Source organism: Salvelinus sp. IW2-2015, linkage group LG6.1 (genome assembly GCF_002910315.2).
Source record: "Salvelinus sp. IW2-2015 linkage group LG6.1, ASM291031v2, whole genome shotgun sequence".
NCBI classification, from domain to species: domain Eukaryota; kingdom Metazoa; phylum Chordata; class Actinopteri; order Salmoniformes; family Salmonidae; genus Salvelinus; species Salvelinus sp. IW2-2015.
Window position 1 is genome coordinate 10,082,927 of NC_036845.1, and position 71,569 is coordinate 10,154,495.

At 44.3% G+C, this 71,569-nt stretch overlaps 5 protein-coding genes across 9 annotated transcripts; 3 read left to right on the forward strand and 2 right to left on the reverse strand.

The window, feature by feature from the left end:
- Positions 1–1,702: 1,702 nt before the first annotated feature.
- On the forward strand, positions 1,703–20,746 carry kiaa0319 (KIAA0319 ortholog). Of its 2 annotated transcripts, none has more exons than XR_011480032.1 (18): positions 1,703–2,036; positions 3,092–3,169; positions 4,184–4,842; positions 5,461–5,632; positions 5,800–5,862; positions 5,992–6,084; positions 8,595–8,727; positions 9,125–9,330; positions 9,529–9,694; positions 9,806–9,954; positions 10,257–10,408; positions 10,541–10,679; positions 10,809–10,968; positions 11,063–11,199; positions 11,436–11,558; positions 11,668–11,758; positions 18,422–18,639; positions 18,994–19,077. XR_011480032.1 is itself a non-coding variant. In XM_023989004.2 (18 exons), exons 2-18 carry the CDS (start codon positions 3,118–3,120, stop codon positions 19,328–19,330), a joined length of 2,742 nt encoding a protein of 913 aa, XP_023844772.1. In that variant the 5' UTR covers positions 1,703–2,036; positions 3,092–3,117; the 3' UTR covers positions 19,331–20,746. The 2 variants fall into 2 exon arrangements, 1 of the variants encoding a protein (XP_023844772.1); XM_023989004.2 differs by lacking the exon at positions 18,422–18,639 and adding an exon at positions 19,173–20,746 and having other exon boundaries at positions 18,994–19,082.
- Positions 20,747–21,025: 279 nt separating this feature from the next.
- Positions 21,026–27,298, reverse strand: LOC111965042 (succinate-semialdehyde dehydrogenase, mitochondrial-like). Its single transcript, XM_023989006.2, is given in 11 exon segments — positions 21,026–22,808; positions 22,987–23,045; positions 23,149–23,312; positions 23,436–23,594; positions 23,750–23,893; positions 24,039–24,182; positions 24,293–24,409; positions 24,540–24,691; positions 24,694–24,709; positions 24,813–24,890; positions 25,807–27,298. Coding segments are annotated over 11 exon segments (1,527 nt in total). The 5' UTR covers positions 26,089–27,298; the 3' UTR covers positions 21,026–22,596.
- A 95-nt stretch (positions 27,299–27,393) lies between these two features.
- Positions 27,394–34,395, reverse strand: dek (DEK proto-oncogene). 3 transcript variants are annotated; one of them, XM_023989011.2, is made up of 12 exons: positions 34,316–34,395; positions 33,354–33,517; positions 33,028–33,126; positions 32,662–32,771; positions 32,443–32,537; positions 30,148–30,268; positions 29,702–30,010; positions 29,337–29,516; positions 29,028–29,127; positions 28,778–28,920; positions 28,618–28,686; positions 27,394–28,434 (listed from the first exon to the last, which is right to left on the reverse strand). In XM_023989011.2, the coding sequence occupies exons 2-12, from the start codon at positions 33,487–33,489 to the stop codon at positions 28,423–28,425; spliced, it is 1,374 nt and encodes a 457-aa protein (XP_023844779.1). In that variant the 5' UTR covers positions 33,490–33,517; positions 34,316–34,395; the 3' UTR covers positions 27,394–28,422. The 3 variants fall into 3 exon arrangements, with proteins under 3 accessions (XP_023844779.1, XP_023844777.1, XP_023844778.1); XM_023989009.2 differs by having other exon boundaries at positions 28,778–28,923; XM_023989010.3 differs by lacking the exon at positions 34,316–34,395 and adding an exon at positions 34,036–34,299 and having other exon boundaries at positions 28,778–28,923.
- Positions 34,396–34,774: 379 nt separating this feature from the next.
- On the forward strand, positions 34,775–44,973 carry slc22a13b (solute carrier family 22 member 13b). Of its 2 annotated transcripts, XM_023989008.2 has the most exons (12): positions 34,775–35,313; positions 38,092–38,144; positions 38,224–38,485; positions 42,202–42,305; positions 42,385–42,539; positions 42,713–42,881; positions 43,248–43,368; positions 43,507–43,601; positions 43,779–43,993; positions 44,176–44,284; positions 44,427–44,636; positions 44,744–44,973. In XM_023989008.2, the coding sequence occupies exons 3-12, from the start codon at positions 38,240–38,242 to the stop codon at positions 44,820–44,822; spliced, it is 1,503 nt and encodes a 500-aa protein (XP_023844776.1). In that variant the 5' UTR covers positions 34,775–35,313; positions 38,092–38,144; positions 38,224–38,239; the 3' UTR covers positions 44,823–44,973. The 2 variants fall into 2 exon arrangements, with proteins under 2 accessions (XP_023844776.1, XP_023844775.1); XM_023989007.2 differs by having other exon boundaries at positions 34,790–35,313; positions 38,092–38,485.
- Positions 44,974–51,177: 6,204 nt separating this feature from the next.
- kcnv1 (potassium voltage-gated channel modifier subfamily V member 1) lies at positions 51,178–60,168 on the forward strand. The gene is made up of 3 exons (XM_023989012.1): positions 51,178–51,611; positions 53,904–54,927; positions 59,033–60,168. Exons 2-3 carry the CDS (start codon positions 53,940–53,942, stop codon positions 59,563–59,565), a joined length of 1,521 nt encoding a protein of 506 aa, XP_023844780.1. The 5' UTR covers positions 51,178–51,611; positions 53,904–53,939; the 3' UTR covers positions 59,566–60,168.
- The last annotated feature ends 11,401 nt before the right edge of the window (positions 60,169–71,569 follow it).

Genomic DNA, 71,569 nt, shown 5'->3' on the forward strand with positions numbered 1-71,569 from the left:
AATCACACTTCTGTGAAATCAAACTGTCCACTTAGGAAGCAACACTGATTGACAATAAATTTCACATACTGTTGTGCAAATGGAATAGACAACAGGTGGAATTATAGGCAATTAGCAAGACACCCCAATAAGGAGTGGTTCTGCAGGTGGTGACCACAGACCACTTCTCAGTTCCTATGCTTCCTGGCTGATGTTTTGGTCACTTTTGAATGCTGGCGGTGCTTTCACTCTAGTGGTAGCATGAGACGGAGTCTACAACCCACACAAGTGGCTCAGGTAGTGCAGCTCATCCAGGATGGCACATCAATGCGAGCTGTGGCAAGAAGGTTTGCTTGTGTCTGTCAGTGTTGTGTCCAGGCATGGAGGCGCTCCCAGGAGACAGGCCAGTACATCAGGAGACGTGGAGGAGGCCGTAGGAGGGCAACAACCCAGCAGCAGGACCGCTACTCCGCCTTTGTGCAAGGAGGAGCACTGCCAGAGCTTTGCAAAATGACCTCCAGCAGGCCACAAATGTGCATGTGTCTGCTCAAACGGTCAGAAACAGACTCCATTAGGGTGTTATGAGGGCCCGACGTCCACAGGTGAGGGTTGTGCTTACAGCCCAACACCGTGCAGGACGTTTGGCATTTGCAGGAGAACACGAAGATTGGCAAATTCGCCACTGGCGCCTGTGCTCTTCACAGATGAAAGCAGGTTCACACGCACATGTGACAGACGTGACAGAGTCTGGAGACGCCGTGGAGAACGTTCTGCTGCTCTGCAACATCCTCCAGCATGACCGGTTTGGCGGTGGGTCAGTCATGGTGTGGGGAGGCATTCTTTGGGGGGCCGCACAGCCCTCCATGTGCTCGCCAGAGGTAGCCTGACTGCCATTAGGTACCGAGATGAGATCCTCAGACCCCTTGTGAGACTAATGCTGGTGCGGTTGGCCCTGGGTTCCTCCTAATGCAAGACAATGCTAGACCTCATGTGGCTGGGTGTGTCAGCAGTTCCTGCAAGAGGAAGGCATTGATGCTATGGACCTGCCCGCCCGTTCCCAGACCTGAATCCAATTGAGCACATCTGGGACATCATGTCTCGCTCATCCACCAACGCAACGTTGCACCACAGACTGTCCAGGAGTTGGCGGATGCTTTAGCTCAGGTTGGGAGGAGATCCCTCAGGAGACCATCCGCCCCTCATCAGGAGCATGCCCAGGCGTTGTAGGGAGGTCATACAGGCACGTGGAGGCCACACACACTACTGAGCCTCATTTTGACTTGTTTTAAGGACATTACATCAAAGTTGGATCAGCCTGTAGTGTGGTTTTCCACTTTAATTTTGAGTGTGACTCTAAATCCAGACCTCCATGGGTTGATAAATTTGATTTCCATTGATAATTTGTGTGATTTTGTTGTCAGCACATTCAACTATGTAAAGAAAAAAGTATAATAAGAATATTTCATTCATTCAGATCTAGGATGTGTTATTTTAGTGTTCCCTTATTTTTTTGAGCAGTGTATATATTTTGATTTGTTTAACACTTTTTTTGGTTACTACATAATTCCATGTGTTATTTCATAGTTTTGATGTCTTCACTATAATTCTACAATGTTGAAAATAGTACAAATAAAGAAAAACCCTTGAATGAGTAGGTGTGTCCAATCTTTTGACTGGTACTGTATATTGAAGATATATCGTCCTCCTCCCCTTGCATGGAAGGCAAGCCACCGAGGCCAGGCAGTGATGGTGAGCAGCATGACATGAGCATCCTTTCCCCGAATATCAGTGCGCATTAATTTTGCTCAGCTGCAGATCAAATTGCCTCTCGAGACACACCACCACCCAGCCGGCTGCGCCCAAAAGAGCTACAAAGGATGTCTACTGGTAACAGCAGCAGGGGAACAGCGGAGAAGGATGGTACAGTAGCTGGCGTGAACAAGACAGTGACAACCGAGCCGAGCTAAGCGTATTTCGACTGCACAGTGTCTGAGCGCCGGGACACTACACCCCCTAATTTGTCTTTTCGACTGGAACAACGACGTTCACTTCTAACGGTATTTGGATACATTTTTGCACCCTTCATCCTTGGTGAGTGTCTCACGTGTAGCTACATCTTTCGCAAGTGCTGTATGAGCAGTAACAGGTATGAATGAGCAGTAACAGTGCTGTAGGGCTGCTTTGAATAGTTGAACTGCTCTGGCTTGCTCGGTAGTATCTATTTAAATTCGATATCCTGTTGTAGTAGGCTACACAGTCGAACCATGTTATCCCCTCAACAACCGTGAGGTTAGTAGGCTAATGACGTTAGCTTCTAGAATACTGTAGCAGACCCCAGTCTAGAAAAAAAGTTGGTTGCGTCAATATCAAAGGCCTCATAAACCCCTTTTTCTCCACTACCTCTCTCGCCGAGGGTAGTCGCTGTCCTTGGTGGTGAAACAGCGTTTTATAATATAACGTTAGGGGATCGGGAGAAAGTAAAGGAAATCAGCTTGTTGACTTTATTGGATGTAGTGTTTTAGTGCGACCACACATTACCAATATGTTAGGTTTACTCATGATTAAGTAATTGATTGATTAATTAGTTATTTAGAGCCTTCTATGGTGTCAGCTTATTCAGTGACTTTCTCAGCATGGTATACAAAAACCCAGATAATGGGATCAATCCTGAGTTCAAATGCAGTGCTTTGTCCTGAGTTCAAATACAGTGACTAACAGTGACCCTTGATCTTTAGCCCTATATTAGAATAACACTTTATCCTAACCACTACCCTTAACAATTAGCTGAAACAACATAAATATGATAATTGTTTACCTACCCAGTAAGCACACAGCAGGGTGACAGTAGTAACAGGTTACCACCAGTAGAGTCCACCATGGGAGGTATGGGCAGAGAGCGATGCTGTGTCATCCTTGCCAAGGATGGAGGAGTCACACACCATCCACTCAACATGAGGCAGGAGGATACTAATGGTCATTCTCTGTGGGTAGGAGAATCCATGTTGCTTTTGTGAGTATCAAAGTGGTCATTGGTAGATACAGTAGGTGATGTGATTATTATTAGTATTATCTGGGACAATGTGTAATGTTTCTGATTTCTTCTGTGTTCCAGGTTTAGATCAGTCTGTCYGGTGCATCATGCAGACAGGAGCTCACCTGCTTCTCGGTCTCATCCTGCACTATGTGGAAGGTTAGGGGACATCTTTAAAATTACATTCTTGTGTCTGTACCTCATGTTAAATGAATATTCTTGCTATGTGTTCTATGTTGTATTGTAGCATTCATAAAGTTAACAAACAGCAGTCATGTTTGGATGGCAGGCAGGCTCAGGGTCAGTGTAGGCAGAGGTCAATAATCCAGAGGTGGGGCAAAGGTACAGGTCGGCAGGCAGGCTCAGGGTCAGACAGAGTGGTCAGGCAGGTGGGCTCAGAGTCAGGACAGGCAAGGGTCAAAACCAGGAGGGCGCGAAAAAGAGAGACTGGGAAAAGCAGGCGCTGAGGCAAACCGCTGGTTGACTTGACAAACCAGACGAACAGAGAACACAGGTATAAATACACAGGGGATAATGGGGAAGATGGGCGACACCCGGAGGGGGGTGGAGACAATCACAAAGACAGGTGAAACAGATCAGGGTGTGACACCCATGTTGTTAAAAAGACAATGGTTTCACTGAGAGATGCTTTTCCCGGGTTAAAATGAACAATTAGTAACAGGATAACGAACCCAAATATGCCCTTTAAGTACCTCCAAAAAGCTTATTGATTCATTCTAAGAGTGGCAGTATATTTGGGTGATGTTTACCAGGATCTGCTTGTGCACTCAATATCCCCTTGTGAGAGCAGCAGAAGAATTACGTTTGCTGTTATTGAGTCCATTTGTTCATTATCGTACACTCGCCACTGTGTTGTGTTCAGTGACACAAAGAAAGCAGCTGATTCCTTGTCCCTCAGTTATCAGAGGATATTGTTGAGAGCTAAGATGTGAGTATACCTAGGCTCACAGTATCAGTGAAGTGATCGCTGAATAATTAATGCTAGTTTTCCTCCGTTTAATGGTTCCATCTGGTTAATGCCTTAGTGGAGCATGTTGGAAGGCGACTCTTCCCACTGTGAAACAAGCTGATTTTATTGCTGACTTTTACTAAATKTAAGCAAAGTATAAGCAAAAGCTGTTTGACCATATATCTCTGTGCTCTGTACCATAGCTGCAGAGGCGTCACAGTGCTGGCAGGGTGCGACCTACTCAGAGGCTGTGGTCTCCCCGGCCCTGAGGAGCAGCAATATCYTGCGGGTGCCRGACGTGTCATCTCTKGCGCAGTGTGCCGRGGCSTGTTGTGATGTGCCYGGTTGTAACCTGGCCTGGCTGTTTGAGCGTCGCTGCTACATCCTCAGCTGCCAGCAGAGGGAGAACTGTCAGCCCAGACAGAGACCTGGAGCTGATTCCTATATGGCCTTCCTGCAGAGAGGATCCCCCCAGACCCTGCTGCTCCAGTCTCTGGTCAGGGGGGAGCCCTACCCCAGTCGCTGGAGGCCCCGCCCCTCTGGGGACGTGGAGGCACTGAAGGACCTAGCCCTGTTAGATGGGCCCCAGATGGATTTTGATGACCCAGGTGGGATGGGTTTGGAATACCCTGAGAGTGAACTTGGCCCTGAGGATAACGGTGGGGATCTTCTAGATTGGCCTGCAGCATTGGAAGGGAGGGATGGTTTCAACCTATCGGAAAGTGAAGGCAGGCTAGTGGGGCTGAGATTTGCAACAGAAGGGGCTGAAAGCAGCCTGCCCAGTCCTTCCACTGGGGCAGCTATCAACCAGGGGGCACCCCCCAGTGACCCCACATCTGGCACTACACCTGAAAACAAGAAAGTAAGTKTCAGATGAAACAATGRGCAGGAATCATAAYGCAACAAKAAATGATGGCATGGAAAGGGTTTCAGGCAGTATGAKGACCACATGTTTGACAGGACATGATGGAAATGATACTGGGTTACATAGATGTTTTATGTTCCATTGATCCAATACAGTGATTAGATTTAGCTCACAATTAGTGGACATCCTGGCCATGAAAACGTAGTCTGTCTAAATTAAGGCAGATAGTTGGAAATATCTCCTGTAAAGACAGCTGGGACATTTTAAATAGGCTTACTTCCCTGAGGTATGATAAACGGTCACCCAGCTGACAGTCTGCATATATGTGTGTGTGTGTGTGTGTGTGTTATTACAGTGACATTTTGCTGACTCAATTGCTCTGTAGTCACATTCACTCAGCGCGCCTGACCTTCACGTATCCTTTGAGAATAGGACATACTGTAATCCACATAGCTTCTCTTGCTAATGTAGGCTTGTCAGCCATTCCCAGGAGGGGGATTTGGAGGGGGATTTGGAGAGAGGGTTAATTTGGGAATTTGCAATACAGATTCTTTATTAACAAGTCTTGTTTTACTAATACAAATAGTAATGTATTTGCTGTTGTTTTCATTGTAGGATAGTGAACTACAGAACACATCCTTGGCCAGCTCAGKGCCAACATTCACRCCCAAACCACAGAATGACAGTGTTCACTCCTCCCAACCGAGCCAAATAAGGACTTCCCATCCCAATAAAGCCCCATCTCATCTGTCCAGTACTGTACCCCTGACCACATCCACACAGACAGGTACTGCAATTTGTTTTTGTTCATTGGATTTGTTTTTAACCTTAATTGGTGATCTGTAGGTAGTCTTTCATATTCTTTGTTCCCCCTGTTACATAACCTGTTTCTATCTCATATTTTCTTGTTTTATTCTCAATCGCTTGTCTCTGTATAATCTGACAATCCTGTAGAGCGAACGTTGCCCAGGGACACAGTGGAACTGGTAGCCTCCGTCGGCCCAGAGCCACAAACTGGTACAGTCACAAACACAATGTTTTTTACAAGCATGATCTGAAGTTTATTTCCTGGATTAATTAGAAWGGGCACACAGCAGTCACACATTGCTGACAGTCCTAATGGATGGAATATCTCTTACCTTACAGCGGCGAGAAGGAACCAGACCGCCAAAGCCGTCACCCTCCCAGTAACCCAGGTCGTGTCACTTCCAACCAGCTCAACCATCATCAACGGCAGCCGTATGTATGAAATAGTTGGCTTTGGATGGTGACTAATCTTACCATAATTTTACTATTTACTTTTAGAGTAGGCCTACTAAAGATAAATATATATCAGATGAATGATCAGTCACAGCTCTGATGTACCATAAAACAGACTGATATGAATACAAATACTACACACTGRCTGTGTGTGGTTAATGTAAAAGTGTATTTTCAAACTAATAGATGCTGCAAACCTAAACTTAAAAGCAAATGTTGTTAGTGCTTGTGTGTGTATGTGTGATTGGCTACGTGGCTGGGTGCAAATGCATATGAGTAAATATGAATGACTCTARACTTCTTCTGGCTGGGAGGGATATTGAAGAAGCGTTTGGATTTGGAGTTCTATTCGTTCCATCTGGCTGGCTGCTCTCTTCTGTCCTTTGTTGATAGACGCCTTATCTGACATACTGGCAGAGCCCCCTTCCATCTGGCTGGCTGTTGTCTTCAGTCTGCTGCTGCTGAGGGCGGGTTTCGCCCCGTCGCAGCTTGAGGATCACTTTAGGCCTCTGCAGCTTGCTCCATTTCTTTTCCAGGTCCTTTCTTTTTATTTATGTATTTTTTTAACTTCATTTCTTTCTTTGTTATGTTGTTCAGCAGCTTCTCTGTCAGTGGGCAGGAAATGTGGCCAGGCACCTGACAGGCACTGCCTTCCACATGCTGCACAGCACTCTGGGACAGGACTGGACACTGTGAGGCCCGCTGGGATAGCTTAGGACATGACACAGCCGTCTGAGATGAGCTTAGACAACCAACCTTCCTCAGGATCATCCTGATTTCATTGGGGTTGATGGGGTCAACAAGCAGGATTTAGCCTTTTGGGGCTTTGACGGGTGGTGCAGGTCACCAGTAGCACTGTGAGCGGCTTCGCCCTTAGAGCCAAGAGATGGAGCTGTGACCAGGCTTTTCCCCTTGGAGACCAGCGATTTGACATGTAGGCCACTGTCACGTTGGACCCAGTGATTCTCCTCTGACTTAGATATATGAAATGTGGGGAAAATGCTGATTTCAGTTTACAAGCTGAATTTAAACTATTTCTTATAGCTACTGTTTGCTTGACATAGAAAGACTGTGAGGACTTATGGGTTATACCTAATGAACATTAGAACATATTTTAACAGAATGGCTTTCAGGCCAAGCTAGCCTACTTTAACATAATCTTGGGGTAGCACTTTAAAATAAACAATGTCAAATACTGAAAAAAATAGATGCTAGAACAAAACTTCCCAATGAAAGAGTGCAACAGAGAAGCGGCCATTTCCATTGTGGCGTGTATATTCTACTTCTAAACGCCTTATAAATGAACAATTACTGTATTATTGTAAACAAAATAAGCTATCTGTTTCAGATATCGTGTAATTGAATAGTTTGCATATAATACTATATAGCTGGGGTGGCAGGTAGCCTAGTGGTTAAGAGCGTTTAGGCCAGTAACCGAATCCCAGAGCCGACTAGGTGAAAAATCTGTCGATGTACCCTTGAGCAAGGCACTTAACCCTAGTTGCTCCTGTATTTCGCTCTGGATAAGAGTGTCTGCTAAATTACTAAAATGTAAATGTAAGACCATATTCATTAAATTGAGAAATGGTTTTTGCATCAGTGTGTTCTTTCTTTTCCAAGTTTGTAACAACCTCAATAAATAATTTGTTTTAGCTGTTGGGTTCATGTATTATCTAAATATTTATCATCATGACAGTAACCCAAAATGAGAAATGGACAGGAGAAATGTTCCCCTGTAGATGTTGAGATGCTGCTGGACATGGTGCCCTCTACTGATGAATCAGTAGAGGGCAGTCTTCCTCTTGTCACCAGAGCAGTAGTATCAGACCTGTCTCTTATACACATCTAGATGTGTATAAGAGACAGTGTCACCAGAGCAGTAGTATCAGACAGATGAATGAACATTACAGATCGAGGAGTTTAGTCTAATATCAAAATACTGGACTAAGAGCAATTAGGGTATGCACACTCAACTGCTCCAACATCTGTCTCTTATACACATCTAGATGTGTATAAGAGACAGGGATCTTGTTTATGTGTAGTTGCCTGTGAGCACTCCTTAGTTTCACGTATCGGTTGCTTTTTTCTTGTTTTGTGCGTTTCACGAATAAAAAGATGTGGAACCCATATCACGCTGCCTGTCTCTTATACACATCTAGATGTGTATAAGAGACAGGGATCTTGTTTATGTGTAGTTGCCTGTGAGCACTCCTTAGTTTCACGTATCGGTTGCTTTTTTCTTGTTTTGTGCGTTTCACGAATAAAAAGATGTGGAACCCATATCACGCTGCGCCTTGGTCCGAATGTTATTTCTACGATCGTGACAGCCAGTATTTAAATCTGTTGATGAATTTGAGTTTGCAGGTCCTATCCAATTATTTGACTGTCAATTCTATCAAGCACCCACCTAATGAGATATCATGTGCGTCCGTTTACAGAATAGATTTGGCCTATATTATGACTATCTTGTGTTTGATGGTCCCTCACAGAGAGTTCTGATGATGGAGTGATCATCAGCCATCACTGGGAGCAGGTTGGAGGTCCATCCATAGAGCTTGGAGCTTTCTCGGACACACAGATTCTCAACCTATCCAACCTTGCCCCTGGGGAGTACACGTTCAGGTATGGATAGGACCTCTGTGGCCTAGACTTGGGGTCCAATTTAATTTAATCTCAGTCAATTCAAGGATTGAAATTCAAACAATGAATGGAAGACACAATAGTTTGGGTATGCTGCTCTACCATGGAACAAAGGTCAGACTGCACTGATAGTTACAGTGCACGGTCTCTATTAATCATAGTTGGTGTTTAACTAACAGGAATACAGGACCAAAGGTTTTCTTTCTTCTTTAGATAGTTATATCTTCCCTATAAAAAACCTTAGCTGACATTCTTTTTAAATGAAGCCTCATGGAAACGTGACATAGACATTGATGGTAATGTGTAAGCCATTACCATCAATGTTTCCCCACCACCACCACAATACAAGAATAGCTGGAATCATCTTGATTTTTTCCAGGTTGACCATTACAGATTCTGCCGGGTTGTCAGACTCCACCATGGCTACAGTGAAGGTCATTCAGTCAGTGGAGAATGACCAAATGCCCTACCCCAGCCATGTCACTCCCACCTCCAGCTCTGGCCTTGCTGCTACCCTGGCCCACAGGCAGGATGACCCTACTGCAGCTACCTCCTCTGTCAGTGCCTCTGTCACTCATAAGACAGGTAAATTACATAAGGACAGTATTAAGATTATAACAGAGTACCAGATATGTTTTACACCATTGGATTGTCCTCAGGCAGTTTACCTCAGGCATTCCTTTACCTTAGTCCACCTAGTAGTAAACCCAAGGTAAAGCCAAGGGTATCAAAACATGAATAGGACATGTTTCAACAAATTACCTGTTTTTCTCTGTCTCATAGAGAACAAAAGCACCCCCATAGCTGAGGTCAAGGAGTCAAACGGAGCCCCTGTGGCTATAGTGGGTCCTAACAGGCAGCTGACCCTCCCAGTGACCAGCGTCACCTTGGACGGAAGCAGCAGCACTGATGACCACGCCGTCACCAGCTACCACTGGGACACCATCAGGTACCAACGCTGTTCATATAGGTCAACGGTTGAGTCCATAAAAGTCTATAAAGATATGAAGAACAAGCTGAAGAGCCTTCTCACAATGTCATTTTCTCTGTTGTTTTATAGAGGTCCTCCAGGGTCAAGGACAGAGGGTGTGGACAAGCCCATAGCCATAGTAACGGGCCTCAGAGCGGGCCGCTATACATTTAGTCTGACTGTGAGTGACCAAGAAGGGCTGAAAGACAGTGCCTTGCTCACAGTCAGGGTTCAAGAGGGTAAGAAAACACAGGTTGGCATTTATTGTGATGACTCATGTACTGGAGGCAGCTCTGCAGAGTGGTCCCTAGCTGGCACAGCCACAAAGCAATAACATGTGATTTTAAACCTAACCTTAACCACACTGCTAACCCTAATGCCTAACCCTAACAATAATTCATGACAATAAACGTCAACCTGCTAAGAAAACAAACAATGCTTCAAACACCGCAAAACTGTTCAAAACAAGATGAGACATCATCACCCAGGCTGGTTGAAAATGATGGTATTTATCTACAGCCTGTTGTCCATCCTCCCTCAGCCAGAAGCCTTCCACCTGTAGCACATGCCAGCGGCAGCCATACCCTCACCCTGCCCAACAACTCCCTGGTGCTCAGAGGCTCAGTGACGGATGGTGACCCAGGCAAGGTGCACTTCCTCTGGGTCCGGGACAGTCAGAGCCCTGCTGCTGGGGTGAGTGAGAGGAGTCTTGATACTTAGGTATACGRTAAATATAGTTTGAACTTGTAATRTGCTGTTAGCTAAACTGGTAGGAAGTAGGAACTACTTTAAGGTAGGAACTACTCTGTCCTGTCGTTCCCCCAGGACGTGCTGTATGGTTCAGAGCAGCAGGCCTTCTTGTGCCTGGCCAACTTGGTGGAGGGGACCTATCTGTTCCAGCTGCGTGTCACAGACACCCAGGGACGCAGCAGCATCGCCACAGCCACCATGGAAGTGCGGCCAGGTAGATGTGTGTGTGTTCTCAGACTGTGTTTCCCCACGGACCATGACGAGCATTAGGAGGAAGAGCTGAACAGCACGTACAGCATATGTGTGTTCTGTCAGAGTGGGTATGTTCTCTGTGTGTCCACAGACCCTGGGGGTCGTGAGGAGGTGGAGGTGGAGATGTTGGTGGCGCTGGCCCAGGTGAGTGTGTCACAGAAGGACACAGTGCTCAGACAGTTGGCCGCACTGCTCCACGTCCTGGACAATGACCTACACCTAAGGGGCCTATGGGGACACTCAGATATCAGGTACTGCCCAATGCAGAAAACACATACAAAGCACTCATGTTTTTTTTGTTTTTTTTACACATTGTTCATGTGTATTCTGTGTGTGTGTGTGTAGCACAGTGCTGAGGTTCTCAGTGCAGGGTCCTGAGGGGCCAGTCCCTGGTCCTAAACTGGCCATTCTGCTGCGTGGTCAGCTGCTGAGGGAGAAGACTGAATACCTGCTCTTCAGAGTCCTTCGAGTGGATACAGTCAGTGAGTACCACAACACAGAACACCACATCTTACCTTATCATACCATATTATATCAAAGCCTGTTTCAATGTTATAACAACATTATAGACCATATCTGATTATATTACATGAGAGATTAAATTAGACTAGATGACGTCTCATCACTTGGTGACTAAGAAAGCTGTCTGTATTTGTCCTCTGCCGTGGTGTATGCTGATCCTGTTTGTGTATTGGTGTTCATCCCACACCCCACACAGTGTGCTTGCTCCGCTGCTCGGGCCATGGGACGTGTGACCCAATCACCAAGGAGTGCGTCTGTGACCCCTTTTGGACAGAGAACCTCATTCGCCGGTTCTTTGGTGATGGAGAGAGCAACTGTGGTGAGCMATGTTCATTCATCGGTCCTGAGAGGACGACATACTTGTTTGCCCCGTCTGCTGTGAGATGCTACATTCACAGTGCCAGTCCTTTCTCTATTCTGTTTGGCAGAGTGGCGGGTTCTCTACTTCATCCTGTCCTTCTTCATGGTCATTGTCTTCATCGTGACAGTCACCTGGACGTGTGTCTACTGCTGCAAAAGGTGACCTTTCCTTTCTTGCTCAGACACACAGCAATGTCCTATATAGATTTTATGATTAGCTGTTTGTTAAAGGCCCAGTGCAGTAAAACATGTGATTTCCTGTGTTTATATATATATATATATATATATATATATATATATATATATAATACCAGTCAAATGTTTGGACACACCTACTCATTCAAGGGTTTTCTTTATTTTTACTATTTTCTACATTGTGAAATAATAGAAGACGTCAAAACTACGAAATAACACATATGGAATCATGTAGTAACCAAAAAAGTGTTAAACAAATCTAAATATATTTTCAATTTGAGATTCTTCAAAGTAGCCACTCTTTGCCTTGATTACAGCTTTGCACACTCGGCATTCTCTCAACCAGCTTCACCTGGAATGCTTTTCCAACAGTCTTGAAGGACTTCCCACAAATGCTGAGCACTTGTTGGCTGCTTTTACTTCACTCTGCGGTCCAACTCATCCCAAACCATCTCAATTTGGTTGAGGTCGGGTGATTGTGGAGGCCAGGTCATCTGATGCAGCACTCCATCACTCTCCTTCTTGGTCAAATAGCCCTTACACAGCCTGGAGATGTGTTGGGTCATTGTCCTGTTGAAAAACAAATKATAGTCCCACTAAGTGCAAACCAGATGGAATGGCGTATCGCTGCAGAATGCTGTGGTAKCCATGCTGGTTAARTGTGCCTTGAATTAGAAATAAATCACAGACARTGTCCCCAGCAAAGCACCCCCACACCATCACACCTCCTTCATGCTTCACGGTGGGAACCACACATGCGGAGATCATCCGTTCACCTACTCTGCGCCTCACAAAGACACAGCAGTTGGAACCAAAAATCTCAAATTTGGACTCATCAGATACAAGGACACATTTCCACCGGTCTAATGTCCATTGCTTGTTTTTTATTTCACCTTTATTTAACCAGGTAGGCCAGTTGAGAACAAGTTCTCATTAACAACTGCGACCTGGCCAGGATAAAGCAAAGCAGTGCGACAAAAACAACACAGAGTTACACAAACAAACGTACAGTCAATAACACAATAAAACAATCTATGTACAGTGTGTGCAAATGTAGAAGATTAGGGAGGTAAGACATTAAATAGGCCATAGAAGCGAAATAATTACTTAGCATTAGCATTATTTAGCATTAACACTGGAGTGATAGATGTGCAGATGATGATGTGCAAGTAGAGATACTGGGGTGCAAAATAGCAAGAAGATAAATAACAATATGGGGATGAGGTAGTTGGGTGTGCTATTTACAGATTGGCTGTGTACAGGTACAATGATCGGTAAGCTGCTCTGACAGCTGATGCTTAAAGTTAGAGAGGGAGATATAAGTCTCCAGCTTCAGTGATTTTTGCAATTCGTTACAGTCATTGGCAGCAGAGAACTGGAAGGAAAGGCAGCCAAAGTAAGTGTTGGCTTTGGGGATGCGCGTGCTACGGGTGGGTGTTGCAATGGTGACTAGTGAGCTGAGATAAGGCGGGGCTTTACCTAGCAAAGACTTATAGATGACCTGGAGCCAGTCGGTTTGGCGACGAACATGTAGCGAGGGCCAGCCAACGAGAGCATACAGGTTGCAGTGGTAGGTAGTATATGGAGCTTTGGTGACAAAACGGATGGCACTGTGATAGACTACATCCAGTTTTCTGAGTAGAGTGTTGGAAACTATTTTGTAAATGACATCGTCAAAGTCAAGGATCGGTAGGATAGTCAGTTTTACCAGGCTATTTTTGGCAGCATGAGTGAAGGAGGCTTTGTTGTGAAATAGGAAGCCGATTCTAGATTTAATTTTGGATTGGAGATGCTTACTGTAAGTCTGGAAGGAGAGTTTACAGTCTAACCAGACACCTAATATTTGTAGTTGTCCACATATTCTAAGTCAGAACCATCCCGAGTAGTGATGCTAGTGGGGCGTGCGGGTGCGGGCAGCAATCGGTTGAAGAGCATGCATTTAGTTTTACTAGCAATTAAAAGCAGTTGGAGGCCACGGAAGGAGTGTTGTATGGCATTGAAGCTAATTTAGAGGTTTGTGTCCAAAGAAGGGCCAGATGTATACAGAATGGTGTCGTCTGTGTAGAGCTGGATCAAAGAATCACCAGCAGCAAGAGCGACATCATTCATATATACAGAGAAAAGAATCGGCCCTGTGGTACCCCCAGAGACTGCCAGAGGTCCGAACAATAGGCCCTCTGATTTGACACACTGAACTCTATCTGAGAAGTAGTTGGTGTTGGTGAACCAGGCGAGACAGTCATTTGAGAAACCAAGGCTATTGAGTCTGCCGATAAGAATGTGGTGATTGACAGGGTCGAAAGCCTTGGCCAGGTCAATGAAGACTGCTGCACAGTACTGTCTTTTATCGATGGCGGTTATGATATCGTTTAGGACCTTGAGCGTGGCTGAGGTGCACCCATGACCAGCTCGGAAACCAGATTGCATAGTAGAGAAGGTACGGTGGGATTCGAAATTGTCGGTGATCTGTTTGTTAACTTGGCTTTCGAAGATTTTGGAAAGGCAGGGCAGGATGGATCTAGGTCTATAGCAGTTTGGGTCTAGAGTGTCTCTCCCTTTGAAGCGGGGGATGACCGCGGCAGCTTTACAATCTTTGGGGATCTCAGACGATACGAAAGAAAGGTTGAACAGGCTAGTAATAGGGGTTGCAACAATTTTGGCGGTTCATTTTAGAGAGGGTCCAGATTGTCTAGCCCAGCTGATTTGTAGGGATCCAGATTATGCAGCTCTTTCAGAACATCAGCTATCTGGAATTTGGGTGGAGGAGAAGCGGCGGGGGGGGGGTCTTGGGCAAGTTGCTGCAGGGGATGCAGAGCTGTTGGCCGGGGTAGGGGTAGCTGGGTGGAAAGCATGGCCAGCTGTCGAAAAATGCTTATTGAAATGATCGATTATCGTAGATTTATCGGTGGTGACAGTGTTTCCTAGCCTCAGTGCAGTGTGCAGCTGGGAGGAGGTGCTCTTATTCTCCATGGACTTTACAGTGTCCCAAAACTTTTTGTAATTAGTGCTACAGGATGCAAATTTCTGTTTGAAAAAGCTAGCCTTAGCTTTCCTAACTGTCTGTGTATATTGGTTCCTGACTTCCCTGAAAAGTTGCATATCGCAGGGGCTATTCGATGCTAATGCAGAACGCCACATGTTGCTTTTGTGCTGGTCAAGGGCAGTCAAGTCTGGGGTGAACCAAGGGTTCTTAGTTCTACATTTTTTGAATGGGGCATGCTTATTTAAGGTGGTGAGGAAAGCACTTTTAAAGAGCAACCAGGCATCCTCTACTGACGGGATGAGGTCAATATCCTTCCAGGATACCCGGGCCAGGTCGATTAGAAAGGCCTGCTCGCTGAAGTGTTTTAGGGAGCGTTTGACAGTGATGGGGGGGAGGGGTCGTTTGACCACGGACCCATTACGGACACAGGCAATGAGGCAGTGATCGCTGAGATCCTGGTTGAAGATGGTAGAGTTGTAATTAGAGGGCAAGTTGGTCAGGATGATATCTAAGAGGGTGCCCATGGTTACGGATTTAGCGTTGTACCTGGTTGGTTCCTTGATAATTTGCGTGAGATTGAGATAGCTTAGATTGTAGGACGGCCGGGGTGTTAAGCATATCCCAGTTTAGGTCACCTAACAGTACGAACTCTGAAGATAGATGGGGGCAATCAATTCACATATGGTGTCCAGAGCACAGCTGGGGGCTGAGGAGGGTCTATAACAAGCGGCAACGGTGAGAGACTTGTTTCTGGAAAGGTGGATTTTTAAAAGTAGAAGCTCGAATTGTTTGTGCACAGACCTGGATAGTTTGACAGAACTCTGCAGGCTATCTCTGCAGTAGATTACAACTCCGCCGCCTTTGGCAGTTCGATCTTGTCGGAAAATGTTGTAGTTGGGGATCGAAATTTCTGGATTTTTGATGGCCTCCCTGAGCCAGGATTCAGACACGGCTAGGATATCAGGGTTGGCGGAGTGTGCTAAAGCAGTGAATAAAACAAACTTAGGGAGGAGGCTTCTGATGTTAACATGCTTGAAACCAAGGCTTTTACGGTTACAGAAGTCAACAAATGAGAGCGCCTGGGGAATGGCAGTGGTGCTGGGGGCTGCAGGGCATGGGTTAACCTTTACATCACCAGAGGAACAGAGGAGGAGTAGGATAAAGGTACGGCTAAAGGCTATAAGAACTGGTCATCCAGTGCATTCAGAACACAGAGTGAAAGGAGCAGATGGAGGTAAGTRTAGTGGAGGTAAGCSTAGGCATTGAGTGACAATGAGAGAGGTTTTGTCTCTAGAGGCACCAGTTAAGCGAGGTGAGGTCACCGTGTGTGTGGGGGGTGGGACGAAAGGGCTATCTAAGGCATATTGGGCAGGGCTGGGGGCTCTACAGTGAAATAAGACAATAATCACGAACCAAAACAGCAATAGACAAGGTATATTGACATTAGGGAGAGGCATGTGTAGCCGAGTGATCATAGGGCCCAATGCGTAGCAATAGGTGAGTCAGGGAGCCGATTCAGTAGTCGCTACTACTCTAGGCGAGCTGGAGACACGGTGATTCAGACAGCTAGCGGGCCGGGGATAGCAGATGGGCCTTTGGCAATGTCGCAATGGAAGAGCCTGTTGAAACCACCTCGGACGATTACGTCGGCAGACCAGTCGTGAAGGATTGGCGGGGCTCCGTGTCGGCAGTAAAGGGTCCAGGCCAATTGGCAAAAGAGGTATTGTAGCCCAAGAATTAGCTGGTGGATCTCTTCGGCAAGCCGGGAGATAGGCCTAGCTCGAGGCTAGCTCAAGGCTAACTGGTGCTTGCTTTGGGACAGAGACGTTAGCCAGGAGTAGCCACTCGGATTGCAGCTAGCTAGCTGCGATGATCCGKTGTAAAGGTTCAGAGCTTGCTGTAGGAATCCAGAGATCTGGTAGAGAAAAAGCAGTCCGATATGCTCTGGGTTGATATCGCACTGTGCAGACTAGCAGGTATTGAGCGAGCTGAGGCTGGCTGTTGTTCGAGTTAACGGTTAAGACCGCTAGCAGTGGCTAACTGACTACTAGCTAGTAGCTAGTTAGCTGGCTAACTTCTGATGGGGGTTCCGGTTCTAAAGTATAAAAATAGCAGATCCGTACCACATTGGGTGAGGCGGGTTGCAGGAGAGTATATTCAGTCCGTAGATGGAAAGTGAGATTAAAATATATAATAAATATATACAAGAGAAAACGATATATAAAACTATATATATATWTWTTTTTTACCCCCTTTTTCTCCCCAATTTCGTGGTATCCAGTTGTTAGTCGTTACTGTCTTGTCTCATCGCTACAACTCCCGTACGGGCTTGGGAGAGACGAAGGTCGAGAGCCATGCGTCCTCTGAAACACAACCCAACCAAGCCGCACTGCTTTTTAACACAGCGCGCATCCAACCCGGAAGCCAGCCGCACCAATGTATCGGAGGAAACACCGTATGCCTAGCGACCTGGTCAGCGTGCACTGCGCCCGGCCCGCCACAGGAGTCGCTAGAGCGCGATGAGACAAGGATATCCCTACCGGCCTAACCCGGACGACGCTAGGCCAATTGTACGTCGCCCCATGGACCTCCCAGTCGCGGCCGGCTGCGACAGAGCCTGGGCTCGAACCCAGAGTCTCTGGTGGAAAACTATATTTACACGGGACAAGACAAAACACACGCCCGACTGCTACGCCATCTTGGAAAATCAAGGTGTGTCCAATATCATGTTTCTTGGCCCAAGCAAGTCTCTTTTTCTTATTGGTGTCCTTTAGTAGTGGTTTCTTTGTAGCAATTTGACCACGAAGGCCTGATTCATGCAGTCTCCTCTGAACAGTTGATGTTAAGATGTGTCTGTTACTTGAACTCTGTGAAGCATTTATTTAGGCTGCAATTTCTGAGGCTGGTAACTCAAATGAACTTATCCTCTGCAGCAGAGGTAACTCTGGGTCTTCCTTTCCTGTGGTGTTCCTCATGAGAGCCAGTTTCATCAAACCGCTTGATGGTTTTTGTGACTGCACTTGAAGAAACTTTCAAAGTTCTTGAAATTTTCCAGATTGACTTAATGTCTTAAAGTAATGATGGACTGTCGTTTCTCTTTGCTTATTTGAGCTGTTCTTGCCATAATATGGACTTGGTCTTTTACCAAATATGGCTATCTTCTGTATACCCCCTACCTTGTCACAACACAACTGATTGGCTCAAACGCATTAAGAAGGTAAGAAATTCCACAAACTAACTTTGAACAAGGCACACCTGTTAATTGAAATGCATTCCAGGTGATTACCTCATGAAGCTGGTTCAGAGAATGCCAAGAGTGTGCAAAGCTGTCATCAAAGTAAAGGGTAGCTACTTTGAAGAATCTCAAATATATTTTGATTTATATTGATATTGAGATTTTTGGTTCCAACTGCTGTGTTGTGTCTTTGTGAGGCGCAGAGTAGGTGAACGGATGATCTCCGCATGTGTGGTTCCCACCATGAAGCATGGAGGAGGAGGTGTGATGGTGCTTTTCTGGGGACACTGTCTGTGATTTATTTCTAATTCAAGGCACACTTAACCAGCATGGCTACCACAGCATTCTGCAGTGATACGCCATTCCATCTGGTTTGCACTTAGTGGGACTATAATTTSTTTTTCAACAGGACAATGACCCAACACATCTCCAGGCTGTGTAAGAGCTATTTGACCAAGAAGGAGAGTGATGGAATGCTGCATCAGATGACCTGGCCTCCACAATCACCCGACCTCAACCAAATTGAGATGGTTTGGGATGAGTTGGGCCGCAGAGTGAAGTAAAAGCAGCCAACAAGTGCTCAGCATATGTGGGAACTCCTTCAAGACTGTTGGAAAAGCATTCCAGGTGAAGCTGGTTGAGAGAATGCTGAGTGTGCAAAGCTGTAATCAAGGCAAAGCGTGGCTACTTTGAAGAATCTCAAATTGAAAATATATTTTGATTTGTTTAACACGTTTTTGGTTACTACATGATTCCATATGTGTTATTTCATAGTTTTGATGTCTTCACTATTATTYYACAATGTAGAAAATAGTAAAAATAAATGAAAATGGATATTAGCTAAGAAGCTATTTATGTATCTTTTAGACTATTTGAATTGAAAACAATCACAGTAAGGTACTTGTTACCTGGAAATTATTTGATATTGAGATTTTTTTTAAAGGCTGCATTGGAACTTTAATAGAAATGTGTTTTGTTTAGGAGGCGCACTAAGGTCGGGAAGAACACCAAGTACACTATACTGGACAACATGGACGAACAGGAGAAAATGGAGCTRAGGCCCAAATACAGTAAGTGTCTTATTTTTCATTCAACACATTTCAAACATTTCCTGTGTTTGGTCACCCTGCCATGATCTACCTGGTCTGTGCCCTTCTCAGACATCAAACACAGGAGCACGGAGCACAACTCCAGCCTCATGATGTCCGAGTCAGAGCTGGACAGTGACCAGGACACCATCTTCAGCCGAGACCAACCGGTCCGGAGCAGAAACCGGACCAATGCTCAGGCTGCCCGCAACGGGAACACCTACGGATGAGCAGGAACGCACAGAACTGGGGTGGTTATTGTACAACATGAGTGAAACCCACTCTTGGGATTATGGTCGGGGTGCACAGCTCGAGTGCAGCTTGTTTTCAGTCTCGTCTTCTATTCAAAAACTGGTTTCGACCAGATGTGTACTTTCTATGACATTCATTGGACAACTCAGCACCAGGGAGATGTGAAAATCCAAAGGCCGTAGAATACTAGTTGGGCATCCCTGGATTCTGGGAACTAACAGTAGCATTGAGTTTACATGCATACAGATTGTTTGAATAATTTGACACTAAGGATGAAGGTGCTCTTTGTGAGDAGCACAGTGAGGTTCTGTGGCCTCACATACTTCTACAGATAACCAGATTGGTGAATGTACATACAACTATCCATTATGCATACTAGTCTACCGACTACTACTGACCTTTAACTTTGCCTTGTTATCCAATAATGTTTTTTTACTGTCATTATTTTATAGGAAATGGAGACAAGCCCAGCCCTGGTTGTGAGCATCTGAGGCCTCTCCTGTAAATGTTTTGGCAATTTGGATTTGTCAAAATGGCTTGATGGAAAAGTCTCATAATTCTTATGTTTAGTACCCAAAGTCCATCTTGTGATGCTACTCGTGAGTCATTTAATCAAACTCAATTTATCTGTGATCTCTCTCTATGAGTGTCTTGGACTTTGACACAATACAACACAGCATTTTATTGTATTTGAACTACTGTTTTGAGTTAGCACACTTGTCCTCCAAACTAGTTGTATAGTTTTGGTATCTTTCTCATTATAAAGCTTCTTTATGCTAAATAAGCATAATGGGTCTTATAAATGGGCCTGAAGAAACATAACCAGGCATTTCATGGGACAAGCCATAAAGGTGCCAAAATCCACTATAAGCCTATGGCTAACAGAGACCCTATTATATCCAGGTACTTGGTAATGCATCCTTTCTTCCTTCCCTTGGTAAGATCTATTATCTAACTTGAACATGGTGGGTAACATGCTTTCAATCATTAATTCCTCTGTGTAATGATGGATTCCCCCTCCCCCTCGTTCAGTGTCAGAGAATGTCTGATTACATGACTATAGTGCAAAATAATTAGGACAGATGGAATTGATCATTAACATTACTATGTAGGACAGGTAGCCATTGATTGAATGGATCAAATACTTGACATTAAAGCAACATAAGCATGTCCAATGGTTGGTTTACATTTTTTCCCCCGTAAGGGACTGGGGAGATATTTCCCCAATATGGACAGAAACACGAACAGCCATGTTATATTCATGGATTTTCCCCATTACACCACCCAATTTTTGGTATTTGCTTTGTTTTCTTAACTAATTACAGCTACCAATGTTTTTACAGATAATATATTGACAAAATTAAACAAATGCATCTAATCAATGAACAGTGTTCTGAATTCTGTGTCATTTTCTTTCCTGTCCAAAATGAGTAAGATGTAAGGCAGTTTTTCCCAACCCTGGTCCTCCAGTACCCTCGACAGCACACATTTCTATTCCAACGCTGGACAAGCATACCTGATTCAACTTGTCAACTAATCATCAAGCCCTCAATGTGTTGAATGAGGGTTGTCCAGGGCTACAACATAAGTGTGTACTGTTGGGGGTACTGGAGGACCAGAGTTGGGAAACACTGATCTAACGTAAACCAATTGATACTGTTTGACAAACAAAGTAACACAGTCATTTATTTTACATTTTCTGAAGTACTCCATTAATATTTACAATGAGTGTCACAACCAGAAAACAGAATTGGTAAAATTATTCAAACGGCACWTGTTTGACAAAGTTTGGCAAGAGACATTACTTCAGTTTCAGAGAACACTACAACATTTACATTGCAGGTTCAGATACAGCACATAGGTGGTACAAACTGTCTGAATATCAAAGGCAGCTCTACTGGATAATATATTGTATGTGGGAAGAATAGTTACCAACGACAACATTACCTGTACTAATGTAGTGGCATGGTCTACAATAGGTTTAGTAGTTAGGACAGTTTACAGAACTATTTACAGAGGATGTTACACAGTACATTTCATTCTAACTGCTTAGCCCAAAAAAGCTATTCCTCAACGGTTACCAAAATAGTGTCATTCACAATTTCACCACACTATTATCAAGTGACATATGTAATACAACTGGCATCTGGATACAGCCAAGCTCCTTTTTCTAGAAAATAGCCAAATTATAAATAATCTTCCTATTAAAAACCGATTAAGTCTCTTGTGCATATTAATAATCTCAGTATTTGCAAATGATGTGCTTATTAAATCTACCCAACTCTATGCTAGGCTTCAAGTTATATAGTGCTTCTCATTAAGGGCCCAATCCTACATTGAGAACACACATTTGTATCTCAACATATGATTCAGCCCTAAAGGTCCAAATCGTTATGGGATCCCACAGGTTGGAGACGTCTATGGGGTTGTGTCCAAATACTATTGTGGCTTCCTATCCTCCTTTTTAAGGGGCTACCCTTAAAAAGTTCCAATGCAGCCATTTTTATCTCAACATCAAATAATATCTGGGTAACAAGTAAGTACCTTACTGTGATTTAACATTTTAATTGAAAACAAAACTTACAAAAATAGCTTCTTAGCAAAGAGCAATTTCTCAAATAAGAATTTTGCTAAGATTGGCTGGGAGTGGCCTGAGTGAGGGGGAAACTGAAAATGAGTGGTTATTGGCAGAGAGGTTTGGAACTCTTTCTTATTGGTCTATTAACCAATTTACCATCTGGTGATGTCACCAGGCAGGCAAAAACTTCAGGCGGTCTTTCCAAACAGCTGTTAAACTAAAAGGGCATGATCACCCTTTTCACAAAATTGATTCAACCTCAGTGTGGAAATATATATATAAAAAACAGAAAATTCATGTTTTAGACTGCACTAGGTCTTTAACTCTCATTTTAACTAACATGGATAACTGGTTTGGGTTGTCACCATATTGCTTTCCCTTCACCAGTTCTTATAGACCAGTGGTCAGAGAGGATAAGGAGAGGAAACCATGTAACATGGATTTCTCGGCAGAGTGATGAAGGCTCTCAATGAGGATGCGGATCAGACTCACAATAATTTGTGAAGGAATCATATTTGACGATTGTCATCCATTATTGTTGTTGTTTTTTATGTTAAATATGAGTAAGTAACTGTTACTAGAGCCTAAGAATCCTCCCTTTTCCCAAAATCATCGCTTCCTACTTGGGGAAGTCCCGGAGTTTGGGGGGGGGGGGGTAGTGTTCCCTCAGGGGGTTAGCCCTCCAAAGCACATGTACTTGACGTCCAGGTACTCCTCAATGCCATACTTGGAGCCCTCACGGCCCAGGCCTGATTGTTTGACCCCGCCGAAGGAGGCCTCTGGGGTGGAGAGGAGACCCTCGTTCACCCCCACCATGCCTACCTCCAGATTCTCCGCCACACGCCAGATCTGACTGACGTCCTGGGAGAAGAAGTACCCTGGGGGGGTAGCAGAGCGTAGTTGAATGAAACTAAGATTTTGAGATAGACTTTCTATTGACATGAAATAGAGTAATAGAATCAGTAAATCAGACTGGCTCTGTCAAATAATAATTATTATAGGTTTGAGGGGTTTTCAGACATGACAGCAAGGTGCATACAATAATGTTTCGCTCACCTGCTAAACCCACATGAGATGCATTGGCAATGGCAAGTGCTTCCTCCTCTGTGCTAAACCTGTCATAAGGAAAAGACAAACAACTTGAGTTAGCTTCCATTTTAGCATCCATCCACTCTTCAATTGTGATTGAGTTGTCTGATCTCTCCTAGCTCCACTGACCTGATGACAGGCAGGAGAGGACCAAAGGTTTCCTCTCTGGTACACAGCATGTCTGTAGTGACATCAACCAGCAGAGTGGGCTGATGGAACGAGCCGTCCAGACGCTTCCCCCCCCTTAGCACCTTGGCCCCCCGCGACACTGCATCCATCACCTGGTGCTCCACCTGGGAGAGACATAGGATATATTAAGGTTATGTAACATATCAGAATATAAACAATATCATGCAGATAATAGTTATAGTATAGCTATAATACAAACACCCACTTGACAGAAGGAACCAGGTTACCTTCTCAGAGGCACGGACATTGATGAGGGGTCCCTGGGTGGTGTTTGGGTCAGAGCCGTGGCCCAGACGGAGCTCTGCGTCCATGGCCTTCCCCAACTTCTCTATGAAGCGATCGTGGATCTTACTCTGGACCAGGAAACGGTTGGAGCAGACACATGTCTACAGGGGTCAAAGGGCACATTGAGGGACATGGAGGTTAGGCCACGACTTAAGACTAGAATGACACGCAACATATCGATATGGTGCATTTCACAGTATCCCCCCRTACAGTAGACACAAAATTATTTGTTTTGAGATACCTTCTATTTCAGTACCTGTCCTGAGTTCCTGAACTTGGAGTTCATGGCTCCCGCCACAGCCTTGTCCACATCCGCACTGTCAAACACAATGAAGGGGGCATGGCCACCCAGCTCCATTGAAACCCTCTTGATGGTGTCGGCAGCGTGCTTCAAGAGAATCTGAGGATGGAGTTATCAGGAAGATCACAGGCCTTTTCATTGAAAAATTATCCACCTAGAAGATTTAAGACTRACATGAAATGTATATTGCATTTTCAGGATTGATTAAGCTAACTCTGAAGCCATTCTAGATCAGTGTCCATACCTTTCCAGTGGCAGTGGATCCAGTGAAGGAGACCTTCCCCACCAGGGGGTCTGTGCAGAGGACCATCCCAACAGAGGGGGTCTTCTCTCTGGAGCAGGGAACCACGTTAAACACCCCCGCAGGGATCCCGGCCTGACTTGCCAGCTTTACACACACAAAAAGTAAACATATGAATTAGACAAATGAAGTGTCTCACTATTTGGGACCCAGCCACAGTACACAGTGAGTGTGGTTGTGGAAACGGAAACACTGACCTCAGCGAGCGCCAGGGCAGAGAGKGGTGTGTCCTCGGCAGGTTTCACCACGACGGTGCAGCCCGCGGCCAGGGCAGCACCCACTTTCCTGGTGATCATAGCACTGGGGAAGTTCCACTGTGGGGGGGGGGAATAGGCTAGATTAGGTGTTCTGCAGGAAGTGAAAAGCATTACATAATTTTAGCTCTCCAGGACCTAAGTTGGACATCCCTGACATATAGTAGATGGATGAAGCATTACAGCTCACCGGAGTGATGATTGAGGCCACGCCCACAGGCTGTTTGAGCAGAAGGATCTTACGGTCCTTGGCAGCCGAGGGCACAACATCCCCGTAGACACGGCGCGCCTCCTCAGAGAACCATTCCAGGAAGCCAGCAGCGTAAGCAATCTCCCCCAGGACTCCTTCATGGGCTTACCCTAAGAGGTGCAGAACACACAAGTGGTTTACAACTCGGAACGAAATACAAATCATTACACGGACAGGCAGCACCCCTTTTGCATCCAGCAAAACAATACTCACACACTCAAAGGTGATCAGCTTAGCAAGGTCCTCCTTGTTCAACGTCAACAGATCGTACCATTTCCGTAGAAGGACACTCTTTCCTAAGGAAGAAAACATTAAATCAGATTATGGAATCAGTAAGTTGCATGATCCACAAGAATCTGGAGGACACCGTCTGGTCGTACTAGCGCTCCCTGGAACTAGCAGCTCCTGATAACAGAGATGGAACTTGATGCAACAAAGTGTGCTGTGTATTGAAAGTGTATGAGGTGTTGATGGTGAGTGGTGCCTCTGGTTGTTGCCTTCCACTCACTCAGTCCCTCTCGCACCGAAGCATTGCTTCACATGCATAGCAGCAGAGCATTTATTTGCAAGACGAAAATGGGACAGAGAGTCGGAAAGGGGGGGGGGGGTACAAAGAAGGGAGGGGTTGTTTGTGGCGCATGGACAGAAAACCAGAACAATGAGGCCATCTTTACCAGATCAAAGACAAAACTGTCGTGAACAGGAATCTCCCCAAGCTACAGTATAAGATGTTGGAGTCACTTTGATATTCTCTCAAGGCTCCCTGCTTAGTGATGTACGCTTAGTGGAGTATTAATATGGCAGTGAGTGAGTTGGCTTAATAATTGCATAATCACTCACAGACAGTAAAAAAAACAGCCCTGCAACCTGGAGTGGCTACTTTGCGGGCCAGGCTATTATTGAGCGTACACTACAGTACAGGCCCCAAAACAATGAACCCTGGGGTATAGGCTATGATGCTTGTAATATATATGTAATTGTGCACTTTGACTGTCTCTATTAGGTTATTATATTCTGCCTAACATGCATGCCAGTCACAATAGTTAAGGAAAGCAGCTGTCACACTGTTGATTTCATGCAACTAGGAAATGTGGGGAAAGCGGTGGTACTGATGAAGGAAAAAAAATATCAAGATGTTATTCACAGAATTGCGGATCGTCAACTGTCAAGTCAACTGTATTTCAGCATAATTAAAGTAGAGGCATACTTTCGCTGTGTGTTGTTTCCAGGAGTAGAATGCCTTGTAGGCTGCGTCGACAGCTAGTTTAGCTTCTGCTGGACCGCAGTCGGCGACTTTCGCAATCTCTTCCCCCGTCGCTGGGTCCAGCACTGGGAAGGTAGAGGGAGCATTGATCCATTGCCCGTTCACATAGCCCTGCGTTCGGAGAAGCTGAGCGGAAATGTCAAGGCTGTATTGCCGATGCATGACCAATGGTAGGCCGACCTGGCGGGGGAGACACCGACTTCTTAGGAGACAGAAACTACCCATAGCASGAGAATAGCTTTGTCCACAAGAGGTTTCAAGTGGAATGCTGTCTCGCTCTGTCAGTCAAAGCAAAACTGCTTCAGTGACTGGTGAATTTCAATAAGGTTGTCGTCCGTGGATAGATACGAGTTTGAACCAGTCTTGAAGGCGGTCGCATTAAACACGTGATCATGCACATGCACGCACGCACATGCACGCAATACATTACTGACTAAAACCATAATTCGTGTGTTCCTTCGCTCAAAATAGATACATTKTAAACRCAATTGTTATCGAAAGCAACCAAATGTGTAGCTACATGTATTCTTCGTATTGACTGCAAGTGCTTCAATACAAAGACAGTATCTAAGATACTAGGCTAGTTATAATTATGAAATAAGCGAAGGTATCGATAGTTTGTTACAGCGTTACATCGTCTGTCTTTCCCATCGCCATTGATGTTTAGCTGGCCAATCCACGCGCTTGCATATCTTCTCTTGCGTCCAATAAGAGCCCGCAAACTATAACCAGCTTCCCTGAAATGTAGGCATGTGTACGTTGCATCATTAGTAGTCTTAAGTCTGTCAACGTTCAGCCGCAAGCCGACTTTAAAGGCGAAGCTGACTAATCTATAAATCACATTGTATTAACTGCTCAATGGGCTTGTTCGACATTTCAGCAGACTGACAACTAATGATCTACAAATTACCTTGCATCATAAATAATGACTCATTATTAATAGTCAGTCACAATTTACCAATGATACATTTAAGCAATATGGCCAGAGGGGTTGTGGTATATGGCCAATATACCGCAGCTAACAGCTGTTCTTAGGCGCAACGAGGAGTGCCTGGACACAGCCCTTAGCCGAGGTATATTGGCAATATACCACAAACCACCGAGGTGCCTTATTGCTATTATAAACTGATTACCAACACAATTAGAGCAGTAAAAACAAATGTTTTGTCATACCCGTGGTATACGGTCTGATATGCCACAGCTGTCAGTCAATCAGCATTCAGGGATCGAACCACCCAGTTTATAATACTGTTTTGATCCTCTTGAACACAGCCAATATTATTTAGTCCCTGCTATCCAGGATCCTTGAGACATTCCTCAGCCCCATTGAACTTTAAATGTAAAATGGGTACTTAGGAACATCCCAAGGATTCCAGATAGTACTGACCAATATTGTTTGTAGCTCAATCTGGCAGGCACAATTTACATGACATTATGGTTTTGATGCGCTGTAACAGGGCCAATATCATAACTGTTTACCACCTTAGTAATGAGTGTCTTGGCTTTAGCAAAACACTAGATAGACAAGTGTTAGTTCAAAAATCTGATGTAAATTTATATGCAGAACATTTTCATTCAATGACTTACTTTGTCAAAGGTACATTGCCTAAAAAGATCCAACTCTTCATTGAGCAAGGTGACTACATAAATCAGAATCCTGTACTGCATACAGAGACAAAATAAGGACTAAAACAGGATCTCATCAAAGGGGAATGATTAACAAAATGTACACATTTACATATAAAAACATGAAGTCTTATAAATGCAATCAAGGAATATATGTTTGAAGACTTGACCATGACAATAAATACTTTTCCAAACTCAATTGAACAGCTTGCCATGCAAAACAATTTCACACAAAATGTCTAGGGAGAATGGAAAAGGAGTGGCATTATTAGTCCAAAATGTTTTGCAACAGAAAACACGTGCTTACTAAAAACAGAGTTTCTATTGGTCAAATTCCAGTAGGGCCCTCCCCTTTTGGTTCCTAGTGAATACACCCCAGCCTTGTTGCTATAAGGCTGTTTTATGTGCATCAAAACCACAGAGGGAAAGATTTGAAATCCTCCACAGAAGGCAAAGGATAGCTATAGAGAGCCCTTATTCCATTTTGACTGGTCAATTCAGGAAATACATTTAAAATCAACAGTGTGTGAATTCATGCATTGCCTGAGGACATGTTTCCATTTATAGTGACCAACCTTGAATCTCTAAAACACTGTTCGTTTAGCCTAACACCCTCTGCTTGGGATCAGTAGAAAAACTGTAAAGTTAAGTGTATTAACAAAGCACAGATTATTAACAAGCAATGACTCAAATGCATAAGCCTTAAGTAACATGTTACATATGACCTAAGAGAAGTGCGCAATCAAGTTGGAAATTACAGAATATGGAAACATAAAAACATTAGGATTTAAATAAAAACAAACACAACGAAGTAAAACTGGGCGTTTGAGCAGTTCTAGGAAGATAGGCACATTCTTTTGATTATCCTTTTCCAGCATTGGAACATTCACAGTTATTTGTCACAAGGACTGTTTATGTCTTTTTCCATGTTCTTTAGGAAATCAGCTGCAAAGAACAACAAAACAGATGGTTATACAAAGAAATCAGTCTGCCAACAGATAAAACATAATTGAAAAGCATTCACACACATTTTTTTGGGGGGGGTAATGACATTGACAGACTTGAGTAGTCGATAAGGCAAGCACAGTGCTGATATTCCAGAACTCCAAGGGAAAACAGGTAACTCACCGTTTTTACTGTCTGCTTGACATAGTCCTTTCTGCTGGTCAGGTCATACTCTGGGTATGTGTCGTACACCTGGGACAGAGAAGTTGTTGCGTTAGAGACTTTTACAGGTAAACCAACCAACATTGTGATATCAAATCAGATATTTGAGAAGCAAACRTACTTTCTGGCAGATCTTCTTCATGGTCATCTCCTCCAGGTTGGCGTCTTTCAGCAGCCTCTTCACCGTCTCCTTTAGCTGCTCATCTGTAGGAGGCTTCTTGATCATCTTGATCAACGGCTCATCGTCATCCGAGCTGTCGAGTGCTGCTATTTAGGAAAACAAGCAGAGAAAAACATAACAATAAGCATTRGGCTACAGGTTGCCAATGACGTATGAAACGTGCTATAAAAGTACATCTACAGATTCTTACCATTGCCCTTGTYGGCAGTCTTTTTCTGTTTGTTACTGCTGCTGTCTGCTTTCTTGGTCTTAGCCAGTGCTGCCCTCTTAGCTGACGGTTTATTTTTTGGCTGAGGACAAGTCAATCCATGAGTTAATTCCATTGGTTCAAGATAAAAAGACAAATGGGTAAAAACCCTATCGAGATATTAGACATGATCTGTTACATAATTACATACAAATATGAACACAAACCCAAACTGTTGACTTTTGTATTCACAAGACTTGCTGTGAGTTTAGCAAATCCAGAATCAGAGACAGATTGACAGAAGAATCTCACCTTCTCAACTTCACTCTCGCTGTCTTTCTCATCCTCATCCTCATCMTCCTTGTCTGAATCAGACTCAGACTGGTCGGAGTCTTTCGTTTTCTTTTTGGCAGGAGCTGCCTTCTTTGCTGGTTGCGCGCGCTTCTTGGCAGGTGTTCTCTTGCCCTTGRCTGCTGGATTTGACTTGGGATCCTGATTGGTAGGAGAGAAGGGACTGTGGTTAATCTTTGAGTGACAGAACAGGTTGACTGTTCCCTTTTATAGTTCTAGAATATTTATATAGTGCCACTAGTATTGTCCAAGACCAAATAGGGGAAAATACATTTCCAATGGACAATACCTATCAGTTTACATTACAACATTTCAGTTCTGCTCACCTCATCGCCGTAGTCTTCAGAATCATCGGTATCTTCATCRGTCGTCACCTTTTCCCGCTTTCCTGCTTTCCAGCTCTTCTTTTCGGCGTCTGACTCGTCTTGTTCTACTGTGACTCCTTGCTCTTCGTCGTCGTCGTCGTCATCATCCTCATCACTGCTAGAATCAGTGACGATGGCTTTGGACTTGCTCTCTGCTTTGACCTTCCGGGGACTGCTGGATGTACTCCTGGCCTTAGCCTTGGTCTTGCTCTTAGAGTCTTTGGTTGAGATATTCTTCTTAGACTTCTTCTTCTTCTTTGAGATAACAGGCTGCAGATGKGAAGGATTTTGTATTCGGTTTGACAAGACAACAAACTCAAGAAATGTGTATCTAGCTAAAGAGCAGTCACTACATGAAAACTGTCCTCAACAGTTTTTTTGAAAAATAAAGAAGACCTTTAACKCACCTTTCCTGATATTCTGGGACTCATGAGGAAAGTTATGATCCTGTCGATGAGGACTGACTGGTTTCCACCCTTCTCCAGGTCCAACACTTTACAGATGGTCCTCAACCKTACGCATGTTATCCTGAATCAGAGCACACAAATACTAGTCATTAGTTTGCTTGTTTATTGTGCAATAATAGAGTACGTTTGATCCACAACAATAGTTCAGATAATGTTTAAACATGTTACTTCATTAAAGCCGTTCGATGCAGTTTATCATAGCACACTGCGCTTTATTACAGGCGACAATTTTAGTACTCATCACTTCATTCTCTACCAGAAAGTTAGTTGGCCCTCTGATGTCAAGTTACGTAGGTTGATACATTGCYGTTTTCATTTATAAACAAAAAGTCCACTGTACCAAACATAATTACTCAACTTTAGACACAAGTTACCTGAACCTGTCTCAGGGATGGTTAACTCTGGAAATTCCTTTGGTYCCTACTGAGTTGGGTAAATCAGCTTTTAGTTCTTGCACCTTGTGGAACAATCTTCAAAATGTTCTAAAACTGGATGTGTTGGTGCCTCTAGTGCAATTCAAAAAGCTGATTGAGGACCTTTTTACTGATGAATGTTAATTTCTAATGACCGTGTTTCTTTCTGCTTGCATTTATATTTTGACGTTTGTATTTGCTGTCATTTATTTAATTCAGGACTCATCTGTAAAAGACACCTTGGTCTCAGTATGATTCCCTGATAAAGGTWAAAAAATATATATACAGTACCAGTCAAAAGTCTGTACACCTACTCATTCAAGGGTTTTTCTTTATTTTTACTATTTTCTACATTGTAAAATAATAGTGAAGACATCAAAACTATGAAATAACACATATGGAAGCATGTAGTAACCAAAGAAAGTGTTAAACAAATCAAAATATATTTGAGATTCTTCAAAGTAGCCACCCTTTGCCAAGAGAGTGCAAAGCTGTTAAGGCATTCTCTCAACCAGCTTCACCTGGAATGCATTTCCAACAGTCTTGAAGGAGTTCCTACATATGCTGAGCACTTGTTGGCTGCTTCCCTTCACTCTGCGGTCCAACTCATGCCAAACCATCTTAGATTGGGTTGAGGTCAAGTGATTGTGGAGGCCAGGTCATCTGATCCAGCACTCCACCACTCTCCTCCTTGGTCAAATAACCCTTACACAGCCTGGAGGTCATTGTCCTGTTGAAAAACAAATGATAGTGCCACTAAGCCCAAACCAGATGGGATGGCGTATCGCTGCAGAATTCTGTGGTAGCTATGCTGGTTAAGTGCACCTTGAATCACAGACAGTGTCACCAGCAGAGCACCCTCACACCTCCATGCTTCAAGGTGGGAACCACACATGCGGAGATTATCCGTTCACCTACTCTGCGTCTCACAAAGACACAGCGGTTGGCGCCAAAAATCTCAAATTTGGACTCATCAGACCAAAGGACAGATTTCCACTGGTCTAATGTYCATTGCTTGTGTTTCTTGGCCCAAGCTAGTCTCTTCTTATTGGTGTCCTTTAGTAGTGGTTTCTTTGCAGCAATTGGACCATGAAGGCCTGATTCACGCAGTCTCCTCTGAACAGTTTATGTTGAGGTGTGTCTGTTACTTGAAGTCTGTGAAGCATTTATTTGGGCAAAATGTCTCAGGTGTAGTTAACTCTAATGAACTTATCCTCTGCAGCAGAGGTAACTCTGGAACTTCCTTTCCTGTGGTGGTCCTCATGAGAGACAGTTTCATGATAGCGCTTGATGGCTTTTGCAACTGCACTTGAAGAAACKTTCAAAGTTCTTGATGGACTGTTGATTCTCTTTGCTTATTTGAGCTGTTCTTGCCATAATATGGACWTGGTCTTTTACCAAATAGGGCTATCTTCTGTATACCACCCCTACCTTGTCACAACACAAATGATTAGCTCAAAMGCATTAAGGAAAGAAATTCCACAAATGAACTTTTAACAAGGCACACCTGTTAATTGAAATGCATTCCAGGTGACTACCTCATGAAGCTGGTTGAGAGAAAGCCAAGAGTGTGCAAAGCTATCATCAAGGCAAAGGGTGGCTACTTTGAAGAATCTCAAATATATTTTGATTTGTTTAACACTTTCTTGGTTACTACATGATTCCATATGTGTTATTTTATAGTTGATGTATTCACTATTAGAAAATAAAATAAAAATTAAAAACTTGAATGACTAGGTGTGTCCAAACTTTTGACTGGTACGGTATAAACGCTACTACTGTTGTTTCACAAGTCCTAACTGCGCAACCCTCTCCTTCTTACTTCATCATCCTCTCCTTCTTCTTTATATAGGGATCACTGTCAACCTCGAACGGGAAGCCATTGAACAGCCGCATATTTTTCCTCATYGTGGCAATCTGAGGAAAGAACCACCAATAATGACAACCGACTAACAACAACAACTCTAGTGTTGTTTTACCCACACAGGGGTGTCCATTGTGACATTACTCAGCCTTTAAAAAAAGTGTAAGATACACTTACCTTACCTGGCATATCAAAGAGAATTGTATGAAGCGGTTTCAGATCTGGAACCTTCAGCTTTCCRAGGTGGTGGTTCACTCTCGCAATGTCTCCTAATTTATCTCCGCCACCTGAGAGGGAGTGAAAACATTAGGGTTGTACTGTTAAATAATGAGCTGACTACTGAGGGCAAAATGGTGGAGGAAGCATTATATGGGATCCCAGCGGGGCTGGTACATGATACCGTTGCATCCCAATAGACTACGAGACTGATGAGAACTTATTTACAGGCTTCATTCTGTCTCATGTCAACAAAACTTTGGAAAAGTTCTCTGTGCACATCTATAGCCTTTGGTGATAGGCATGTCTGAGGATGCTCCATCTTACCATTTTCAACTTTCAGCACCTTYGCAGGTTTTGCAACCTGGAAATCAAGTCTTTGCACCATCTTTTTCTCCCTCTTCCCTTCAACTATTTGAGATAGAGCTGCAAGAAGAACATAACAGGTCAAATATAATTCAGTGCTGCTGGCTTCATCAACTGTAGCAAACCAGGCCTCTGTRYATGCAATAACTAACAAGTTGGACCCATGCAAAGCTGAGGAAGGTAAAGGAAGGATGATAACTARCTAGATACCTGTACTGAACTATAAATTAACAGTGTAGGCCTATTTTGAGCAAAACGGGTTCATAAACATCATTGACTTATCATACTTATGTCTCTACTCATTTCATTCCGTGGTTTTCTGGCCTTTTCTGGTGAGTCCGCCAGGTATTCAACCTTTGGTTCTTTCTCTAMCTCATCCGACAGGGGACAAACCTCCATCTTTTCATCCATTGTTTCAGTCATGTCAGTGCACTTTGTAACATTTGCTGCCCTGTTTTGGGAAGAAAGTAGTTCCACCATCAGTTTAGCCAGATATCCCTGGAGAAGCACCTGACTATAGTCCCTCCTTTTTATGYGAATAATATAACTAAAAACATTAAGCTAACGTTASCTAGTCAACAACTTTCCATCGGACTTGACAATGGCATGTCTGAGAACATTGTTAGATAGTTAAACTAAGTTAAGATGTTAAGGGGTTAGCAAGCCCAAACAATACAACAAAAACTAACGTTAGCTAGTTAAAATTACAATCAATCACAATTTACCCACCACCAGATAGTTGTCATTATAAGTATACATGGCTAGCCAGCTACAACAGTAAGTTACATTCAATCTTGTGGTGTTTAACTTTTTGCAGTGTGGCGCCCGGAGACATGATTTGGCGCGCAGGTTTGTTTTGAACACAGAGAGCTAACGTTAACGTTAGCTAGCTAGCCAACTATACGCCATGTATCAAAGTTTACCACCACACAGACTGAAAACTASCTAGCTATCTAGATATTTACTAACCCGTTTTATTGACAATGACGGTGTTAGGTAGAAACCTATCAACGAGATAGCTAGCTAGTAAAGTCAATACGTTCCCGCTGATGCTGYCTGACTTGGCTAGCTACCGCGGTTAGCTCAGTCTTCTTGTCAACGTAGCAGCCATCCAGTTATTTTTAGTTACTGAATGCGTCTAACTGCTGAAATTTGTTTTATCGCTACAATGATACTTAATATGACCATTCTGKCTCATTGGAAATCTATAGCCAACTATTACAGTATGCCAATATATTCAATACTTTACCTTATCAAACAGGATTGGATTAGGTTCCAAATGGCGGGTTTGTTGCAGTGTGGGCGGCAATGGCAATCATTTAGATGACGTACCACACAACATTAGAAATTAGTCGACCATGACTAAACTAAACCACACAATATTAGAAATGAGCCAATTAGGACWAATCTARCATCCAACGTCCGTATTTCCCTGGTTTTATTGATCGATTGGATAATACACTCAATGAGGGGATTTGATTATCTGGCCCGAGTTACCCCTGCGGGAGGAGTTTATAGCGGGTGACGGGTGATTGCATTCGCTTTGGAACTGAGCTGCCTCCCGGGCGTCAGCCGGGTGACCCGTCAAAGTCCGCAGCGAAGTCGGCTACAAATGCGCGTTAAAAAKAACTGGTTACTCGGAACGAAAAAAACGCACTCTAACTGGGAAAAATCATTTGAATAGTCAGCCAACTCAGAATTCCAACTCGGRAACTCGGACCTCTTTCAAGAGCTCAGACTTTCCGATTTGAATATCACTGACGTCATGATTCGACCTTGTATTTTTTTTCGAGTTCACAGTTGTTTTGAACCGGCCATAAGCACATGGAGTAATGAGTACATTGTGTTGTTTTTTACATGCAAAATTGATTGTTTTTKATAAAAACGCTTTATCTGCCTTCCCACTGAAAAGTAGTTTGRAAATTCGAATACATATTTTATGGAAAATAGATGTGTTTATGTTTCTGGACGATGCATCATGCTACCTTGTTGACAACATGATCTATTGGCGCAGATTACTGTTCGAGTTGAAACTGGCGCTCATCCCTCACCACTTTTGCCCGTTCGCGTCACGGGCCATTGACCGTTGCTACGCGGCTCAGGATAATAGAACTCCCTCAAGAGTTAACATTTTGCCACGTCAATTCATCAGTTAACTACACTGTACAGTACTTTGTGCTGCTACCACCTTTACCCTGTTGCGCAGGCAAAATAGCGGGGGCCAGGCAAGGGACTCACCTGGTAAAGGTAGGCCTTAAACTTGATGACACGACTTGCATTTGGGCTATTTCACAATATTAGTGCTTTTTCAGAATGTGATTTTTTTCTATCCCACACTAGACTGACTATTTTAGGTCGACTTGATGGTCAGTAATAATAAGCTGAGTGTATTAATCAAAGGCCAGGTTGCTTTCTGGGGTTAAAATATAGGTTTATTTATGTGACTGGAAATAACATATTTGACCTTTTTAAAGAAAATTCTGCATCTTTGATGCACTGTTCACTCTTTATGACTTGTATGCTACACTCGTTATGGTTAGCAAAAAGCAGGTACCATCAAAATAAATCTCTGACCAGGAGTAAAAATCTCCATCAAAGTTGACAGGCTCGACCCAGACAACCATTCTGCCATTGCCAATGCTATAAATGCCAAGTTTTCATCTGTCACCACATCATTACCTACACTAAACCTGTCAGACCTACCTGCATTTTTGTCAGCTATGCCACTCCCTACTGTTGAACCATGGGAAATGCACAGGAAACTACTCTCCGTTCCAACCAGAAAAGCCCCAGGTCCTGACCTCATCAGTGGCAGACTCATCAGGGAAGTTGCTGTTGCAATATCCACCCACCTGACTGACTTCTTCAACACCTCCCTGTTTGAAGGAGTGGGTCCACATCAATGGAAGGAGACAATAGTCCTCCTGCTGAAGAGTGATCCACCGAGGATTGACCAGCTACGGCCCATCTCGCTCACGCCCCTTCTGTGTGAAGGTTTTGTTGCTGAATGGGCAACACAGGATATTCAAAAGAACATCTCCAAACAACWGTTTGGCTGCCTCAAGGGACGCTCAACCACCCACTGCCTGTACAGAACAGCAGACACCAGAGGCACCTCCAGCACATGGGTCCTGACAGACTACTGCAAGGCCTTTGATCTTGTGGATCACGCAATTGCAATGAAACACCTTTTGCAATTATCTGTCCGACCACAGATCATGCCATGAATTTGAAACATCCATTCCGGCGTAGCCAGGTTACAAGATCCCATGAGACTCTATCCCAGGCCCAAGAAYTCTCCTGTGGCCTCCCCCAGGGCACACGGCTTGGTCCAATTSTATTCGTGGCTCACGTCAATGGCGCAGGTAAGGGTGCTCTCGAACGGCTAGATGTTCTTTACCATTCGGCCATCACTGCACATCACTGCACTCTATACTCCTCTGTAAACTGATCATCTCTGTATACCCGTCACAAGACCCATAAAACCCTCTTAGGCCTCACTCCCCCCTATCTGAGATATCATCTATTGCCAGTCACATTCTGTTAAAGGTCCCCAAAGCACACACATCCCTGGGTGACTCCTCTTTTCAGTTCACTGCAGCTAGCGACTGGAACGAGCTGCAACGAACACTCAAACTAGACAGTTTTATCTCAATCTCTTCATTCAAAGACTCAATCATGGACACTCTTACTGACAGTTGTGACTGCTTTGCGTGATGTATTGTTGTCTCTACCTTCTTGCCCTTTGTGCTGTTGTCTGTGCCCAGTAATGTTTGTACCATGTTTTGTGTTGCTACCATGCTGTTGTCATGTTGTGTTGCTACCATGCTGTGTTGTCTTGTGTTGCTGCCTTGTTATGTTGTCATAGGTCTCTCTTTATGTAGTGTTGTGTTGTCTCTTGTCGTGATATGTGTTTTGTCCTATGTGTGTGTGTATTTAAAAAAAAATCCCAGCCCCCGTCCCCGCAGAAGGCCTTTTTGGTAGGCCGTCATTGTAAATAAGAATTTGTTCTTAACTGACTTGCCTAGTTAAATAAAGGTTGCATAAATAAAATAAAAATCAGAGGKTACCCTATCCAACTCCTAGGYCTTTGTGGATGACCCGAACCTCATAGAATCAAGACACCTTCCTCCATTATACATCTCCGGCCACACACTTGAGGTTGTGTCCAGCACCAAAGTGCTTGGTGTTACACTCCAAGCCAACCTAAAATGGGACATACACATCTCCGACATTACCACAAAAGGAAACCGAAGGCTCTTCATGAAGAACCATCATCGCCACTTCAACCTTCCTCCCAGAAGACCTTCTGACATTCTACACCTGCTTTGTCCATCTAGTGCTAGAGTACGCCGCTCCAGTATGGCACCCAGGTCTCACAGCCCACCAACACAACCAACTTGAGAACATCCAACGACATTCAAAACAAAATCATCATGGGCACCATACACCTCCTGCATGCAATGACCTGGGCTTGGAGTCCGGTCGCACCCATCTCTGCAGATCCTTTGCCCAGAAGCTTGCAAAATCCCAGGATTACAACAAATGGCTACCTCAGAAGAAAGGCCAATTCAGTGGCAGATCTACCCGATCCAATCACAATCTGAACCTTCCCCCTACTCAGATTGACAGATATTACAACATCCCTATGCCTTTGTGAGACTGCTTAGTGCTGCTTAACTGTAATATTGTACTGTATACTGCATATCATATTTTTTTATTTACTTACTTACATAGGCGTATGTATGCTGCAATTCAGCTTTTAGCTGACAATGTGTACAATTCAAAAATAAACCTTAAATAAAATATATAACCATGAATTATCATTTGGATGTCCCTGTAGGAGAACCTTTTTTGGTTCCTTGACCTTTCTACCTGGAACCAACCTTTCTACCTGGAACCAAAAAGGGTTCTCCTAAAGGGGTACCACTGGTCAAAGAATCCTTAATAGTTTTAGGTAGGTAGCCCCTATTTTACAAAAGTGGTAGGCTTTCTTGGATTCATTTTCCAATGTCTTCCATGCAGGACCCCAGGCGAGAAGAGAATGGTTGCATTCGGAAAGATACTCCCAGTAGTTGGTGAGTTTGGAGCGTTTCAAAATCGCCTGTTGTTGGCAATATCGATACCCAACATATTCATGGCCTTTCACATGTTCAGCCAAGTTTTCACAGGTATGAATTTTCCTCACCACTGCAACACCGACTGGATACTCGCCCGTGGACCCAAATTGACCTATGACCAACAGAAAAATCTCACACTTCCAATGAATGATGTTGGGGAATATGAGAGCTGTCGTATGTTCACACCGGTGGACTTGGACTTGGAAACAATTCAAGAGCAAGGAATCAACAGCACCATATATTGTACAGATGGGTGGGTTTACGACACACCCCAAGGAAACCCCACTCTGGTGACAGAGGTAGGGATGAGCGCAATCATTGCATTACCCCAACTCCTATTTAACTCTATGCACTACCTGTTGAGAAGTTCAGTTTTGTGCAGATAGCCCAAGTTAGTTTGGTTCTGTTTACGCTATTTGATTTGGCAGCTTGACAATAGTTTTCATAATGTCCCTAATTTTCTCCTAAAAGTTTAGACATCAATCACTATGTTCTGTGTTTTAAATCTGTGTCCCTTGAAGGCACTTGTTGTATATAAAGTTGAACTCGGAAGTKTACATACACTTAGGTCATACACTTTACATACACTTTACATACACTTAGGTCATTAAAAGTCGTTTTTCAACCACTCCACAAATTTCTTGTTCACAAGCTATAGTTTTGGCAAGTCGGTTAGGACATCTACTATGTGCATGACACAAGTCATTATTCCAACAATTGTTTACAGACAGATTATTTCACTTATAAATCACTATCACAATTCCAGCGGGTCAGAAGTTTACATACACTAAGTTGACTCTGCCTTTAAACAGCTTGAAAAATTCCAGAAAATTATGTCATGGCTTTAAAAGCTTCTGTTAGGCTAATTTACATCATTTGAGTCAATTGGAGGTGTACCTGTGGATATATTACAAGGTTTACCTTCAAACTCAGTGCCTCTTTGCTTGACATCTTGGGAAAATCAAAAGAAATCAGCCAAGACCTCAGAGAAAAAACATTGTAGACCTCCACAAGTCTGGTTCATCCTTGGGAGCATTTTCCAAATGCCTGAAGGTACCACGTTCATCTGTACAAACAATAGTATGCAAGTATAAACACCATGGGACCATGCAGCCATCATACCGCTCAGGAAGGAGACACGTTCTGTCTCCTAGAGATGAACGTACTTTGGTGCGAAAAGTGCAAATGAATCCCAGAACAACAGCAAAGGACCTTGTGAAGATGCTGGAGGAAACAGGTACAAAAGTATCTATATCCACAGTAAAACGAGTCCTATTTCGACATAACCTGAAAGGCCACTCAACAAGGAAGAAGCCACTGCTCCAAAACCGTCATAAAAAAGCCAGACTACAGTTTGCAACTACACATGGGGACAAAGATTGTACTTTTTGGAGAAATGTCCTCTGGTCTGATGAAACAAAACTAGAACTGTTTGGCCATAATGACCATCGTTATGTTGGAGGAAAAAGGTGAAGCTTGCAAGCCGCAGAACACCATCCCAACCGTGAAGCATGGGGTGCAGCATCATGTTATGGGGGGCTTTGCTGCAGGAGGGACTGGTGCACTTCACAAAATAGATGGCATCATGGGGAAAGAAAATTATGTGGATATATTGAAGCAACATCTCAAGACATCAGTCAGGAAGTTAAAGCTTGGTCGCAAATGGGTCTTCCAAATGGACAATGACCCCAAGCATGCTTCCAAAGTTGTGGCAAAATGGCTTAAGGACAACAAAGTYAAGGTATTGGAGTGGCCATCACAACGCCCTGACCTCAATCCTATAGAAAATGTGTGGGCAGAACTGAAAAMSCATGTGCGAGCAAGGAGGCCTACAAATCTGACTCCGTTACACCAGCTYTGTCAGGAGGAATGGGCCAAAATTCACMCAACTTATTGTGGGAAGCTTGTGGAAGGCTACCCAAAACGTTTTACCCAAGTTAAACAAAGACAATTCTACCAAATACTAATTGAGTGTATGTAAACTTCTGACCCACTGGGAATGTGATGAAAAATATAAAAGCTGAAATAAATAATTCTCTCTACTATTATTCTGACATTTCACATTCTTAAAATAATTTGGTGATCCTAACTGGTCTAAGACAGGGAATTTTTACTGGGATTAAATGTCAAGAATTGTGAAAAACTGAGTTTAAATGTATTTGGCTAAGGTGTGTGTAAACTTCCGACTTCAACTGTATATCAGAGTTATACCTTAGTTATGTAAGAATGGCCTTGACTTGTTCATGAAGTCAATGCTTAGGTCTTGTTTTCAACCTTTATTCACTTTTATATCCACAGATACAGTGCATTCGGRAAGTTTTCAGACCCCTTGACCTTTTCCAYATTGTTACATTACAGCCTTATTCTAAAATTGATTAAATCAGATAAATCCTCATCAATCTACACACAATACCTGATAATGACAAAGCGAAAACAGTWAATKTTTATTTTAATAAAAAATTAAAAACAGATACCTTATTTACATAACTATTCAGACCCTTTGCTATGAGACTCAAAATTGAGCTCAAATGCATCCTGTTTCCATTGATATTCCTTGTGATGTTTCTCCAACTTGATTGGAGTCCACCTGTRGTAAATTCAATTGATTGGACATGATTTGGAAAGGCACACACCGGTCTATATAAGGTCCCACAGTTGACAGTGCATGTCAGAGCAAAAACCAAGTCATGAGGTCGAAGGAATTGTCCTTAGAGCGCAGAGACAGGATTGTGTCGAGGCACAGATCTGGGGAAGGTTACCAAAAAATGTCTKCAGCATTGAAGGTCCCTAAGAACACAGTGGYCTCCATCATTCCTAAATGGAAGAAGTTTGGAACCACCAAGACTCTTCCTAGAGCTGGCAGTCCGGCCAAACTGAGCAATCGAGGGAGAAGGGCCTTGGTCAGGGAGGTGACCAAGAACCCGATGGTCACTCTGACAGAGCTCCAGAGTTCCTCTGTGGAGATGGGAGAACCTTCCAGAAGGACAACCATCTCTCCAGAAGGACAACCATCTCTGCAGCACTCCAACAATCAGGCCTTTATGGTAGAGTGGCCAGATGGAAGCCACTCCTCAGTAAAAGGCATGACAGCCTGCTTGGAGTTTGCCAAAAGGCACCTAAAGACTCTCAGACCATGAGAAACAMGATTCTCTAGTCTGAAACCAAGATTGAACTCTTTGGCCTGAATGCCAAGCGTCACATCTGGAGGAAACCTGGCACCATCCCGACGGTGAAGCATGGTGGTGTTAGCATCCTGTTTTGGGGATGTTTTTCAGCGGCAGGGACTACGAGACTGGTCAGGATCGAGGGAAGCTGAACAGAGCAAAGTACAGAGAGTTCCTTGATGAAAACCTGCTCCAGAGCGCGCAGGACCTCATACTGGGGTGAAGGTTCACCTTCCAACAGGACAATGACCCTAAGCACACAGCCAAGACAACGCAGGAGTGGCTTCGGGACAAGTCTCTGAATGGCCTTGAGAGGTCCCAGTCAGAGCCCGGACTTGAACCTGATCTAACATCTCTGGAGAGACCTGAAAATWGCTGTGCATCCCATCCCAACCTGACAGAGCTTGAGAGGATCTGCAGAGAARAATGGGAGAAAATACAGGTGTGCCAAGCTTGTAGCGTCATCCCCAAGAAGACTCGAGGCTGTAATCGCTGCCTAAGGTGCTTCAACAAAGTACTGAGTAATGGGTCTGAATACTTATGTAGATGTGATATTTCAGTTATGTATTTTTATAAAAACCTGTTTTGCTTCGTCATTATGGGGTATTGTGTGTAGATAGATGAGGGGGGAAAAAACGATTTAATCCATTTTAGAATAAGGCTGTAACGTAACATTTTTGGGAAAAAGTCAAAGGGTCTGAATACTTTCCGAATGCACTGTATCTGATATATTGTGAGATTAGATTAGAGATTAAAAGCATATATGTTGCTTTTATTATGAAAAGAAGCAATCCATTTCCTTATCATCAAAGGCAACTAAATTCTCTCCTCTTTCCTTTCCTTCTCATCAGTTTAACYTGGTGTGTGACAACAAAGGTGTGAGTGACGCATCACAGTCCATCTACATGACCGGCCTCCTAATAGGGTCCCTGGTGTTTGGACCTATGGCAGACAGGTAAAACACACAACCCACTTTTTAAATTGTCACAAGTTTAGTGAAGARGTCACCCCAAAAATGTGAAATACCCCCGCAGGTTTGGTCGTCGCTTCGCCATCCTCGTTTCCCTGCTCTTCCAATTGCTGTTTGGAGTGGCCGCTGCCTTCTCCCCCAACATCTATGTCTACATTAGCCTTCGGTTCGTGGTCGGCATGACAATATCAGGCATTGCCATGAACACATTTGTGCTAGGTGGGGCAATACTCCCAGGTTGTCTCTTACCACATAAACTCCAATCTCTAATCTCAATTAGCCAAAATATAACACCTTGTACTGTCTACAATCATYAAACAGTGTTTGACTATTGGGTGAGCTGACAGCCCCAAACCATTGTAGTGTGTGATAGTTATTTTCCTATTTGGAAGGGGCTGAGTGGACCAGTACATCTAAGCGGGCCCTCTTCACCATCATCTCACAATGTTTCTATGCCGTGGGGCTGATGTTGCTGCCGTGGATCGCCTACGGGGTCCGCAACTGGAGGGCCCTGCAGCTGGTGCTTTCCAGCCCCGTCCTCCTACTGGCTGTCTACTTCTGGTGAGCCTGAATTTCATACCTTCTGGTGAGCCTGACCTTCATACCTTCTGGTGAKCCTGACYTTCATACCTTCTGGTGAGCCTGACCTTCATACCTTATGGTGAGCCTGACCTTCATACCTTATGGGGAGCCTGACCTTCATACCTTATGGTGGCTTGTGCGTGGGCAGCGGGTGGAGGGAAGGAACGATTAAATTGCCCCCAGATACTGATGTAAGGTTTGATTTTTATGTGGATGAGTTTGTCCTCTCATCAAAGCAAAGGCTTATTTATGTATTGTGTAGTTACCTCTTTGGAAGGGATATTTGGATGACCACACATTTTTGGGGATTTGTAGACCAATATTGTGTGGGTGTGTACACGCTAGGATTCTCCCAGAGTCGGCCCGTTGGCTACTAACTCAAGGCAGGCAGAATGAGGCCAGGCAGGAGCTCCAGAGGGCAGCTGCGGTCAACAGGAGAGAGGTCCCCCAGTCATTACTCGACATGGTGATTTAACCATCCTTACTGGAATAAATTTACTTTGTGGATACAGAATGTAAACATGTAAAAAAATATATATATATATATATATATAATATGAAGTTGCATTTGTGGTATAGATTATTTAGTTGCATCTTCTTCTAGCTGGAGGCTGAGAACACGTCTACAACGGGCAGTATGATGGACCTCTTCAAGATACCCAACCTGAGGAAACGTGCTCTCACCATGAGCTACATCTGGTTTGTGTGACCAATGACTTAGCTAAATACAAACTTAACATCTGTTATGATCAATATTCAAAATACTGTTTAAATGCATTAATTCACAACAATTGTAGTCCATTCCTTCATGGCGTGCATTTCTTCATGCCCCATCTTGTTTTTACAAGCTGTTTTTTCCACTCTCCCTTGGGGCAGGTTTGTGACCAGCCTGGTCTACTTCGGCGTGAGTCTTAACGTGGGCCATTTTGGCCTGGACATCTACCTGACCCAGTTCATCTTTGGCCTGGCAGAGATTCTTTCTCGCCTGGGCTGCTACACCCTCCTGGAGCGCCTGGGCAGGAGGCTCTGTCAGGCAGGCACTCTCTTCTTTGGTGGAGCAGCTTGTCTCCTAATTCTTGCTATTCCTGAAGGTGACTACCGAAGGCTGTTTCCAGTTATGCAAATGCTCAACCATCTACCCTATCTGGGTTTATAGTGTGTASCATTCAAATGTTTTATCTTTGTCAAATTTCCCTGAACTTGGTGTAGTTGGCGTTATATTCTGAAACATACCTGTTGGTGGTACTTATTTCTGTCTTATTTTGACCCTTAGACCTTCCAGTATTGGTGACAGTCATTGCAGTGACTGGAAAGTTTGCTATAGCAGCCTCYTTCACTATTGTCTATGTATATACTGCTGARCTCTATCCCACCGTTGTAAGGTTAGTTACATTCCCAATGTATACTGTTTATTACAGCAGAATAATATCCTCATTCTTCATACTGTGTATACATGTCAAATTTTCTCCTCATCCACTTTTGGATACATTTATTGCAATGTCCTTCTTCATGTCTTCCTTGCAGRCAGAATGGTGTGGGTCTGAACTCCATGTGTGCCCGTGGGGCGGGCATCCTGGCCCCTCTGATGCATCTGCTAGAGGTGTACCACCAGGCCCTGCCCATGCTCATCTGTGGCCTCCTGCCCTTCATCGGCGGGGGGCTGTGCTTTCTACTGCCAGAGACCCTCAACACTGAGCTCCAAGACTACATAGACCCACTCGTGGAGAAGACAATGTRAGTAACCCCTCTGTTTTCGACATTTTAGCTGTCTATATTTGAATTGTGAAGTATGTGAATTGAAGCAAGCACCATACTTATTGATTTTTACTTGTTGATCTTAGAACATCAGAGAGCGGGACTATTGAAAACGGACTTGATGAGGAGGAGAAACCAACTGAATTGAGGAGCTCAAAATTCTGATCACTGTCTGGTCCATACTCTCTGGAGGTGTGAGTTAGATATTACTCTAAAATATCTCTTATTTTTTGTAAATGATACCACCCATTTGGGACTAATTATTTGTTTAAATGAATGAATAATACAAAATGATTGATGTTGTGTATAAATAAAATGGACCTATCACAATATTAATCTTGGTGATCGGGGGTGCCATATGGGGAGGGGGTGGGTTGGATGATTCTAARGGCCTGTGACTGAGGGGCCCTCATTTTTTTTGTTGAACATTAGGTAAAAATAAATTCTATATTAAATTATTAACCTATTGTCATTAATATAATATTTGATTTACAATGTACTAATAAAACTTGCGGTTTCTTTTAATTTTCTTGTTTTTGTTAAAAAGTAAACATCCAGAGATGTTTTAGCCGACATATAATCAATGCAGGCAAACTTTTAGCAAGCTATTCATACTAAATCACTTGCCCCTGCCTGGTGCCAGGCCCAACAGATGCAGCTTCAGGCTCAGCAGCCCTGTCTCCCCATCCCCATACCCCTGAACCAGCCCGACTCCCAACTGAARGAGATGGGCAGCATTGTGTTGAATGACATAGGTACTGCAATGCATTAACGACAGGAAAAATCTCTGATGACACAGAGGCAGCCAATATCAGAGCCTTAAAGGAAGAGATGCAGGCTCTTAGAGATGGATGGGAGTCTCTGCTGTCTGAGGCAACACTGATTTCTACGCAAATGGATGTTGCACCTCAATTTAGCAAGGAACACAGCCGCCAGAGGAAAAGGAAGAGATTMCACGAGGAGACCTCTCAAGAGGAGACAGCTCAGGACAGTGCAGCAACGGTGTTTCGGAACACAGTGTTTTTTTTACTGCTATGGCAACATCATAAGTGACTTTGACACTAGGTTCCACACCACTGAAAAAATTGTAGAAGAATTCTCTGCTGTTCTGAAAGTTTGGCAGTTTAGTGAGGATAAAGTCCCTTCTGTGTGCCAACCACAGATTTATGAAGTATTCCAGAGAACTTACACCTGAGTTTCAAAATGAAGTAAGACACCTGAACACTGTATATGCTGCCACTTCCCCCCCTAACTTGTCCCCTCTTGGTCTCCTGAATGCAATTTGGAAGATGCAGCTGCAAAGCATTTTTGGAGAAGTGTGCATTGCTTTACATATATTTTGCACACTGCCTGTGACTGTTGCTAGTGGCGAGAGAGCTTTCAGTAAGCTAAAACTGATAAACTATTTGAGGTCCACTATGTCCCAGGACAAGCTTTGCAGTCTTGCCATGCTGTCCATTGAAAGTCTGTTAGCTAGAAAGCTGGACTTCAAGACTTGATCAGTGACTTTGCTAGCAAGAAGGCCCGGCGCTGGGCTCTTGGTGAGTAAGGCTGAGCAAGGGCCAGTGATAACTGTTAAATGGCATGGCTATGGATATTGGATCACTACACACATGATGCCCACAGACTGAGAACAAGACAGAAYAGGATGTATCTCAAAGTAATGGCTGGATTGTCATAAMATTTGTTGTGCACAATCAAGACCAAGTGAAAGAAACCTATTGATTTGGTGACCACTTGACCTTTCMTCTAGCRCCACCATCAGGCCTTTTCATTTCCATTTTGTTTTCCATTTTCAGTTTCCACTTTTACAGCAGCTTATTTTCTAGTTGGTATGTATACTTAGTTCAACAATCTGCTGCTGATTTYATTATTTTATTTGTTATATCATTCTATAGATGATAATGTTAATTTATTGTAGTTGAATAGGTTMATGTATATTTAAGTTATTTATTTTAAGTTATTCATTAATGTTAAGAGAATTTTCCATTCAAGAATTGTACCATTAAAATGTAATTTAGACTGTAAAAGATGGCCTTTAGCACATTTCTTATAGAGGGTATCARTCTTGGATCAAATAGTGAATTCCACTGTATGCAGAATGTTGCATGCATGTCTGCACAGTGTTATATTTTCACAGCTCACTGTCAGTATATATCGTACAGTAAATATTGGAATACAAGAGAGTTGCAAGCCTGCAAAGGTAGAGTTATTTAAAGCTTTGAATGGCTTGATTGGGTTCTGAAGGTGTGTGGTTACAGCAATTGCGCAGGGTTGGTGTGGCCTGTGGTGGTGGGGCCCAATGTGATATCTTTTCATGGGGCCCAAAATCCCTGGCGGCGCCCCTGTTGGTGATACCKCTCATGAACAGCAGATGGTGCCAAGTAACTTTTCAATGGCAGAACTGGTACAGACATTACAGTGCCTCTGGAAACTGCCCCCAAATTGCTTAGATAAATGTTAGTTGGACTGCAGATAAATTAAAAAGACTCAATAGCACAATAATATACTATTGATATAAACTCAGCAAAAAAATAAACGTCCTCTCACTGTCAATTGCGTTTATTTTCAGCAAACTTAACGTGTAAATATTTGTATGAACATAACAAGATTCAACAACTGAGACATAAACTGAACAAGTTCCACAGACATGTGACTAACATAAATGGAATAATGTGTCCCTGAACAAAGGGGGGGGTCATAATCAAAAGTAACGGTCAGTATCTGGTGTGGCCACCAGCTGCATTAAGTACTGTGGTGCATCTCCTCCTCACGGACTGCACCAGATTTGCCAGTTCTTGCTGTGAGATGTTATCCCACTCTTCCACCAAAGCACCTGCAAGTTCCCGGACATTTCTGGGGGGAATGGCCCTAGCCCTCACTTGCCGATCCAACAGGTCCCAGACGTGCTCAATGGGATTGATATCCGGGCTCTTCGCCGGCCATGGCAGAACACTGACATTCCTGTCTTGCAGGAAATCACGCACAGAATGAGCAGTATGGCTGGTGGCATTGTCATACTGGAGGGTCATGTCAGGATGAGCCTGCAGGAAGGGTACACATGAGGGGGAGGATGTCTTCCCTGTAACGCACAGCGTTGAGATTGCCTGCATGCACAAGCTCAGTCGATGATGCTGTGACCCTCCACCTCCAAATCGATCCCGCTCCAGAGTACAGGCCTCGGTGTAACGCTCATTCTTTCAACGATAAACGCGAATCCGACCATCACCCCTGGTGAGACAAACCGCGACTCGTCAGTGAAGAGCACTTTTTGCCAGTCCTGTCTGGTCCAGCGGCGGTGGGTTTGTGCCATAGGCAACGTTGTTGCCGGTGATTTCTGCTGAGGACCTGCCTTACAACAGGCCTACAAGCCCTCAGTCCAACCTCTCTCAGCCTATTGCGGACAGTCTGAGCACTGATGGAGGGATTGTGCGTTCTGGTGTAACTCGGGCAGTTGTTGTTGACATCCTGTACCTGTCCCGCAGGTGTGATGTTCGGATGTACCGAACCTGTGCAGGTGTTGTTACATGTGGTCTTTCACTGCAAGGACGATCAGCTGTCTGTCCTGTCTCCCTTTAGTGCTGTCTTAGGCGTCTCACAGTACGGACATTGCAATTTATTGCCCTGGCACATCTGCAGTCCTCATGCATCCTTGCAGCAAGGCACGTTCACACAGATGAGCAGGGACTCTGGGCATCTTTCTTTTGGTGTTTTTCAGAGTCAGTAGAAAGGCCTCTAGTGTCCTAGGTTTTCTTAACTGTGACCTTAATTGCCTACGTCTGTAAGCTGTTAGTGTCTTAATGACCGTTCCACAGGTGCATGTTCATTAATTGTTTATGGTTCATTGAACAAGCATGGGAACAGTGTTTAACCCTTTACAATGAAGTTATTTAGATTTTTACGAATTATCTTTGAAAGACAGTGTCCTGAAAAAGGGACATTTCTTTGCTGAGTTTATTAACTCTGTAGCCATATGACTTGAAACTATCATTTTTGGTAGACACTGAACAGATAAACCTGGATCTGATGTCCTGCATGTCACATAGGACCCATTATATCCTATTTTATAAATTTTCTTTCCATGCACATTGGGTGAACAATATGAGAAACGACCACCTATATATGGACAGTAATTGCATGTCTGGAGAGCTGTGGAGGTGCGTCACAGCAGACAAAGCCTGTCGCAACGCTTCATAATTGCCATGGGAATGAAGAAAAGATCCGAGGGCTCTCTGGGGTCAACGGAAGGTGAACTGTGACAAGTAGAGACGAAATGGGATTCATGAACCTACCTTTGAAAATAGTGTCCTGGATCTGTACAAATAGATGTGGATATTTTAAGTACCAAAATCCTACAAAAATTACTTTGACGTTTCTCTCTTCCTTGGCTTCTCTCATAAACAAGGAAGGAAAATAAATATCATTAAAGAACTGAAATGGCGGGGGAAAATTTAATTGAGGATCCCTGGCTCTGTCTGATTCAAAGCAAATGATTGGGGGACTTTTGCAAATGCATATGAGCTGATGTTAACAATGGTGCATGTAGATTAGCCCCTTTTCAGAGACATGCTTGAATGGACAAAAAAATGTGTTGCAGTTAGAGAACCTATATATTATATATACACTGCTCAAAAAAATAAGGGAACACTAAAATAACACATCCTAGATCTGAATGAATGAACATTCTTATTAAATACTTTTTTCTTTACATAGTTGAATGTGCTGACTACAAACCACAACAAAAATTATCAATGGATCAAATTTATCAACCCATGGAGGTGGGATTTGGAGTCAACAAAATTAAAGTGGAAAACCACACTACAGGCTGATCCAACTTTGATGTAATGTCCTTAAAACAAGTCAAAATGAGGCTCAGTAGTGTGTGTGGCCTCCACGTGCCTGTATGACCTCCCTACAACGCCTGGGCATGCTCCTGATGAGGTGGCGGATAGTCTCCTGAGGGATCTCCTCCCAGACCTGGACTAAAGCATCCGCCAACTCCTGGAGGTCTGTGGTGCAACGTGGCGTTGGTGGATGGGCGAGACATGTTGTCCCAGATGTGCTCAATTGGATTCAGGTCTGGGGAACGGGCGGGCCAGTCCATAGCATCAATGCCTTCCTCTTGCAGGAACTGCTGACACACTCCAGCCACATGAGGTCTAGCATTGTCTTGCATTAGAAAGAACCCAGGGCCAACCGCACCAGCATATGGTCTCACAAGGGGTCTGAGGATCTCATCTCGGTACCTAATGGCAGTCAGGCTACTCTGGCGAGCACATGGAGGGCTGTGCGGCCCCAAAGAAATGCCACCCACACATGACTGACCCACCACCAAACGGTCATGCTGGGGGATGTTGCAGGCAGCAGAACTTTCTCCGCGGCGTCTCCAGACTCTGTCACGTCTGTCACATGTGCGTGTGAACCTGCTTTCATCTGTGAAGAGCACAGGGCGCCAGTGGCGAATTTGCCAATCTTGGTGTTCTCTGGCAAATGCCAAACGTCCTGCACGGTGTTGGGCTGTAAGACAACCCCCACCTGTGGACGTCGGGCCCTCATACCACCCTCATGGAGTCTGTTTCTGACCGTTTGAGCAGACACATGCACATTTGTGGCCTGCTGGAGGTCATTTTGCAGGGCTCTGGCAGTGCTCCTCTAATCCTCCTTGCACAAAGGCGGAGGTAGCGGTCCTGCTGCTGGGTTGTTGCCCTCCTACGGCCTCCTCCACGTCTCCTGATGTACTGGCCTGTCTCCTGGTAGCGCCTCCATGCTCTGGACACTACGCTGACAGACACAGCAAACCTTCTTGCCACAGCTCGCATTGATGTGCCATCCTGGATGAGCTGCACTACCTGAGCCACTTGTGTGGGTTGTAGACTCCGTCTCATGCTACACTAGAGTGAAAGCACCGCCAGCATTCAAAAGTGACCAAAACATCAGCCAGGAAGCATAGGAACTAAGAAGTGGTCTGTGGTCACCACCTGCAGAACCACTCCTTTATTGGGGGTGTCTTGCTAATTGCCTATAATTTCCACCTTTTTGTCTTTCCATTTGCACAACAGCATGTGAAATTTATTGTCAATCAGTGTTGCTTCCTAAGTGGACAGTTTGATTTCACAGAAGTGTGATTGACTTGGAGTTACATTGTGCTGTTTAAGTGTTCCCGTTTTTTTTTTGAGCAGTGTATATTTTATATTATATCACATTTTATATATTTTATATGTGATATTCTTCAAAGTAGCCACCCTTTGCCCTGCACACTCTTKGAACCTTTTTTACTGGAMCAATTTCGTGAAATTGTCTAAAATGCCATTTCTCTGGAAATATCCATCTGCATAACGTAATATCATTAATGACGAGCCCGCGTTCAAAACTCATATGAAATATTTATTTTCATGGTTTCTAATATGAATAGGCTATATTGGATTTTTAAAGATCCATCATAAKACATTTGCATGCGCTATATTCAGAAAAACAGTTCGCTCCTAACGCCACTCCTTGCGTTGCTACTCAACATTTTGAAAAAGCACCGCGAGCCTAAAGGGTTAGAACAATCCGGAATCATTGGGACCTCCATACCATAACATTAACCCCTACCATTAACCATAACCCTTACCTAACCCTAACCTTAAACCATTTTTTATTTCAACTTTAAAGGGATAGGGACGTCCAAAGGATCCACGATAGCAAGGACAGAGCCAMGATGGTCTAGTGCGCGGTGCGCATCTGAGGTCATAGAGCTGTCTGAAACGCACGGAGTTTTGTYATGTTTTCTTCGAGTAACTGGCGCTCTTTTTCACTTCGGCTCGCAAGAAGATAAGAATCATGACCAACACTAGTGTCAAAACACATAACTGACTGTTTTACGCAGAGTATAAAAAAGAACTTGGCTAATGGAGAGGATGGAAAACTCAACCATCCCTTTTATCAAGATGAAAACTCTCGATATATAGCCAGGTAAGACCAATCTTTTTCCCCTTGTTAAGTTGTTAAATTGGCTAAATGATATTATTCGGGCTAGTTTCGTGACTACTACTGTTGTTTGGTGGTCCACTTGATACAGTACAGCCTAATCTTTCAGAGATGGTTCATTCCAGTAACCTAATTTCTCTGACAACAAATAACAATTTAATGCAAAACGTATGAATACTTTATTTCAATGTAATAAATAATTGAGAGCAACTTGTATATTGCATATTTATTCATGATTTATATAATAACCAGAAAATCTAYAGCTATTTTTCATTCGAAACACATGTGGTGCTCTGTTATTACATAATCCAAACTGCTCACCCACTAGGCTTACAAAATGTAGGTAGTTATTTTATTTGCAAGTGAAATGAAAAACATGAGTACATTTCGTTTTCATTATGATGTTGAGCCAGTAATATAATGTTGTTGTAGGTATTGTGTAATAGGATGCCATTTTACARTGTTATTGTCTAGACACCCCCATTTATCCTGCCTTTTCTGTCATGTATTTTTTTTTAACTAGGCAAGTCAGTTAATAAGAACAAATTCTTATTTACAATGACGGCCTACACCGGCCAAACTCAGACGACGCTGGGCCAATTGTGCGCCGCCCTATGGCACCAATCASGGCCAGTTGTGATACAGTCTGCTCATGTWTGCTCATCAAATATCTTCTGCAATGACCACATTCGTTAATGTGATTGTCTGCATGAAAATCCAATTTACTCATGATTCTGGCGTCTTATTTTATTTTCTCATTATATGTGTATTTGCTCACACAGCCATTTAGAGACAGTAGAAACATGTAGAGTTAACATAATCAGAATATCTCCATACTCAGTAACTTGTTTGGTAGGATCATATACGTTTTTGATTTAAATTGCAATTGACATTTTGCCCTGTAACGTCTGCTTCCAACTCACACCCTCAAACACGTAGATCCCCTGAACKCAGCACACATTCCAGCCCACTTTCCAGCTCACACTCTCAAACACCTAGATCCCCTGAACGCAGCTCACTCTCCACATCCCAATCACCTGAATTCTAATCACCTGTATGTCATTATCACACACTATTTAGTTCAGTTCAGTTCTTTGCACCCCATCACTGTGAGGTATTGTTTGTTTTGTGACACACGTCTTTCGGAGCGCTGGTTTTCCCGCGATTTACTCCTCCCGTGTATGATAGTTTTTGCCTGCCTCACTAACWAMGCYTTTTGCCTATTCCCTGCCTGTACCTTAGCCTATCGGATTTCCTGTTATCAACCTATTGCCTGATCTCCCGGACTACGTTACTAGCCTTTTCCCTGCCTGTACTGTTGCCTTGTTGGACACCCTGTGTATGACCTTCTGCCTGCCCCTGGACCCAGCTACCTGCCTCCTCCTGTGGTCCTTTACAATAAACACCTGCTGTGCCCTGGGCTTGAAACCAGTTCTCTGTCCCCTCGTGTTCATTACATGCCCCTTTTGGATTTGTTACAATATCAATTGGTATAGCATAGGTATTATCTTCCTCCTCTCACTTAAAATGGAGGAAAATCATCATCATCCTTCACCACTTTTACACACAGAGCATGTTTTCACTATATGGTAGTTCCTTTCAGTCATGACAGGTGAGCACATTCTACAGTGTCTGTGTTCTTGCCGACAGATCAACTGCTCTGATATCCATTTTTCAGGATTTATCTTTTAAATATGTGCGACTTAATTACCACCATGAGGTTGTTAGATAGCAGATAGACTTAACAAAGGGAATTAATGATTGCGGGAATAGGAATATTAGTTGTATTAATTAGGTAGGCCAGCTAAAATATKTAAATCTCTACAAAGAGCTTTGAATAAGTAGGACACGGCCAGAGGCTCTTTCCCTGTCTTTCCCTCTCTCTCGCTCCCCTCTCTTTCTCTCTCCCCCTCTCACTCATCTGATGTCAGACACGATGCTCTTGGTAGGAGCAGCCAATGAAATGTGGATTCCTTCATTCAGGGAGCAGAAGGAGTTTAACTGAGGATTAGGGATAACTAATGGCTGCTTCTAGCCAAGCAGTAAAATGTATTCCCTTGCCACATGGCTAATAGGCTACACAGGGGATGGAACAAGCAGGGACAGAGTAGAGAATTCCTCTTGGAATTATTATGAAGATTCTGACTTACATGTTAACTGTTCTCTAGGTGGTCTTAATTGGCTTTGGTGCCAGTCACTACTTTGAACCTGAACAACTGTTGACCTCAGTGTTTTACCTTTTCCTTGATACCCAACTGCACTCCTGGTGCCCTTCAGGTTTTCCCCTCCACCCCAGGCAGGCCTGTGCCCGCCATGATGAGCAGCTCATCCAGCCCAGCTGAGTTCTACRGGGACAGSACCTCCCTCSTGTCCATAGACTCYAGCGTCTTCTACAGCGAGCCCCCTCTTGTCTGTGGCGACCCACTGGACTTCTTCACCATCAAYGTGGGWGGYAGCCGCTACGTTCTCTCSCAGGAGCTGCTGGCATCCCACCCAGAAACCCGTCTGGGCAAGCTGGCCCTGTCCACACGGGACTCTGCCCTGGAGCTCTGCGACGACACTGACTTCCTGGAGAATGAGTTCTTCTTCGACCGCAGCTCACAGACCTTCCAGTATGTGATAAACTTCTACCGCACAGGCCACCTGCATGTCAGGGAGGAGCTTTGCGTGCTCTCCTTCTTCCAGGAGATTGAGTACTGGGGCATCGACGAGCTCTGCATCGATCCCTGCTGCCGGGGACGCTACTACCGCCGCAAGGAGCTCAAGGAGAGCCTGGATGTGCGGAACGAGGCTGAGGCTGACGAAAGCCAGGACGAAGACTTCAACGACGCCGCATGCCCAGATCTCCGCCGGCGCCTGTGGGACCTGCTGGAGAAGCCAGAGTCTTCACGAGCGGCACGCGCCTTCGGCACGCTGTCAATCATCTTCGTGGCGGTATCCATTGTCAACATTGTGCTCATCTCGCTGGACCTGGGGGATGTGGGTGGGAACGGGATCGGTGACGAGAGTGGGGGCAGTGACGGGGGTACACCTTTCTTCGTGGAYGCACTGGAATATKTGTGCGTGGTGTGGTTCACYGGCGAGCTGGTGYTRCGCTTYGTCTSYGTRCGCGACAAGTGCCGCTTCACCCGTAGCATTCCCAATGTGATCGACCTGCTAGCCATCCTCCCCTTCTATGTGACTCTGGCAGTTGAGAGTCTGCACGGTGGCTCTACAGAGCTGGAGAACATGGGCCGCGTGGTGCAGGTGCTCAGGCTCATGAGGTCCCTGCGCATGCTCAAACTGGGACGCCACTCCACAGGTAATGTAGTCATCTATCTATACATACTATCAAGGTAAGACCCAAGTGCAGACTGTGTGAAGTAACAATGTTTATTGTGACAACAGGGGCAGGCAAACAACAGGTCAARGCAGGCAGGGGKGGATAATCCAGAGTAGGAGCAAAGGTACAGGACGGCAGGCAGGCTCAGGGTCAGGCAGAGTGGTCAGGCGGGCAGGTACAGGGTCCGGACAGGCAAGGGTCAAAAACCACGAGGACGAGAAAAAGAGAGGCTGGGAAAAGACAGGAGCTGACAGGACGAACGCTGGTAAGCTTGACAAACTAGACKAACTGGCAACAGACAAACAGAAAACACAGGTATAAGTACACAGGGGATAATGGGGAATATGGGCGACACCTGGAGGGGGTGGGTAAAAGCACAAGGACAGGTGAAACCGATCAGGGCATGACACATACAGTATAATCATTTGTAGTAGTCACCTGTAATGCATTTCAATTAACAGGTGTGCCTTGCCTTCTTAATGCGTTTGAGCCAATCAGTTGTGTTAGGACAAGGTAGGGGTGGTATACAGAAGATAGCCCTATTTGGTAAAAGACCAAGTCGATATTATGGCAAGAACAGCTCAAATAAGCAAATAAAAATGACAGTCAATCATTACTTTAAGACATGAAGGTCAGTCAATCTGGAAAATTTCAAGAACTCAAGTGCAGTCGCAAAAAAACTTMATGCACTATGATGGAGAACCGCCACAGGAAAGGAAGACCCAGAGTTACCTCTGCTGCAGAGGATAAGTTCATTAGAGTTACCAGCCTCAGAAATTGCAGCCCAAATAAATGCTTCAGAGTTCACAGAGAACTAAATAGCAAGAGTGAGAAAGGGAAAGATGACAGGCTAGGAGAAGGAGAAAAAAATATATTAATTAATATTTCACAAATTTCCTCAGAAGATTGAGAAAAGGGGGCCTGACAGATGAATGTTCCTGAGTCCATTTGTGTGTGTCTTGGTAAATGTGCGTCCGTGCGCGTGAATGGCTTGGATGTTGCTGATTTTGGCGAGGGATGAGARCCCTGGTTTGGGATGTAGGCTGTGAGTCCATGCATAATGAAGGGAGATGATGTTACCACACCAAAAGAKAAGATAAGAGGGGAGGCAGTAGATCAGAGACTGTGACAGATACAGAGCCAGCACGTCACATCTTGTCCTTTCAATGAAGAGGAAAGAAAAAAGAAAAGGTGATGAGAGGTCGACTTTGTCTTTGATCTAGGATGCACTGACACACTAGGCCATCATTACACTTTTATAGAATTATGGGATATATTACAAATGTTGGCATCCATGACTGCAATTGTGACATATTCCCTCTAGTATGCTACTTCAACAAACTGGTAAGTATGGCGTCAGGAAAAGAAAGAGAGAGAGAAATAGATTTCTCACTCTGGGTGATGGCCATTAATAAAACAGATGCTTTTAGGGGAAAAGTGTGGATTTATAGGGCATGTTCTCCACTTTGTCTACATGCTGGGACATCTTGATATCCCTGAGGAGTCTATGACATTTGCTCAGTTTAAGTCCCATGATCTGACTAAAGTTACTTGAAAATATAAAGGCAGGAGTGTTCTTGTCATGTGTGTGACAATATGTCTGTGACAATATGTCTGTGACAATATCCTGAACAAAGGTGCATCCCGATAACTGTATCATTTTATACTTATCTCCTATTTTAATATAATATCATTCTTTCCTCTGCTCCTGAAGATCTCTGGACACAGCACTCAGGGTGTCTTTCTAATCTGATTAGATAAGGGAAAAAAGATCATACAAAAGCAATATGAAAACAGATACATGAAGCTCAGAGAGACCGTAAAGCTGGCGTTGTCCTTGAGAGTGTGTTATTATTATGAACCCTCCTTGTTTGTGCTATTGGAAAGCACCCATATAATCTAATAAAGGACCCAGCRAGCACATAACGTTCTGAGAGCCATATGTTTCTTAGAGCTTGGTGAGAGCGTGGTTGTCCTATGGTTATTTTGCATACAACCTTCCCACATACTTCTTGGAATGGTGCAGGATAGTTGCTTGACTTTAACATTCTCAGCACATTTAAGGAACTTGACAAAAAAAAAACGTTATTTTCTTATTTTCTTACTTCAACAAAACGTGTCCTAAATGTTCAAACATGGTTACATTTCATTTCAATTTTGGTAATGTTCTAAGAATGTTCTCCAACTTGTTTGAAATTGGGAATGTTCTCAAATAGTTCAGAGAATGTTAAGAAACAACCTTCTTTTGTGGGAATTTCAGAACGTCAGCATAACGTTTCCTTCAGGATTTCTCATGGTTCTATTTAAAGTCATATTCTCACATTGTTTTCCGAGAACGTTAAGATACAACGTTCTTCTGTGTGAATTTCAGTAGTACAGCATAATGTTTCCTATWGGTTTCCTCATGGTTCTATTTGGTCATGTTCTCAAATTTGTTCTGAGAACGTTATGAAAACTTTCCATAAAACCACAAGAAAACTTTAGTAATGTTTAGAGAACATTTTAGGAATGCAAATGAAAAATATATACATTCTGTTCTCAGCATCAACACAACTCACTATCATCCATCTTGTTAAGTGTTCCTTTAAAATGTTTGAATAGACTAAAATGAACAGCTTTGTATGAGTAAAAAAAATGGCATGCTAGCTCCCTCCTAGTGGCACAATGGACTAATTCCATGGATAGAGAACAGATGAGCATAGGTATGAATCTCACTGACGCTGTGCCATAATAATTTTTTTATTTGTTTGCATGATTAATGCCTAAGCAAAAAAAATTACATGTGTCCTATCTGTGCTTGGAGTTCAACATAGTTAATCCAAACTAAGCTAGCAGTGTTATTAAGGCTAATTGAAACATGTTCTCAGAACATGATTTAATTACCTTCAAATAACCTATAATTAATAAAACCAGKGAACCATAGTAAAACGTTCTCAGAACCTACCTAAAAATGTACCCAGAACAGGCTAAATGTTCACTTCTGTTCTCAGAACGTTTTTAAAAAATGTTCAGTTTTACCGCTCAGGAAACTTATGGCTTCGTTTCCAGAACCAATGGAAAACCAAAAACGTGCTTTCCCAGAACTTCCAAAGAACATAATGTGCTAGCTAGGTCGCATTTTGATCCCATATAGTTTCACAATAGTGTTTCAGTTGATCAACACCAATTGTTATTGGTCACATACACATGGTTAGCAGATGTTAATGCAAGTTTAGCGAAATGCTTGTGCTTCTAGTTCCGACAGTGGAGTAATATCTAACAAGTAATCTAACAAATTCACAACAACTACCTTATACACACAAATGTAAAAGGATGAATAGAATATGCACATATAAATATATGGATGAGCGATGGTGTGCGGCATAGATGTAGTAGATGGTATAGAATACAGTATATACATGAGATGAGTAATGTAGGATATGTAAACATTATTAAAGTGGCGTCATTTAAAGTGACTAGTGATACCTTTTATTAAGTCTATTTATTTATGTGCCAGAGATTTGATAAAAAGAACATAAAGTAAACTTGGTAAACTTCACCCAATATCTATTTTCTACTTGAGATGTTTGGAGAGCTTTACAAGCAATTTCAGCGTGTGAATAGTCCTACCACCTGCTCAGTTGTGTATATTTAGAGTTTTGCACTTGTTTTAACTGCCAGCTTGCTGTTAAATTTTCCCCACTAAATTCTCAGTCATGAGTTTCGCACATCAACACTTGTTGTTTACATTAGCTGTTTGTGGAATACAGTGTATAAGTTGGATAGATGCACTACAGTACCTTCATGTTAGGCAAGTGAAAAGGTATTTAGACTGATTTAAGAGTTAATTATTCAGGTAAATTATTATACACTTGAAAGTGTTCCCCTGCCACACTAAGATTTGCATATCATCAAAGAGTGTACACTTTCAGCATGGTCTTCAAACAGATGGCATCATGCTAACGCATCAGTGCAGACAGCCGTCAGACTATCTAACGTTAGACTATGCACTTTCAGGTGTACGACCTGAATAAGTAATCTGTCATTTAATCTCCTTACAAGATGTATAATTGACCCCAGCCCTCTGTATCCCTGTGTCCCCCAGGCCTCAAGTCCCTGGGCCTGACCATCACCCAGTGCTACGAGGAGGTGGGTCTCCTGCTCCTCTTCCTCTCCGTGGGCATCTCCATCTTCGCCATGGTGGAGTTTGCCCTGGAGCATGACATCCCCGGTACCACCTTCAGCAGCGTGCCGTGTGCCTGGTGGTGGGCCACCACCTCCATGACCACGGTGGGCTACGGAGACATCCGCCCCGACACCACCCTGGGCAAGGTACTGGCCTTTCTCTGCATTTTGTCTGGAATCCTGATCTTGGCACTGCCCATCGCTATCATCAACGAACGCTTCTCTGCCTGCTACTTCACTCTCAAGATGAAGGAGGCGGCGCTGCGGCACGGGGAGGCGCTCAAGAGGCTGGCGCGGGGTTCGCTGGGTGACTCGGAGGTGGGTGAGGCAGCACGGGGAGGAGGGGTGAACCTGAGGGATGTTTACGCTAGGAGTGTGACGGAGATGCTGAAGCTGCAGGGGAGGGAGAGGGCCAGCACACGGAGTAGTGGAGGGGGTGAGCTCTGGTGGTAGTGTGGAGACGGACCACAAGGGCAGCTGTGGAGAAAAAGCTATGGAAAAGTTAAGTCAATTGGGTTAAAGATGGAATCTGCAGTTGGGGGAAACAACACTACTGGCTGCTCCACCACTGTTGTTTTTCTTGCTGAGCTGAGGAGCGTCGCGAAGCATGGTAAAAAATGTAATCGGTTCATACTATGCTCTTTTATAGCTCGTGCAATGATGTCAGAGGGGGAAAAACATTGCAAGCGGACGTGGTTGTTTCACCATTAAGGATTCCAGCTTTAGGAATACCGTCAGAATATGACAACAGTGTGTACAATGTATAGGACATATCTAAAGGATGATGGGGGACAATTACTTATATGTCACCTGAAAGATTAGCCACAACTTTCATGGCTAACCTTTTTCGGTGTTGTGTTCTGACACAACTGTTGCATGTTCTGTCTCCTCTGTATGTGTCACATAGACAAGATGTACAGTATAGACTGAGTGATGTTACATTGTGTTTGATATTTCAAAACTTCTCTCCGCTGAAAGATGTAGTATGTTGGGGTGTATAGAACAGTACAACATGATTTCATTGGAGAGCAATAAACAGATTTGACTTCTTCTTCACCCCGGTCTCTTTTTCCTGCGGGTTCACAGTGAAATACCATTAGAGCGCTGGGAGGAGGAGTCTCCGAGTCAAGTCTGTATGCAGAGCACACACAAATATCCGGAATTGGTTAAAGTCATTCCACAGGGTAGGTTTGACAGAGCAAATGAAATGTGACCATACTTTATCAATCAAATAACATCAACATCAGCCTGTATAGCATTTGGGAAGTCATCAAATGCTATTGTTTAAACTAAATATAGACAAATATAGGCTGAGGGTTTCAAGCTGTGGTTGATTTCAAATGGAATTTTGATAATAATATAATAACAATATATGTTGGATTCAGGTCTGTGGAGATCTTCACAATTGCTGTAATAATCTGTTCAGAATCTCAAACAGCTCTGACCACTTACACCATGTACTTAAATAATCTCAATTGCAATCCAGGTCATTTGGTTGTGTTAGTATATGAAGTACAGTGATAACTGTAACGGTTTTCCTCCTCCTCTTCATCCGAAGAGGAGGAGCAGGGATTGAACCAAAATGCAGCGGAGTTTGAAGACATAATGATTTATTAAATAAACAAAATAGACAGACGAAAACGAACTATACTGGATATAACTAACAAAAACAACAAACGGTGTAGACAGACCTAGACGACGAACTTACATAAAACAAGAAGAACGCACGAATAGGAAACATAGGCTACACAAATGAACGAGGAACAAACAAACCGAAAACAGTCCCGCGTGGTGAACAGACACAGACACGGAAGACAACCACCCACAAACAAACATTGTGAACAGCCTACTAAATATGACCTCAATCAGAGGAAACGTCAAACACTGCCTCTAATTGAGAGCCATACCAGGCAACCCAAAACCAACATAGAAACAGACAACATAGAATGCCACCCAAAACTCACGTCCTGACCAACTAACACACAAAACTAAACAGAAAACAGGTCAGGAACGTGACATAACCCCCCCCTCAAGATGCGTACTCCGAACGCATCACCAAAAAGTCCAGGGGAGGGTCTGGGTAGCATCTGACCACGGTGGTGGCTTAGGCTCCGGGCGTGGTTCCCACCCCACCATAATCAATCCCCGCTTCCTTAGCCTCCCACAATGACCACCCTCCAAATAACCCCACTAAATTTAGGGGCAACACCAGAATCAAGGACAGCTCTGGGACAAAGGTAGCTCAGGACATAGGGATAGCTCAGGACAGAGGGATCGCTTAGGAGAGAGAGGTAGCTCAGAGAGAGAGGTAGCTCAGGATAGAGGGGCAACTCCGGACTGAAGGGCAGCTCCGGACAGAGAGACAGCTCTGGACTGAGGGGCAGTTCAGGATTACTAGCCGCTTCTGGCTGAGGGACAGCTCATGGCTGACTGACGGCTCTGGACGCTCATGGCAGGCTGACGCTCTGGACGCTCATGGCAGGCTGACGGCTCTGGACGCTCAGTGGCAGGCTGACGCTCTGGACGCTCATGGCTCTGGACGCTCATGGCAGGCTGACGGCTCTGGCTGCTCATGGCTCGCTGACGGCTCTGGTTGCTCATGCTCGCTGACGGTCTGGCTGCTCATGGCTCGTGACGGCTCTGGCTGCTCATGGCTCGCTGACGGCTCTGGCTGCTCATGCTCGCTTGACGGCTCTGGCAGATCCTGTCTGGTTGGCGCTGGAGATCCTGTCTGGTTGACGGCTCTGGCAGATCCTGTCTGGTTGGCGGCTCTGGCAGATCCTGTCTGGTTGTGGCTCTGGCAGATCCTGTCTGGTTGGCGGCTCTGGCAGATCCTGTCTGACGGGCGGCTTCTAGCGGCTCCTGTCTGGCGGACGGCTCTAGCGGCTCCTGTCTGGCGGACGGCTCTAGCGGCTCCTGTCTGGCGGACGCTCTGTAGGCTCATATGGCGCTGGGTAGACGGATGGCTCAGATGGCGCTGGGTAGACGGATGGCTCAGATGGCGCTTGCAGACGGGCAGTTCAGGCATCGCTGTGCAGACGGCAGACTCTTGCCGGCTGAGGCGCACTGTAGGCCTGGTGCGTGGTGCCGGAACTGGTGGTACCGGGCTGGGGACACGCATCTCAGGGCTAGTGCGGGGAAAGGAACAGGGCATACTGGACCCTGGGAGCGCACATTAGGCTAGTGCGTGGTGCCGGACTGGTGGTACCGGACTGTGGGCACCATCTCAGGGCTAGTGCGGGGAGCAGCAACAGACGCACAGGACTCTGGGGACACACAGGAGGCTTGTTGCGTGGTTTAGGCATGGTGGTAAAGGGCTGGAGACACGCACCATAGGCTAGTGCGTGGAGGAGGCACTGGTGGTACTGGGTAGGGGCGGGGAGGTGGCGCCGGAAATACCGGACCGTGCATGCGTACTGCTCCCTTGAGCGCCGAGCCTGCCCAACCTTACCTGGTTGTATGCTCCCCGTCGCCTGACCAGTGCGGGGAGGTGGAATAACCCGCACCGGCCTATGTAGGCGAACCGGGGACACCATGCGTAAGGCTGGTGCATGTACGCCGGCCCGAGGAGACGCACTGGTGACCAGATGCGTTGGCCGGTTCATGACATAAGGCTCAACGCTCAGTCTAGCCGCGGCCGATACGTGGGCTGGAATGTACCGAACCGGGCTATGCACGCGTACAGGAGACACCGTGCGCTCTACTGCGTACACGGTGTCTGCCCGTACTCTCGCTCTCCACGGTAAGTACAGGGAGTAGGCGCAGGTTTCCTACCTGACTTCGCCACACTCCCTTTAAGGCCCCCCAAGAATTTTTGGGTTGTACTCACGGGCTTCCAGCCTTGTCTCCGTGCTGCTCCTCATATCGCCTCCTCTCGGCTTTAGCTGCCTCCAGCTCTTCACGAGGAAGGCGATATTCTCCCGGTTGTGCCCACGGCCCCTTACCATCCAGTATCTCCTCCCATGTCCAAGAATCCTGTGTAGGTGGGTCCTGTTGCCGCTTTACATGCCGCTTGGTCCTGTATTGGTGGGTAATTCTGTCACGATCGTGTGGAGGATTGACGGACCAAAACGCAGCAGTAGGAAAATAAGCCATCTTTTTTTTAATTAAGAAGACGGAGAACCGAAAACAAAACACTCTTACAAAACTAACAAAACAAACGACCGACCGTGAAGCTAATAAACGTAGTGCACATACAGGCTACAAACGTTCAGAAAACAGTCCCGCGTGGTGAACAGACACGGAAGACAACCACCCACAAACAAACATTGTGAACAGCCTACCTAAATATGACTCTCAATCAGAGGAAACGTCAAACACCTGCCTCTAATTGAGAGCCATACCAGGCAACCCAAAACCAACATAGAAACAGACAACATAGAATGCCCACCCAAACTCACGTCCTGACCAACTAACACACAAAACTAAACAGAAAACAGGTCAGGAACGTGACAATAACACGTTAAGTTGTTGTATAAATTAATAAACAAACTATCTACCCTTGTATTCTCATTTGAACTTTGTTGTGCTTTTAAATGGTTGAAAGCACAGTGATAACACACTTTGGTGACAACTAAACCAAAAAYCTGACATTTGATTTTCCATTGGAATTTGGTTGTGCTTTTAGGAGTGAAAGCCATGTAAGGGAATCATTGTGATACCACATTAGGAATTCAACAAACTTCTGGTTGTATTTCTGAGTGGGTGAAAATAGCTGTAATCTCATTGATCAACGTATCAACCAAATATTACGCAATTAAGTGGTGTGCCCAGTGGGAAGAGACCGTTCCATCTCCATAACACAATCCAACCTGCCCTCAGAGTAGAATGTTTTCTCTATGTAGCACTAAAATAAAATATTTTTCTCACATTTCTCCCCTGCAGTCACCTGTAAATACTGTAAATGATATACTGTACATACATACGGATTATACTGTATTTAATCATGTAGGGAAAATATTTCCAGACCATGGGATTTTTAGCCTACTCCAAACCTCACCTTCAGCCTTCTCCGAAACTGAAAGTATTGTTTTTACTCCTGACAGTCACAGATTCCCTTACATGGCTTTTGGGCCACAGGGCCAGCCCCTTATCTCTTGGACATGTAGGAGTCCCTGATATTATGGCCAACCTGCACAGATGTCAATGCTTTATGGGCCGGTCAACATATGAGGACAGTCTAAATATTCCTCAGCAGTCTGAGACATTGGGCATACAGCACTGAAGTAGTGATGAATGTTTCATTAAATGGAACAGAGTGGATTGTGTGCATATTGTACAGCTACATGGTATGGGAGTCGTTTTGAGAGAAGATGTAGAGGAAAATTGATTTACAGTGAACAMTTTCCCAACCATTTCTGGCCAAACAAACAAAATAGCGGTAGTTCACAGTAGTAGTTCTCACTTGGCAGAACACATTTTTTATATTTTCATTGTGACCCCTTGTTTTACCACAAGGGACCTCTGGCCTACTTAGTTGTCTAGACCAGTGGTTCCCAACTTTTTTTTTAACCTTAGCACACATTGATGGGATATAAAATTCTTTGGCACACCTAAAATGTCCCTATTAATATATTTAGTGGTAATGACCTCCATCTCATCTGAGCCATACTGCAAATCATCTATTTTCTGTGACAATTTTTTTTTAAATATAGGTTAAATAGGGTTTATTTGAAATATTTGTATAGTTTTGATAGTTCCTTTCTTATGATGGTTAATTTAGTTTAGAACGGTTTGGGCTACAGACGAGCGGTTTTCTGCATGGCAAATGTGCAACCAGGCTGTGGTATAGCTAAGCACAGAGCCATAATAAATATCAGATTTGCCTGTGCTAATGTTTTTCACAGATGAAACAAAATTATACAAATGACTTTGCTCGTGATGTGCGCCCCTCAAACAGCCTGAGAAACAAGTTAGGATACAGATCCCATTTAATGTATTATCTGACTGGCACTAATGCTTCTAAGTCAAAAATCCCTTGTGCATTCCACATGTCATGTTTAGCCTATAATTGACTGTTACATTTTTTTTTCAATAATAGGAAAAGTTTCAAGGCACATCTGAGAGTTCCTTGAGGTACACCAGTGTGCTGTGGTACACGGGTTGAGAACCACCTGTCTAGACGAGAGAATCAAGGACAATAATCCACATCCATCTCCAGAGTGCATCTCAGTACACTCATTCAATGTTATTGGAGGGATTGTATCATTTATACAATGTTCTATCCTCTGTATTTGTATTTGGGGAATACATGACAAATAGAACTGGCATCAACCCCAGGAAAACGTTTTRTGTTGGCAGGAGAGTAATCAACATGAGAGTSATAATAGTCCTTTTRATGCTGCATCAGATGAGTCCCGTTTGAACAGGCCCTGTGAGTTTWTATAAAACACACATGAARCTYAAATAATAAGGGAGTCAATCAGACAAAGCGCACCAATCAGCATGCTCTCTGGTGAGGCTATTGGAATATAATTCATTTGCATGTTTTTGATCTACAGGGATGAGAGCACTATCCATGTCCCAGCTGGACAAGTACTCCCAAACCTCTGGAGAAAAAACGTACACACACACACACACACACACACACACACACACACACACACACACACACACACACACACACACACACAACCCACAACAACAACACAGTCAGGCAAGTAATTAGTTGTGTGTGTGTGTGTGTGTGTGTGTGTGTGTGTTGTGTTGGTGTGTTGTGTGTGTGTGTGTGTGTGTGTGTGTGTGTGTGTGTGTGTGTGCGTGCGTGCGTGCGTGCGTGCGTGCGTGCGTGCGTGCGTGCGTGCGTGCGTGCGTGCGTGCGTGCGTGGTGTGTGTGTGTTGAACTATCTTGTGAGCCTGAAAATCTATTCTAGAGTTAACAATTAGGGTTAGAATTAGGGTTGTGGTTAGTTTTAAGGATTAGAGGTTTTAGGTTTAAGTCTTAGGTTTAAGGTTAGTGTTATGGTTAGGTTAAGGGTTAATTTTAGGGAAAATAAGATTTGGATTGGAATCAATTATTTGGTCCCCACAAGGATAGCAAAACAAAACTGTCTGTGTGTGAAAGAGAAAGACAGTTAAGAGAAGGGAGAGATCAGAGAGAGGGACTGAGGGAGAGAGAGTGTGTTGACAGTGATCAGACACCATCCGGACCAGGCATGTCATCACAGTTTTTACTTCGGATGCTTTATGGGTTGAGCTGTTTATTTTACTGCATCCTTTTCCTGGATTCTTTTTAGAGGATAAATCTCTTGGGTTTTACAAGCAGCCCCAGTACAAGTTACTTACACGAAACAGACATACACCACTCAACCGATGTTACCTTTTTAAAAGAGTAACTATCAAACATAGGCAATAGCCACTGTATTGTTTCTCATACAGGATGGTAATAGGGAGGAGAATATAAACTGTTTTAGTTTGAATGCTAGTTGTGTCTAAGTACTTGGACCCCAAACTCAATTGCTATTTCATGGCTCTGGAAGTATATTCACTTTGCTAACAGTTCTATCCCTGAGGTAAATCTTTCTGCCTGAGGGAAATGGTTAGACATCCCGCAGCCTTGCAGCTGTGTTTAACATACAGCAGGTTTAGTCAGGAAAAACTGCTAGAGAATATAGTTTACATTACTGATCACAATATCATACTTTCTTGTTAACATGTATGTGAAATGTATGTCAAGATGTTTAAGTTTCTATAAAAAAAGATTCCATTTGATAAACAACTCTGCCTTCTCTGCTTTTACTTTCCCTGTATATCTCTGCCATCTTCTCTCTCACTCGTTCTTACTATTTTAAGATGACCGTAGAGTGGTTCAAGGAGGGATATTGCCGCCTGGACAGGCAGAAGGACATGTGCTGGGCTATGTAGTACATCTTCTTTTAGGGGTATGGGGTGAAAGAGACATGAGAAGAGATTGACCAGTAATTTCTGGTATTATTTCACAAATAGGTCAGAGTAGCAGAGGACAGATGTGAGTATTCAGTGTGTGTGAGATCAATAGAATATTTATGTTTTACCCAAATGTTCCCCCTTTCCCCCCCCCATTCATCTCTCATTTTGCTGTACTAAAGCCCTGTCGGAAATAGGACACACAATCTACTGTAGGTGAGTAAAGTAACAATGTTAAAGCAAAAGGGCTTTGTTACACCATTGTTTATGCCCTGTGTTGTCGTTTATAAACATTGTTGACATTGGCAACCAACTATGTCATCAATGTCATTTGAAGCGGTTCGCGATTGCAATTTCATGGCTAGTACAGAGCCTCTATCCGAAGCTGGATGGTGCAGAAGTCAAAATGAGGGCCATGCATTCCCAGGGGCAGAGAGAGAACAAAACACGCCATGAGGCAAAAACACTGCTGGGACACTCAGGGAGAGAACACCGGGCCAAGGGCACTGAAAATTATGGAGAAACGTCCTGCTATAGCTTCAAAACTATCCTCACGTTCTAATAGTATGGTTATAAAAGAATGGACTTGCAGAACCCAGCTCTTGCAATACAGAGCCTGTTGCTTGTTGCTGGGGGTATTTCAAGTGCCTCGTGTGTGTAGATATCTGGTCCTCCCCCATCGCTGAGGCCCTGAGCACAAGTCTTTCATCCCAAACTTCAAACGTAGTCTCATTAAACCCTTACGTCACACAGTCCTCAAGGAAGCACAGTGCCCATTTTGGAAGCAGAATAGAGAATCGATCCCCCCCTTGCTTTCCAGGGTCCCATAGTTCATTAGGATCGGCAGTTAACTCTCATGGTACGTCTTTAGTAAAGTTCCAGTGCCATGTTCTATAAATTGTCAGCAAAAGTCTTGTTAAGATGATGATCTCTGACTGTTATAATCAGTGTTTAACCATTTGGAAGTGGTCTGACAAGCTGCATGGATTTATTTTTGGGGGGGGGGGTGCTATTACAACAGTCAATTGTAAGTATTCTTAGAATGAGTTACCTGCTATTCAGTACTGAGATTATAAGTAGTGGTCTACATTGACGTGGTGCATGGAGAGAAAGGCATGCAGCAGTAGTGTGATCTCCTCAAGCTCCACCCACCTGTCTGACCTCTGAACCCAACAGGGAATATCCTTTGCTTTGTCCTTGGAAGAATACACCCCTCCTGTCTAATGTAACTGGGTTAATGAGCTGGGAACTAGCACCTGGAATTATATACATCCCCCATTTCCCCTAACAAAGCCTACAGTAACACTCAAATTATAATAAATTGGTCTGATATCACTAGCGCAGTGTTTGCTTTAGACTTCTGGTCTATTATTCATGTGGTTGTTATTGTTCATTTGCAATGTTTCTGTTTGGTTCACTTCTTTCATATTTCCTGGTTCCAACGTAAATGTAGTGACCACCTATGCTGAAAGACAAAATACGTAATTATACTGACCAAAAACATAAAACGCCACATGCAATAATTTCAACGATTTGACTCGGTCACAGTTCATGTAAGAAAATCAGTCAATTGAAATAAATTCATTAGGCCCTAATCTATGGATTTCACATGACTGGCCATGGGTGGGCCTGGGAGGGTCCACCCACTGTGGAGCCAGGCCCAACCAATCAGAATTAGTCTTTCCCCACAAAAGGGATTTATTACAGACAGAAATAGTCCTCACATTTACATTTACATTTAAGTCATTTAGCAGACGCTCTTATCCAGAGCGACTTACAAGTTGGTGCATTCACCTTATGATGTCCAGTGGAACAACCACTTTACAATAGTGCATCTAACTCTAAGGGGGGGGGGGGTTAGAAGGATTACTTTATCCTATCCTAGGTATTCCTTAAAGAGGTGGGGTTTCAGGTGTTCCGGGAAGGTGTGAATTGATTCGCTGACTGGCGTCGTGGGGGAGTTTGTTCCACCATTGGGTGCCAGAGCAGCGAACAGTTTTGACTGGGCTGAGCGGGAGCTGTACTTCCTCAGAGGTAGGGAGCGGAGCAGGCCAGAGGTGATGAACGCAGCCCTTGTTTTGGGTGTAGGGCCTGATCAGAGCCTGAAGGTACGGAGGTGCCGTTCCCTCACAGCTCCGTAGCAAGCACCTGGTCTTGTAGCGATGCGGCTTCAACTGGAACAAGTGGAGAGGAGCGGAGGAGCGGTGACGTGAGAACTTGGGGTGAACACCAGACGGGCTGGGGTTCTGGTGAGTTGTAGGGGTTTAATCGCACAGGCAGGAGCAGCCAACAGCGAGTTGCAGTATCCAGAGGGAGATGACAAGTGCCTGGATTAGGACCTGCGCCGTTCCTGTGTGAGGCAGGGTCGTACTCTGCGAATGTTGTAGAGCATGAACCTACAGGAACGGGTCACGCCGCCTTGATGTGGTTGAGACGACAGGGTGTGTCCAGGATCACGCCAAGGTTCTTAGCGCTCTGGAGAGGACACAATGGAGTTGTCAACCGTGATGGCAAATCATGGACGGGCAGTCCTTCCCGGAGAGAGCAGCTCCGTCTTGCGAGGTACTTGAGGTGTGATCCGTCATCCACACTGATATGTCTGCCAGACATGCAGAGATGCGATTCGCCACCTGGTTATCAGAGGGGAAAGGAGAAGATTAATTGTGTGTCGTCTGCATAGCAATGATAGGAGAGACCATGTGAGGATATGACAGAGCCAAGTGACTTGGTGTATAGCGAGAATAGGAGAGGGCCTAGAACAGAGCCTGGGGACACCAGTGGTGAGAGCACGTGGTGCGGAGACAGATTCTCGCCACGCCACTGGTAGGAGCGACCTGTCAGGTAGGACGCAATCAACTGGGCCGCGCCGGAGATGCCCAATCGGAGAGGGTGGAGAGGAGGATCTGATGGTTCACAGTATCAAAGGCAGCCGATAGGTCTAGAAGGATGAGAGCAGAGAGAGAGAGTTAGCTTTAGCAGTGCGGAGCGCCTCGTGACACAGAGAAGAGCAGTCTCAGTTGAATGACTAGTCTTGAACCCTGACTGATTTGGATCAAGAAGGTCATTCTGAGAGAGATAGCAGGAGAGCTGGCAAGGACGGCACGTTAAGAGTTTTGGAGAGAAAAGAAAGAAGGGATACTGTCTGTAGTTTTGACATCAGAGGGATCGAGTGTAGGTTTTTCAGAAGGGGTCAACGCTCCTTCTTGAAGGCGGAAGGGACGTAGCCAGCGGTCAAGGATGAGTTGATGAGCGAGGTGAGGTAGGGGAGAAGGTCTCCGGAAATGGTCTGGAGAAGAGAGGAGGGGATAGGGTAAGCGGCAGGTTGTTGGGCGCGGCCGTCACAAACGCGAGATTTCATCTGAGAGAGAGGGGAAGAAGAGGTCAAAGCACAGGGTAGGGCATGTGAGAGAAACCAGAGGTGGCGTTGACCTTAGCAACGTGACTGATGTCGCGACTTCTTTTTCCAAAGGTTGACGAAGACCGCAAGAGGGACGGGGGGGGGTGGGAGAGGATTCAGGAGGGAGGAGAAGGTGGCAAAGAGCTTCCTAGGGTTAGAGGCAGATGCTTGGAATTTAGAGTGGTAGAAAGTGGCTTTAGCAGCAGAGACAGAAGAGGAGAATGTAGAGAGGAGGGAGTGAAAGGATGCCAGGTCCGCAGGGAGGCGAGTTTTCCTCCATTTCCGCTCGGCTGCCCGGAGCCCTGTTCCTCAGTTTCATCAGCTTTCCAGGTGGCTGATCTCAGACGATCCCACAGGTGAAGAAGCCGGATGTGGGGGTCCTGGGCTAGCACGGTTACACGTGGACTGCGTTTGTGAGGCCAGTTGGTCGTACTGCCAAATTCTCTAAAACGACATCCTGGCTTATGGTAGAGAAATTAATATTCAATTCTCTAGCAACAGCTCTGGTGGACATAACTGCAGTCAGAATGCTAATTGCATGCTCCCTCAAAACCTGATACATCTGTGGCATTGTGTTGTGTGACAAAACTGCATATTTTATAGTGGCCTTTTATTGTCCCCAGCACAAGGTGCACCTGTGTAATGATCGTGCTGTTTAATCAGCTTCTTGATATGCCACACCTGTCAGGCAGATGGATTATCCTGGCAAAGAAGAAATGCTCACTAACAGGGATGTAAACAAATATGTGTGCACAAAATTGGAGAGAAATAAGCTTTTTGTGCATATAGAAAAATGTGGGTATCTTTTATTTCACCTCATGAAACATGGGACCAACACTTTACTTGTGTTTATATTTTTGTTCAGTATACATTGGGTTGAGTAACACTACTTTTAATGTTTTCATTTACAAGCGCAGTGGCGATGTTTTCAGTCCAGTTGCGAGGACTAAAAACTGTCACAAGTCAAGATGTGAGCGATTAAAACACACATATTAAGGGCTCTTATGTTACTTTATGGCTCAATACTAGAACAGCACTCTCGGTTGAAATAAAGTGTGGTGGAGGAAAAAGGCATGAGAGTGCCACTTGGAGCTTGAGTGAGCGCTCAGCATACAGTTTCTCCTTCCTGTGTCAGTGGGTGGAATATGTAATCCATCTATGATCATGTCAGTGGAA